General features: G+C 60.8%; 3 protein-coding genes across 4 annotated transcripts in view; all 3 read left to right on the top strand.

Annotated features, from left to right (window-relative positions):
* Positions 1-249: 249 nt before the first annotated feature.
* Positions 250-9654, top strand: TAF1C (TATA-box binding protein associated factor, RNA polymerase I subunit C). Of its 2 annotated transcripts, XM_019495394.2 has the most exons (14): positions 250-396; positions 1997-2081; positions 2438-2544; positions 3014-3109; positions 4648-4718; positions 4840-5087; positions 5298-5426; positions 5678-5795; positions 5970-6041; positions 6461-6596; positions 6850-6978; positions 7333-7510; positions 7754-7891; positions 8145-9654. In XM_019495394.2, exons 1-14 carry the CDS (start codon positions 265-267, stop codon positions 9584-9586), a joined length of 3081 nt encoding a protein of 1026 aa, XP_019350939.2. In that variant the 5' UTR covers positions 250-264; the 3' UTR covers positions 9587-9654. The 2 variants fall into 2 exon arrangements, with proteins under 2 accessions (XP_019350939.2, XP_019350940.1); XM_019495395.2 differs by lacking the exons at positions 250-396; positions 1997-2081; positions 2438-2544; positions 3014-3109 and adding an exon at positions 3130-4478.
* A 4897-nt stretch (positions 9655-14551) lies between these two features.
* Positions 14552-34601, top strand: LOC102569135 (long-chain-fatty-acid--CoA ligase ACSBG2). The gene is made up of 13 exons (XM_059723564.1): positions 14552-14555; positions 17508-17761; positions 17878-17966; positions 18995-19115; positions 19398-19478; positions 19841-19990; positions 22713-22877; positions 30649-30830; positions 31340-31573; positions 31773-31990; positions 32202-32341; positions 32655-32901; positions 34473-34601. The coding sequence occupies exons 1-13, from the start codon at positions 14552-14554 to the stop codon at positions 34547-34549; spliced, it is 1962 nt and encodes a 653-aa protein (XP_059579547.1). The 3' UTR covers positions 34550-34601.
* A 20550-nt stretch (positions 34602-55151) lies between these two features.
* Positions 55152-60948, top strand: part of LOC132249683 (long-chain-fatty-acid--CoA ligase ACSBG2-like) — a 14220-nt gene continuing 8423 nt past the window's right edge. Inside the window, exons 1-8 of the mRNA XM_059725423.1 lie at positions 55152-55287; positions 55536-55661; positions 56360-56462; positions 56813-57081; positions 57209-57462; positions 57580-57668; positions 57909-58029; positions 60718-60798. Of these exons, the coding sequence (XP_059581406.1) occupies positions 56413-56462; positions 56813-57081; positions 57209-57462; positions 57580-57668; positions 57909-58029; positions 60718-60798 (864 nt within the window). The 5' untranslated portion in view covers positions 55152-55287; positions 55536-55661; positions 56360-56412. The remainder of the gene's footprint in view (positions 55288-55535; positions 55662-56359; positions 56463-56812; positions 57082-57208; positions 57463-57579; positions 57669-57908; positions 58030-60717; positions 60799-60948) is intronic.

Below are 60948 nucleotides of genomic sequence, written 5' to 3'. Positions count from 1 at the left end.
CCACACCCCCCCCGTGGGAGACACCCACAGCCGCCCCACGCCCCTCCCCCCCCCGAGAGGGCAGCCCGGCCCGGCCCCCTGGGAGCTAAAGCGCACGCCGGCTCCGACGCTGCCGTCCGCCAGGGGGCGCTGCCGCGCCGCACTTCCGAGCCCCTTCCGCGCGGCGCGGCGCTCTGGCCGGGCGCTCTATGGGCGGCGGGCGTTGATTGGTCGGCGGCCGCTCGGGGGCTACATTGTAGCGGCGGGGCGGGCGCACGTGGCGCGATGCAGTTCCCGGCGCCGCTGTTCCCGGGGCCGCACCGCGCCGGGCCCCCCAGCCGCGAGCCGCCCTGCCCCGCGCTGCTCGGCTGGGGCGGGCGCGGACCGGTGCTGGGGGCTGGCGCGGAGCCGCGGCAGGTGAGTGTCCGTCCGGCCCCGCCAGCCCCGAGCCTGCCCCGGGGGAGGCCCCGCAAACCCCGGCCCGGCCCGGGCCCGGGCCCGGGCGCGCCAGTGCAGACCAGTCCGACCGGAGGAAATCTTTCCTGCCCAGCGGGGCGGGGGCAGGGCCGCCCCCACCTGCACGCAGCGCCCCGGTGGCAGGGAAGCCCCGACGCGGGACCGGCAGGAGGGCAGTTCCCTTCCCGGCAGCCTGGCCTCCGGCGGAGCCCGGGGCGGCCGCATCCCTGCTCTGCCCTGCACCCTGGGCCCCGCCCGGCTCGCGACCCCTTCCTCTTGTCCCTTCTGCTCTTGCGTGTCCCAGCCGCTCTGCACTGCAGGGTTCTCGCCTTTGCCATTGTCCCCCTCCTCTTCCTTCTTCCCCTGTGGTTTCCTCGCTTCTGCCCGTGTACCTTCTCACTGACCTCCTGTCACACGTTCAGCTTCTTTCCTTCCTTGGAGGTCTCCCAACAGCAGCGACTCCCTGTGCCCAAAGACGCGTGCTTGTGCCCGAAAGCTTGCAGAGAGCTCGTTTTCCTAGCTACTCAGTTGATGTAATAAAAGATAACACATTACCCAAAAAAGCTTGCCCGCCAGCTCCTCCAGTGTCCCTTCCTCTCCTGTCTGGCTGTGAGCGTCGCTTCGTTCTCCTGCTGAGCACAGCCCCGCAGGGAGTGCGCGCCCCCTGCCCTGGGCTGCAGCCCTCGGCCCACGGTGTCCCAGCAACTCGTGTGGCGGCCCCGTTGGCTCTTGTGCCCCCCAGCGCTGTGGGCATTGCTGTTCCCAGCTCGCTCGCGACCAGTGGCTGCCCAACCCCTGCGAGGGCACCTCCAGTGCTGGAGCAGCCGCAGCCTCCCTGGGCACCTGTTCCCCCGCTCCGACTAGGAAGAAGTTTTCTCTGAGATCCAGTCTAAATTTACTTTGCTGCAATTTCAAGCCAAGAGAGAAGCTGCTTTCCCTCTCCTGCGAGGCAGCTCTTCAGGTGTTTGCAGGCTGCTCTCGTGTCCCCTCTGAAGCAGCTTTTATGCAAGCTGAACATGCCCAGCTCCTTCTGCCTCTCTTAGGACTTGCCTTCCAAGCCCTTGAGCATTGCTTCTGCCCCTCTCTCACTTCTCCACTTCCCTTTTAAAATGTGGAGCCCAGCACTGCAGCCGTTATCCAGAGGAGGCCTGACCAGGGCCGAGCAGAGAAGCACCATCACCTCCTGTGTCTTGCACCTAATACGCGTGACAGCCCAAATCACAGTGCTCTTTTGTGCAGCTGCACCATGCTGCAGGCTCATATCGAGTCTGATCTATCGAGTTCCCCCCCACAATCCTCCTTGGCACTGCCGTCCAGCCAGGAGTCACCCAGTTTGTCACTGTGCTTGTGATGATTCCTCCCGAGGGGCAGCCCCTTGGACCGTTAGCGTTAACCTTAAGTGGGGAGGGAGTGCAGGCCCAGTGGAGGGCCCTGACCCAGTTGGGGAGTGGAGCTGCAGCCCCGGGCAGCGTGATGGGCTGGGGACAGCTGGGGACCAGGGTAGAGGTGCCCCCTGCAGTGGGCAGGGAGCTGTGCTGATCCATCTGTCCTGCCCTTACAGGGGTTCGTGCCGCTTCGCAGCGAGAAAGGCGAGAACTGGGAACCTGCTGATGCCGTTGCGGTGCCACTTCTGCCTCCTAACGCTGGTGAGAGCTCAGATCCTGCCTCGACCCCCAGGCCAGCAGAGCCAGAGATTGCCAGAGCACAAGGCCCTGACTGGCAGGGTCCTCCTGGCCTTCATCCCCTCCAGCAGCAGGAACTAGCTCCTGACCTGTGGGCTCCCCTGGGCAGTCCATCCCCGGGTACTGCCAGGGCCTGGGGGGTGCACGTGCCCATCCCTCTGCCCACAATTGCTGGAGGTTCCTTGAGCAGCGCTACATGGCTCCCTCCCCTCCCTGTGCCCGGGGGCTTGCACTGCACTGACAGCCTGGCCTGGTGTCCCGTCCCCTGTCGTGTCCTCTGTCCGTGTCCTTCTCTCTCCCCCCCCACTTCTGACCTGCAGGCTTCAGGGTCCTGGCCGTGACCCCCCATGACATCCTCTATCCGGGGCGGGTTCGGAGGAAGCTCCAGGCAGGCAGGACTGAAGCTGCCCTTGACTTCACCAGGCAGGTGAGTCCTTGCAGGCTGGCTGCTGTACCCAGCACCTCCGGTAGCCCACCACATGGCCCATGCCCTGGCAGGGGGGTCTTTGGGAAAGCAGCAAGTCTCAGCGCTCCTGTGGGCCCAGCCCAAAAGCCCCAGGCCTGGCTGGGCAGAGGGCCACTGAGCTCACTGCCCTCCTTGGGGAAAGGCGCTGGGGTGGAAGGGGAGCAGGGCTGCCCTGGGCAGGAGAGGGTGTCAGAGGATCCAAGCAGACCCACGCACCCACGTGGGGATCCAGGATGGCCATGCTCTGCCCACCAGGCTCTGCGCAGTGTCTCCCTGCAACGAGGTTTGGGAGGAGGGGGCAGGGGGCTTCAGCTGGGGCTGAGGCCACGAAGACACTACATGTGCCCAGCTGCCTGCTTGGGTTGCCCCGGACTCCCGTGTGCTAGCCAGACCCTGCTTGGGCCCCCTGACCCTGTGCCCCTCCCTGCAGCTGGCACACTTCTTCCTGGACCACCCTGAGGACGCGTTTGGGGCCATGGGCCAGCTACTGCAGGAGAATTTCCATCTGGGGGAGGCACGGCTGCGGGTGAGTGATGGTCCCTGCCCATCCCCAGGGACAGCTGCCCGCCTGGCTTGGGCCAGGGGGTAGGGGCAGCCCCCATCTTGCTGCCCCTGCTTCCCTGAGCCCCTGGCTCCTAGACCCCTGGCAGCCTGCTCTCCCCAGCTGTGACTAACCAGAACCCAGCTGGCGCCTTCCTGTGCAGGTGCTGTGCATTCCCCCACCTCATAGATGCATAGACACGAGGGCTGGAAGGGACCTTGGAAGATAATCGAGTCCAGCCCCCTGCCCCAGGGGCAGGAAGTCAGCAGGGGTCATAGGATCCCAGCAAGATAAATATCCAAATTTCTCTTGAAGGCGTTCAAAGTAGGTGCTTGAACCACCTCCGGTGACAGTCTATTCCAGACCTTGGGGGCTCGGACAGTAAAGAAGTTCTTCCTTATGTCCAACCTAAAACAGTCATGAAGGAGTTTGTGACTGTTTGACCTTGTCATCCCTTAGGGGTGCTCTGGTGAACAGACGTTCTTCCAGGTCCTGGTGAGCACCCCTGATAAACTTATAGGCAGCCACCAGATCACTCCTGAGCCTGCGCTTTTCCAGGTTGAAGAGTCCCATGGCTCTCAGCCTCTCACTATAAGGTCTGTTTTCCTGACCTCTGATCGTGCGCGTGGCTCTTCTCTGGACTGTCTCAAGCTTTTCCACATCCTTTTTGAATTGTGGAGCCCAAAACTGGACACAGTACTCCAGCTGCGGCCTCACCAAGGCCGAGTACAACGGGAGAATGGTTTCCTGGGATTGGCTCAAAAAGCATCTATGGATGCAAGCCAGTGTTTTGGTTGCTTTACTAGCTGCAGCATCACACTGAAGGCTCATGTTCATCTTGTGGTCAATCATGACCCCCAAGTCCCTTTTGTCCATAGTGCTAGCCAGTGTAGCACTGCTGAGCCTGTAAGGATGCTTCAGGTTTTTCTTCCCAAGGTGGAGAACCTTGCACTTTTCAGTGTTAAACACCATCAGGTTCTCGTCTGCCCATTTCATGAGCCTGTCAAGGTCAGCCTAGATCACCCTCCTGTCCTCAGGTGTGGATGCTTTACCCCAAAGTTTGGCGTCATCAGCTAACTAGGCCAGTCCACTTGCGATACCAATGTCCACATCATTAATGATGTTGAATAGTGTTGGCCCAAGGACAGAGCCTTGAGGGACCCCACTGGTCACAGTGCACCATGATGATTAACTTCTGTCAAGTGCCACCCTCTAGGTCCAACCTCAGCTCTGTCCTATCCCATTTCTGCCCCCATCCAGAACAAGGGGACAGATGGACATGGAGCAGGGGTGCTGAGGCTGCTCCGTCTGATGGGCAGTGCATGGTGGCCTGGCACTGTCCTGCATTTCACTGGTATTGTGGGGAGTGGGGCTGGAGGGGGAGAATCGTGGGGAACCCCCCTTGCCTCCCCTCCTTCAGCCTCCTGGCATGAGAACATGCTGCCTGCACACACACGTGCCCCTCCTGGTCAGGTATTGTGGCCCTGTCCTGACCCTGGCCCACCCGTCCCCTTTCCCCTCAGGGCAAGGCATGTGAGAACGTGGTCCCGCTGTCGGCCCTGCTGCGGGAGCTCAGCCACATGGACGCCAGGCGGTGAGTGTGTGGCATTCCTCCAGATCAATCCCCCAAGCCCATGTGGCTCCATGCATTGGGCCTGCCCCCCACCAGCCCATGCAGCAGTACATGGTGGTCCCTGACCTGTCCCCTCCTGTAGCGGGTGCCGCCAGCTGTGGGTCAGCTCCCGGCTGCGCGGCTTCTGCCACCTGAGCCAGGCTTGGCTGTGGGAGCTGCCGCTAGGGATGCTGGGCGAGCGGCTGCATGAGGAGCTGGCGCTGCAGTGGGACCAGCTGCTCTTCGACGATGCCCCGACTGGGGGTGCGCTGGCCTGGCTGCCCACTGGGGGCATAGGCGCGTCCCGCGGCTGCTTGCTGCACCCAGCCGGCCCTGCCATGGATCAGCTCTGTATCCTTTTGCAGCTGTGGAGGGTCTGCTTGGCTTGTGGGGGAGATGCTGGGGGGCCAGGGCTGGACACTGCTGTGTCGCTGTTACCCCCTGGGAGGGATCCAGCTGAGCCCCTGTGGTGGGGCGGGCAGGTGTGATAGCTAGACCGCCAGGCGTTTGCAGTCCTGGTCCCATCAGACTGTGCCGTGGCACTTAACCAGCGCATCGCAGGCTTCCAGGACGTGGTGCTGGCTCCAGGGGAGGACGGCGCCCTGCGTCCCTGCGCCCAGGGCAGCCCTGCCCAGTTTAAACTCAGCGGCCGGGTGCGCCAGGTGTCTGCCACGCAGGTGGATGGGGCAGGTGAGCAGAGCCAGGGCTTTCGCCTCTCCCTGCCCTCGGAGCAGCAGCCCAGCAGCCAGCCCTGCTTCCTTGAGCAGGGTAGGGCCCAGTCCCAGGCTGACAGCCTCCTGGAGCAGGGGCTGAGGGGCAGGGACCCCCATGAGGGCTGAGCCCGAGTCACTGCTCCATGGTACTGTCTTCCCGTGGGCCAACCTGGTTGTGCTCCCTTTCCCCCTCCATGAGCTAAACCGGCGTGCCTCTTTTGCCCGCAGCCTTTGTGGGTGTCCGCTCGGACTACCACTGTGGGGCCTGGAGGCTGCAGCCTGGCGCCGTGCCCACTCCGCTGCAGGTCGTCCGCACCACCTCGCCAGCCTCCTGCCTCACTGTCAGGTAAGTGTTGCCCACGCTGGGGGGAACCATGAGACCAGTGGCAGCTGCAAGCCCTGGGGCAACAGGGCCTGTAGCTGGGGCAGGTCTGTCTGTCCCTCTGTGCCTCCGCTGCAAGCAGGCTCCAGGTCTGCTCTGCTTCGGCTCCAGGCACCGCTGACACTGCCCTTCCCACAGCCCCCACCTGCCCGGGGAGCTGTCCCTGTGCACCCACAGCGGGGCTGTCTACCTGTGGAGCGTCGAGACCGGGTGAGCATGGCTGCAGGCACTGGCAAAGGCTGCCTGGGGCCTCCCTGCCCCAGCCAGGTTCGGGGATGAGCGGGGCGGGCAGCACAGGCTGCTGGGGTCCCTGGGCTGCTGGGAGGGGGAGGTGGCCGTGGTGTGGCAGGAGGAGGTAGGGGCAGTTCTGAGCCTTCAGAAAGTGCTGGGAGCTGCAGGGCCCCAGAGCTGGGTGGGGTGCGCAGCAGCATCTTCCCCCGTTCCCGCACTGGGGTCAGGCCATGGCCACAGCAGCGTCTAGCCCGTCCCAGGGCCTGTGGCCAGGCAGTGACAGCCATGACCTGAGCCAGGCCCATACACAGCAACGGCCATATCCCAGGTCCTGCTGCCCCCCGGGATCCTCGGCTTGGGCGCTGACACCCATCTCTGGGCATCCTTGGCCTCCCCAGGCTGCAGCGCCTCTGCCAGGAGCCGGAGACCATGTTCTTCCGTGACGCATCGCCGTGGCGCTGGAGCGAGTTCACAGCCCACCCGCGGGTGCTGAGCTACGCTGACCGCACTGGCGTGCAGTGCCTCGATGTGCGGGTGAGTTGGGGCCAGGGGCTGTGCCCTGGCATCTGGGCTCACATGCCACAGGCAAGACCCTCTGCCTGCCAGGAGGGTACAGGGTGTAGGAGTGCCTGAGGTGGGGGAGCCGGGCCCCGGGGCTGCCCCAGGCAGGCTGGGCCCTTCCCTCGGGCCTCTCAGCTCCCCCAGTGGGTGTCCGGGGCCCTTCCAGTGGGGTAGGGGGCATCGCCCTCCCCCAGCCCAGCTGACAGGTCCTGGTCTCTGGCTGCAGGCCCCCACTCAGGCCCGGCGAGATCTCTTCAAGGTGGGCGCGGAAGCCGGGTGTCAGCGTGGAGAACGCGTGGTGCTGCCCCTGTACCTGGGCCAGGCCCACCCTGCCCAGCATCTCATCGCCACGCAGGTGAGAGGTGGGGGGTGTCCAGCAGGGAAGGCTTCAGGCTAGGGTGGGTACAGGGCAGCAGCTTGTGTCTGTGGTGTGGGGCTGTGACCCCTGGAGCGCAGGGGGCCACTGGCTGCATGGGGCCTGCAGCCTCATGCCTGGCTGCAGGGCTGGCAGGGGTCTCTGTTGCAGATTTGTGTGCCGTGGCCCAGGTGCTCGGGGGCCTGGCTGCGGGGCTGGCACAGCAGGGAGACTGCAGTGCCCTGAGGCCTGTGCCACGGCTGCAGGTGGGTGGGCCGGGCCCGGAGCACAGCCGGGCCACGAGGGGTGGGGCCCTGGGCAACACTGTCTCGGCCTACTCTGTCATCCCCCCAGTTCTCGGTGTATGTGGTGGACGAGCGCTTCCCCCTGGTGCCAGCGCTGCGCTGGGAGCACATGATGACGGTCCCCCCCATCTTTGCACACATGATGCCGGGCAGTCCCCGGGGCAGGAGCCACAAGGTGCTGCTGGGCGCCCAGCGCACTCAGGAGCTGATGCTGCTGCAGTGCACAGGTCGGGGGCACGAGGGGCATTGGGGTTGGGCTGGGACACGTGGGGGTAGCTGCTCTGCAGCAAGTGGCTAGAGCCACTCTGAGGCTGCTCCTAGCACCTGGGGTAGGGGGAGGTCACAGTGCATGGGGGCCTTCTCCCCTTGGTCCCATCTCCCTGCCCAGGACTGGCCTGCTCAGCCTCCCTGTGGCCAGGTGGGGCTTGGGAAGGCAGCCGCGTTTCTTCATGGCGCTCCTCTCTCTGCAGGCGGCAGCACATCAGCCTGTCAGCTTGTGGGGGCCCCACGGAGGCTGCACACCATTGCTGATGGCTTGCAGTACCTGCCTGCCATGACACCCCACCAGCTGGACTGGCTGCACCAGAGGCTGGGCATGCCCGCTGCAGGTAGGTGCCGGGCCAGGCTTCCTGTGGCTCCTCTGCACAATGGTGCCCAGGACGGGGCCAGGGGGTGGTGGGGAAGCTGGCCGCCTGTGTGCAGGGAGGCATCACTGGCAGACAGGATGGGACAGGCCCCTTGCTGGGCTCTGCCATGGACCCACGTGGCAGTGGTGGGGGGCGCTGGGCCGGTGCCCGGGGAAATATCCCTGGGTCCTGCCACTCGCCCCTGCCTGCCTGGCTCACAACCAACTCTCTCCAGGGGTGACCGCCACCCTGGGGCGCTGTGGGCCGTTGGAGTCCATGCTGGTTTTCCAGCTGTCCGAGGCCGGGGACCTCTTCTACCAGACGCTGCTGCACTCGCAGCCAGCAGACAGCTCGCCAGAGAGGGGCCATGCAGATGAACCCTCCACGTCCCCATCCCTGCAGACCCCTGCCCAGGCAGTGCAGCACTTGCCAGGACCAGGCACTTCCTGTGGTTCGGGCACGGAGGGCGAGGAGGAGGACAGGATGGAGACCTACCTGTCTGGCTTGGAGGTGCTTGTGAACGAGGACTCGGAGGATGAGGACAGTGGCAGTGCCGGGCAGCCCACAGATCCCGGGGCCCAGGGGCAAGGCCGAACCAGCCCCAACCAGACCCCTGCCCCCAGCCCTGCCATTGCTGCCCAGTACCGCCGCTGGCTGGCAACACTGTCCCATGCCTGGAAGCACCTGGCGGAGCCGGCCAAACCGCGGGTGCCCCTCACCCTGAGCCAGAGGCGGCTCTTCACCCGCAGGGAGCTGGGCCAGGTGCCCGGGGACAGGGTGCTGCACCAGCAGGCTCGCCGGCAGCTGCGCCGCGCCATGCGGGAGCGTGGTCTGGTTGTGGGCTGTGCCCTGGGCTCGGAGCCCTCACCGCTGCCTTTGCCCTGCCCCGTGGAGCCACAGGCCTGGCCTGATGACCTGAGCGAGCGGCTCACGGCCTCCTGGGTGGGGGGCTGGAGCAACTGGTGGGAGGAGCAGCAGGGCAGGAGCCAGGCACGGCAGGCACGGGTGCGGGCGCTGCGGGAGCAGAGACGGCGCCGGAAGCGAGCGCGGGGCCTCTGCAGCCTGTCGGGCAGTTTCAGCTCCTCCCTCACCTGCCAGTCTGACCTGTCCGACTTCAGTGATGTCTCAGCTTGGTCCGTGGGCAGCCGGGCCCCCACGCCTGTCCCAGCCAGCCCCCAGCATAGCCTTGCGCCCTCCCTGTCAGGGCAGGATGCTCCTGCAGAGCCCTGGCCAGGCTCCCCGCTGGCCTGCAGCACCCAGCTCTCCCAGGAACCTGGGGGCAGCCAGGACCCAGGGACCCCCTCCCAGCTGCTGTCATCCCAGATGCTGCGCTTGCGTGGGGTGCCCAGGGAGCGCAGGAAGACCCTCCGCGACTACCTCTCCATCTTCACTGAGTCCCCCGTGGAGCCGCCACCTGAGGTGCCCAGCAGCCAGGCTTCCAGGCTGGGGGGAGATCACCGGGTCCCCCTCTCCCAGAGCCAGGCCTCCAGCCTGGGTGGGGAGCGGCATGTCCCCCTTTCCCAGAGCCAGGCCTCCAGCCTGGGGGGGGAGCGGCATGTCCCCCTCTCCCAGAGCCAGGCTTCCAGCCTGGGGGGGGGGCAGCACGTCCCCCTCTCCCAGAGCCAGGCTTCCACGGGTTCCCAGGCCAAGCGCAAGCGTGCCCGCATGGGCTTCTGAGCAGGCCTGGCGGGGGCGTTCCTGGGGTAGCTGCTCCCGTGCTGCAGTCAATAAACTGGGAGAGCTGGCTCCTGTGTGGTCTCTGTGGGTCAGGGGGCCTTTCCTTGCAATATCCAGGTTCCAACCATTGGCTATCATCATGCTCTAGTTAGCCAAATGTGCAATCCCCTTGCTACCTCCAGCATGCCTGCCCCATTACAGGGCGTGTCCATGTCTACACGTGGAGGCCGCATGCTCAGCTGGGGCTGGACCTCCACCCAAGCTGGACTGGCTTGCCCGGTGTCCCCTGCACCTGCCCCAGGAAGGACGCTGCCTGCCTGGGCTGTGTAGCGGGGCTGCTGGCCATGGCCATGAGGGTGCTGCTTGCCCTACTCTGCATGTGGTGCAGCTGGGCCTGGGCTGTGCAAGGGGATGGGGAATGTGTTGGGGCACAGGGCTGGTCAGGGTAGAGACCCCAGGGCTGCACCTTGTAGCACCTGGGAGGCAGCACAGGCTCCCGTGCCCTGGGGCTGGGGTTAAGGTGGGCACCAATGTGCACACAGGCACCTGGTGTGCACACGTGCTGCATGACCTGTCTCCTGGTCCTGAGGACCATGCTGGGCTCACACCTGGACACCACCATCCACCCCCAGCGCGTTCGTTGCTGCTGTGCCGTGAACTGCACCTGGGGCTCTGCGGACTGGGACTGTGCAGCCCTGCACCGTGCAGGACCAGGCTGCAGCTGTGTTGTCAGGACCCCGTGGGAGCTGGGGCACAGGTAAGATGGAGCCCCAGTGCCTGTCAGGGTGACCCTGGTCCCTGCCCTTTACACACAATTCAGATACCACCAATTTACCCTGGTTTGTGGGTGACAGGGTGAGTCCTGATCTCTTTACAGTGCCTCCGAGTACATTACATGCAACTCGGGCAAAACCGTGCCCGGTGCGTGTGGCCCCAGGGATCTGGTGCTGGCACCTTCAGACTGCCGTTGTGGTCTGGGCTGGTCTGAAGGCCTTGAGGCTCTTCTTTCAGGCCGTGGTTCTGCTCGGTCCTGTCTCGCGCGGCTGGACGTGTTCGTTGCTGGCCCAGGCGCTGTGGTCGCTCGGGAAGGTCTGGGGCCTCTTGCTCCAGCCTGCACTGCAGCTCGGCCCAGGCTGTTGGCAACAGGCATAGACTGGGCTTCTGGGCTGTGCGCTGGGCGCATGTCTGCAGGCTTGGGCAGGCACTGTATCACGCCCGTGCCCTGCATGCAGCCGATACAGTGTGTGTGTGTGTGTGTGTTGGGGGGAGGGATGCGGAAAGAAGAAGCACTCCTTGCAGGGGCAATCCTGCATCTGGGAGTTGCTGGCCAGGCCAAGGGTTCCCAGGGGTGGGACGGGGCCTGACCAGGCCAGGCTGGGGGTTCCTGGGGCCCTGCCTGGGCCCGGGGCATGTTGCAAAGCCCTGTGGCACGTGGTGCCTGTGGCCAGGCAGGGCTAGGCCTGGCTGCACCTTGGCTGCCCGTGGGGGCTGTCGTGGCCTGGGCAGGCGCGTATGCGAATTGCAGCAGGTGCTGCCCTGGGCCCGCGAGGCACAGGTGGCCCCGTGCAGCAGGGCCAAGGCAGGGTGGGCCCAGGGCGGCGTGCACCGAACAGGGTCCATGGCAGGGCGAGTGGGAAAAGGCCTACGACTGTCACACTGGTTTCTCTTCGAGACACTGAGGCGAAAGGGCATCCTGTGATCTTCACTGGCTGGATAAAGGTACTGTACACGGATGTGAGCAGCGAGGTGCTGGTCAGCAGGCTCTTGAGTGCATGCATTGCAGTAGAGTTGGGGGTCTGCCAGGGCTGCCCGCTCTCCCCGCTCCGGTGCATCTGTGCCGTTGAACTGCTGGCCCAGTGCATTAGACAGGACCCCGGGATGCCCGGAGTCCAGATCCCCAGAGGAAGCAGGGAAGAGACCAAGGCCCTGGCCTACATGGGTGACCTGAACATCCTGTGCCAAAATAAGTGTTCAGTCCAAAGAGCCCTGTGGCGCACACAGGTCTATGAAGCGGCAGCAGGGGCCTGGCCGTGGGTGAGCTCAGGGACCTGGAGTCCCTGGGGGTCTCGGTCCCCTGTGAGGGGATCAGGATCCTCGGGGTGGAGTTTGACCCCAGGCTGAGAGGAAGGAAGGCCTGGGAGAAGCAGGCCAAGGTGAAGCAGAGGTTAAGTCTGTGGCACGTGCACCAGCTCTCCATGGGGGGGCACGTGGCACTCATGAAGGCAGTGTTGCTACGGGTGTACTGGTCTTCCCCCCTCCGCGGCGTATCGCCCACAGAGTCCAGAGAGCTGTGCGCGCATGTTCTGGGGATCCAGGATGGAGAAGGTGGCAAGGAAGAGCCTGTAGAGGAATAAGCAGACTGGGGGCAGGGGGCTGCCAGACATCCACCTGTTCCTGCAGGTACGGTACATGAGCCAGATCTGCAAGCTGGCAACTGGGCCGTCACCCAAAACAGCCTGTCTCATCAAGTGTTTTGCAGGTCACCTCCTGAGACTGAGGGTGTACACGCCAGCCAACCAACCAACCAACGGGAACTTACGCTGGATGCTGTGTATATATACACACAGCAGAAAAAAAAAATATATATACATATTAAAAGGCAGGGTGAGGAGATGCTAAGCACCTCAGTGCTGCCTGCAGGGTCTTCTCCCATGCACCACCCCTGTCTTGCACGGGGGCCTGGCCGTGGGCCATGGGCATACTCCGTGTAGGCCGGGGCAGGGGCAGGGGCAGGCAGCGTCCTCCCTTGGCCCCCACCTCCCTCCACCAGCCCAAGGGCAATGCCCTGCCCCTGCACCCCGCCCCGTGCACCGAGCTCCTCCTTGAGCTCCAGGTGACGCCCGGACACGGGGCGATGCTGCCTTCCCAGTGCCGCTGCCGGGGCACAGCCCAGTGTGAAGCCGGGGCAGAGCCAGCCGGAGCAGGAGACGGAGCCAGAGCAGGTGCAGGTGCAGTCCAGGAGGCCAGAGACAGGTGGGCAGCTGGGGCCCTGAAGCCTCTGCCCGGCGCTGGCCGAGCCGTGTGCCGTGTGCCGTGTGCCCAGAGCCCAGACACAGGCCGGTTCGGTCCCCGCTGTGCCCATGGTTCCTGCTTGGGAGCAGGGGTCGTGCCCATGTGGCCTGGCAGGGGGGCTGAGCCATGTGGGGCACGGCCCTGCCTAGGGGCCTGGAGCCAATCGATGCTGCCACTGGGTCGTGGTGCGGAGCGGGGCACTGGGGGCTGTGTAGACGGGGCACCTGTCCCTGGCAGCCCATTTCCCCTGCCAGACCTGGGGCAAGGGCTGGGCAGGGGTGGGGGAGCCTTCCTGGGGCGGCAGGAGGCAGGGGGCCCTGTGCACTTCAAGCCACAGGACAGTAGGGGAGAAAGGGCCCCTGGGAGGTCACCTCTGGCCCCCCCTGCTCCAGCAGGATGGTCCCTATCTAAACTGCTCTAGAAAGTGGGTCTCACTTGTCTTTAAAACTGCATGAGAGCGTTTCTGCGCAGCTGCGAGGCACAGAGCCCAAAACACTAGGAACAGCCTGAGCTGCCAAAGGGCAAGCAGGGGCACGAGGGCAGTGTCGGTGTCCTGCTGCCGCAAGGATCCCCTGAGAGACCCCGGGAAGAGGACCGTGCCCTCCTTGGGCCCTCGCGCCTGTAGAGAGCGAGACGAGACCCCCACAGTCATGGGACGATATTCCTGCGAGTGCGCGGTCTGGCCCTGAGCCGAGGGGCAAGATCCCCAGCCGGGAGCCTCCGGGGTCACGCCCCAGCAGAAGCCTTGGCCCAGCCCAGTCCCCGTCCCCATCCTGGGCTGCAGCCAGCACCCGGCGCCTCTCGGGGCGGTGAAGAAACCGTCCCAGCTGTAACAGTCCCACGCGGTGACCAGCAAAGCCCAGCGCCCTCCGCTCTGCCCTCAGCCAATGCAGCTTTGCCCTTGGCAGCCTCCCGCTGCCGTCAGGGCTCCCCTGGCCGTCACCTCACCCCTGCCAAGTGCCCGTAGCTCGTCCGTCCTGTGTCATGAGCAAGGCGGTGGTGGAGCTGTGCCCGGCTCTGCTGCGGCTCAGCACCATCCTCTCCGAGCTCCCCCTGCCCTGCGCTGCAGAGCTCTTCCCGGGTCTCCAAGCGATGCAGGTGTGGGGCTCCTGGGCTTCACAATGACTCCTGGTGCTGCTCCTCCTACATCATCCCTGACCCGTGGCTGTCCAGCCTCTTCTCAAGCACCTCTGGTGATTTAGCTTCCACCACTTTCCTGGGAGTGTGATCCAGTCTCCGTGCTCTCACAGCGAAGAAGTTTTTCCTGGTATCCAGTCTAAACGTGCTTGTCTGCAGCTTGGAGCCATTGCTGTGTGTCATGTGTGCTGCAGCAAGAGAGAAAAGGTGTTCTTCCCCTTCTCCGTGGCAGCTCTTCTGAGATGTGACTGCAGGGGAAGGGGGTGGGCTGGGGGGCTGCCTGGGCCACGGGGCCACCGTTGTGCAAACCTAGAAGTAGCGAGTGCGTGTGGACAAAAGCAAGGTGAGATTTGGCTACCCCAGCAAGGCAGCTGGACCCGAGCCAGTCGGTGGGACCCCGTCAGCCGTGCTCCGCTGGAGCCGACTTCCCGGGACCCTGGCGCGGAGCCAGTCGCCCTCCCACGCGTGGGCAGCTCCTCCTAGTGTTGCCTCAGATGTGCCTGGAGGGGAGGCCGTGCTCTGCCTGAACCAGTTCTGTTGCATATAGAACGGGATATTTAGTGCTTTGAGAGGATTGACACCACACTCCCATGGATATTTAGCAGAAAGGCTTTATTAATTAGATAACAACCTTATAGGAAAATGACTGGAAGGCTATTGCAGTTAACAAATAAAGCAAGCTAAATCAAGTCCAGTATCTCTGTTGGCCATAATAGTGTTTTCTCATTGACATGGGCAAGGGAGCGCTTCTGATCGTTGCGGCTGTCATCAGGCATGGATCCGCCACCGAGGGCGGTCAGGCAGGGGCGGTTCACGATGGGTCAGTGTGGTTCTTCTCTCCTGGGATGAGCGCGCTTTGCTGGCAGCTTCCCTCTTTCCTTACACTCATTCTTCAAAGTGTATTTTCTCCATGGACAAAGCATCAGAGCTCAGACAAAGCCCCCAGGGTGGCAGGTCACTGCCTTTGATTGTATTGTAGATGTTAACCTTTTGGGTCCATCCCTGGTTGTTGTTGGTCAAAGTGACATGCACAAAAACCTTGATCCTGCTGGGAGTTTACCATTTAATTAATTGCAATAGGACTTGATTAATTCAATCAAGCCCCTTAGACCAAGAAGGGTGAGACACTGACTCTATAGACACATCAGGGCAGATCCCAAAATATTTGCCAACTGGAATAGCTGCCTAGGAATGTGCTAACAAGGGAGAGGCAATCAGTTTGAAAGGGAAACGTATTCATAATTGAGCTACTGCAGTTAGACATGGGGTGTGCTCGATATCAGAAGCCGGTGAGGGTGATGGAGCGGGGTCAGGGCTGAGGCGCTGCCCTGCTCCACTTGCTATGAACTGGCGATGGCTCGCAGGGCGGTGCTGCCCAGAGGGAACTGCTCAGGTAGTCGGTGAGGGGGCCTGCGTGTGCCCGAGTGGCAGGGCCCAGGGGCGCTGGGGGATCGGGTCCCGGGCTACATCCTGATGCCAGACACTGGGCACCGGAGCCGAGTCACTGGCGAGACTGTTAAGCTGCGTGGGCCTTGGAAGAGACCCCTGCACAACCCCACGTGAGACCACCTGTAAGTCTTAGCTGACCCATTTCTAGTTACCCTGCTTTGGGGTTATTCAGTCAATTGTGTGCCCCCCCACGGTGACACTGTCTTTGCCCCCCGTCCAGGTCCCGGTGCTTCTGGTGCCTTTGGGCAAGGGGCCCTGCAGTGACGCGCCAGGTTTGATTGTGGCGTTTATGCAATAGGTCAGACACGCGCTTGTCTGGGACGGTTTGGACAGGACTGGTCTGAAACGTGACCTCCAGAGGGCCCTGCCAGCCCACGTCCCTGTGATCCCATAGAGCCCACGTTTCTGCCCCTCCTCGGGGGGGCCCGTGGCAGTGTGTCAAAGCCTGGCGGAGGTCCAGCTCTCTGGTGTCTCTTTGCCCTCCTCCACCACAGCACTTCCCCGGCAGAGAAGGAGATCCAGTTGCTTGGGCACGATGGGTCCTTTCCCAGTCCGTGCCGGCTACTCGCTCTGGCTCTTCCTCCTCCACGTATTTACAGACTGAGCGTTTTTGTCCTTTGCTCCAGTAACTGCAGCACTGAAGTCAGGCTGCCGGCTCTGGAGACCCCTGGGTCCTCCTTTGTCCCTTCTGGACGCGTGCCTCGTGTTCCTCCTCAGTCCCTGGGGACCTCGCGGGTCACCCGCACCTTTGTGAATAGTGCCGCTGGCTGGAAGCTGTCTTCCTCTGGGGTGTACTTCCCCAGACCCAGCCATCTTCCATCCCCTCTGGGCGAGCCCAAGAGCTCTGCTGTGCTCCTTCTGTACCGCGAGCGCGGCCCTTCCCCTTCTCTGCCAGCACCGCTGTGTTCGCTCTCTGCTCACGGGTCCTTACTCTGGGAAGCCAGGGGCAATGTCCTCGCGGAGCGGCTCGACCTCCTGTGCCTCTGCCACTGACAGCTCCCCTCGCTGGTGAGCCGGCCCGCGGCGTCCCTGATCTCTCGTCTGCTTGCCGCATTTCCAGGCCCCATTGCGTGGTCTCACCATCCCCTGCCAGTTGTGTGTCATTTTGCACCTTTACTTCCCTGGTTCTGTCCCTGCACAGTCTTGCTCTTCTGGGGCCAGAGAAGTTTGACATCCTTGGACTACGTGACCTCTGGAGATCCTTTCCACCCAACCTTTCCATGATTGTGACCCCTTTGTCCTTCAGGCTGCCTGCCCATGGGTTTCTCTCAGTCATTTGAATCAAAACAAGGACAATCCTGTGTCCTCCTATTGCTGTTTTCAACCCTTCCCTCTCAGGAGCCACAAAGTCCATGCTGTCACGATCACTTCTTCCCAGGTTTCAAGCCAATTTCCATTTGTGCGTTTCCTCCGTGCTGGTGCGACCTGGCTGCAGGAGTAGGACCCCTCGTCCAAGAGTGCAGCGCTTTCCTGGCATCACCGTCCTCTGGGCCTTGACTTCAGCTTCATGGTGTGGTGTCCTGGCTGGATCCTTACCTTCCCCAGGGAGAATGGATGAGAGCAGCCCCTGTGCCCCAGACCCACTCTCCTCCTGCCCAGGGCCTGGGGGTGTCCGGCCTGTTCAGAGACATTCCTGGCAGCAGTGTTGGTGCCCCCTGGACAGGCAGGAAAGGGGGTGGCCTGAGGGCTGGGGCAGGACAGGGTGCAGGGCTGGGGAAGCCAGGAGGTTTGCACAGGTAGGCAACAGCCTGGGACCTGCCCCGTTGGCAGTCATGGGGGTCAGAAGGGACACGTGCAGCTTGCGTGCCCCTCACGTTTGTGCTCCCCCAGCTCCCTGGATAAAAGAGGGTCCCTTGCCTGGGCAGGGGCACCGGGAATGCTGCATTCCCCACTGTCTCTTCCCTGCAGGGCACGTCCACATGGCAGTGCGCAGGGTGGGACGCTGGCTGAAAAGCAGACTCTGCCAGGAATGGCTCAGGAGGTCATGGCAGCTCCCTGCCCCTCGCCGGTGCCACGCAGGTGAGCGCAGGACGTGGCGTGCATCCTGGGGCAGGGCTGGGCTGGTGCCCTCAGCCCTGCAGGTGGGGAGCTGAGGCCACACAGCTGGTCCAGGTCCCAGCAGGAGGTGAAGGGGTGCAGGGTGGACCCAGCTGCCTGACTGGCACATGCAGGGACCTGCTCTGGGCAGCACGTACAGTGCCTTGCACAGGGTCAGTCTGTGGGTGTGTGGTGCCAGGGGCAGCATGGCTGCAGTGTCCCCATTTGGCTGCTGTATAATGGCTGGTGCCAGGTGCCCACGACCGCCCTGCCCCCTTGCCCGCAGGGGGCTGCAGTGGTCCCGTGGCACCGGCGGAGACCCTGTTCACCACACGTGCGGACGGGGCGGTGCGGCTGCGCCTGGACCCCGAGGGCCCCAGGGCCTTGCCCCCCATCACCGTGCACCAGCTGTTCCAGGAGGCGGTGGAGCGCCACGGGGACCGGCCCGCCCTGGCGTACAAGCGGGGGCAGACGTGGGAGAGCCTCAGCTACCGGCAGTACCAGCAGCAGTGCCGGGCCGCCGCCAAGGGCTTCCTGAAGGTGAGCAGGCGCTGCGGGCACGGGGCTGAGCAGCGCTGGGCCGGAGCGGGGTCAGGTGTGGTTGGGGCAGGATCAGGTGAGTGGAGGCGGACCTGACCCCTCTCTGCTGTCCCCAGCTGGGCCTGGAGCGCTTCCACGGCGTCGCGATCCTGGGCTCCAACAGCCCCGAGTGGGTCATCGCTGACATTGGGGCCATCATGGCCGGGTAAGGGGGTGCCTTCACGCTGCAGGGTGGGATGGGGGCCCACGCGGGTGCCATCGCTGCTTGGGTGAGGGGACACGGGCCTGGCCCTGGTGTGGGCGCAGGTTGTGGCTGGCTGAGGGGCACCTTGGGCAGGTCCCCGAGTGGCTCTGGAGCAGGTGGGACTGGAGTGGGTGCGGCTGGGCTGATGGGGCATCTCTGCGGGGCCCCTGGTTCGCTCTTGCGCTGAGTCACCTGCCTCACTGCTCCCAACCAAACACCACATTTTGGGTGTCTCCCCTGGTGTGCCTATATCTGGCCAACCCCTTCTAGGAGCATACCCACAAGCCTGGGGTCACCACCACCACCACCACCCAGGCCCTGGTCTTTGTTAGGGCTCTGTGCAGCCCATGGGACACAGACCCTGCGGACCTTGGGAGTGCTTAGGCCCATTGTGGTATCTTGGGGTGCTTCTGTGAGCTCAAAGGATTCAAAAGTAGCCTCCTCTACTGGAGGACAGTAAAAAACCTTGCCCATCTTAGCTAGCTGAGCCAAGGGAGCTGTAATGGCTGTCTGACTCCTCTCCCCACAGGAATCACAGCCAGCTCGCTGCATGCAGGTACCCTTTTATTGTTCAGGGAGGGAGAGAATGGGGGTAGACATAGAGAAAATAGATTTTTAGAGAAGAACACCTTCAGCAAAACAAAGGGTTTGAGGACCCTTTGAATACCACAACTAAAATACATATCCCTAATATACTAGCTAAATTTCTGGTAAGCTACTCACTTAAACACTGAGAGGGTAGGATTGCTCTGGGGGCACATCCTTCTGTGCAAGTGATTTCCAGAATGACTGACTCCAATGTGCCTCTCGCAGGACGGGGGAAGAGTGAGCTCCCCGCTCTCTCTCTCCGGCTCTGTCACATAGGTGACCTGGTTAAAACCAAAGAGCACACAGGTGCAAGAGGAGGGGTGTGCGGGAAGTCCCGAGGCAGGATGGAGAGTGAGGGGGGTTTCTTCACAGCCTCACGCTGCTGCTCTTCCCCACCCCAGGGGCCTGGCGGTCGGGATCTACAGCACCAGCTCCCCCGAGGCCTGTGGCTACATCGCCGCCAACTGTGCGGCCAACGTGGTGGTGGTGGAGGACAACGCGCAGCTCAGCAAGATCCTGCAGGTGATGGCAGCATCCTCTGCTTCAAGGGGGTTCTTGCCTCCCTGCCCCCCTAAACCCACAGGGCTCACCTATCCCTGCCCCTCTCACCCCAAGGGGTGCCTGCCCTGGGCTGCCAGTGTCACCCTTACAACCACTGCAGGCTCTTATCTACCCCCACATGCCCTCCCCCTCCCAGGGAGCCTGGGGAGGCAGACCCCATGGGGCACCTGGCGCTGGGATGGGGGTGCTATGGGGGCCTCTCCTCCCCCTGTGGCAGTCACATTGATCGCTGTGTCCCCACAGGTGCAGAAGCAGCTGCCCCACCTCAAGGCCATCGTCCAGTACCGCGACCCGCTGGAGGAGAAGAGACCCAACGTGTACACAGTACGGGCCTGTCATAGTGATCAGGGAGGAGGGCAAGCCCACCTCCCATGGACCTGTGTTCCTGTGTGTCCCCTACCCAGCACCCTACACCACCCCCAGCACCTGTATCCCCCCACACCACAAACCAGCCCCCACCCCCAGTCCCATAGCCTTGGCCTTCCCAGCACAGCCTGCTGGGGTACTGGTGTGGCCTCTCCAATGACTTGTCCTCTGGGGGCCCTTTTGCTGTCAGCCTAGAGGGACCCTGGCCCCTTTCCCCTTCTCCTACTCCAGCACTGTTCCCATGGCATCTGTGGGTAGGGGGCAGCTGCTCCCCACCATGGCCCTGATCCTGGCTGACCCGCTGACCCATCCCCTGGCAGTGGGAGGAGTTCATGGAGCTGGGGAGGACCGTGCCGGACTTGCAGCTGGACTCCATCATCCGCTCCCAGTGTGTGAACCACTGCTGCCTCCTGATCTACACCTCGGGCACCACGGGCACGCCCAAGGGCGTCATGCTCAGCCACGACAATGTGAGTGCTTTTGCCAGCCTGAGCCCAGCATGGCAGGGCTGCCCTGCAGGGAGATGGGGTAGGGGGGAAGAGCAGGGTGGCCCCAGGCGGTGGGTAGTGCCTGAGCCAGACACCTAAGTGCACCCAGCTTGCTCAGCTGCTGCATCTTCCTCGGGGGGGGGGGATTCCCCCAAGCCCTGCCCATGTGGTGGGCCAGTAGGGGAAGCTCCTGCATTCAGCCTCCCACCTCACTACGCCCGTCCACCTTCCGGGCTCCATGTGTCTCTCCAGGGGCACCTAAGCCCTGGCAGACCCCCTTTTGAGCCCCACGACAGAGTCCAGGGGTAACGTGTGCTGCCACCACCCTGAGAAGGGACTGTCTGGGGCCTGTGTCCTTGAGGAAACACAGGCCTAATAGTCCTATGGGTACTCAACCCAATACAAGAACTTGGGGCTCCTCCCCAAGTCGGGGGCCAAAAAGGATAGTCTCCCTTAGTCCGCAGACCCAAGGGGCCTCCTAGGCATAATGAAACCTACCCCCCAATAAGTCTCCCACACTAGGTACACAGGAGAACTTTACTGCTAACAGAGGGTAGGGTTAGACTAGGGTACAGGGTAGAGCAATATCAGAGAAATCCCATCGAGCAAACTCCTGTGGCTGGGGTAGCCTTTGATCTCACATCTGAGTTACTGCAAGCTGTATATCTAGTTGGATCTCAGGTAGCTTACTCACAAGTGTCATCCAGAGGCCGTTGGAGATTCCCTCTGGAGGCAAGCCATTCCTTGATCACGAGTTTTGAGAGAGAGAGCAAGTTTCAGACGGTGCAGCTCTTCTTGGTTCCTGAGTATCCCTCATGGCTGCTGCCCCCTCCTCCTGGGCGGTCCTTCATTTATATAGCCCTTGTGACCTCATTCACTTGGTCCAATGGAGGCCAGCATCTGTTGGCTGTCAGCCAACCAATTTGAAATACATCACTAGTTGCCAGGCAGACTCTAGCCCACCAGGAAGGAAGCCCCTCACCCAGGTATGTGATGCCAGTCACATAGGCAGAGGGAGCAGGTTTCCCCCCTCCATCAGGAATGTATCCAGCTCAGGTTACCTAAAGAGATAGGGTAAGGATGTGTCTCTCTGCTGGGCCCATCCTAATCACATTGTCACATAGCAGAGTTTTTTGGGGAGAAACAAAGGTGGTTTTCTGCCACAGCCCACACCCCAGCCTCACCCACACGTGCTGCCAGGGGCTACCCTGGGGGTCTGGGGCACACCTGTGGGGTCTTTAACCCTCCCCTCTGGCTGCGTCACCCGGCTCGAGAGGAGGTAGTCCATCCCAGAGGTGAAGCTTGCCCAGTGACCCGCTTCACTGCCAGGACTGGGCAGCATTTGTCCACTGGACAAGAGCAAAGCCCTACTGTGATGAGACCCCTTTGTGCAAGCTTAGACACAGAGTTAAGTACAGCTGCCAGACCCTCAGTGAGGACCTTTCCCCTCCATCAACTGGTTATTTGCTGATCTAAGAAACTTCCTCTGGTTCATTTGATTTCACCGGCTTGGTTCACTGGGACTTTGGGAGCTGAACGGCAGCACTTTTATGGAGCAGGAGGGTGCTGGTTGGATGGGATTTCTGTCCTCGGCCACTGTCTTGGCAGAGCCTTGTGTGAGTGGTACGTGTGCTGATCAGTGCTTCTGCCAGCCAGTGTCCAACCCAGCCTGCAGCCAGTGCCCTGTTTTCTTTTAACCTTGGTCTGTGCCGTCACGGACAAGGTTGCTCTGGTCCCACCTCTTAACACACGTATCTGTTATAGCCAGATCGCAGTCGGTACATTGGGCTACCTCAGTCACTACTGCTAGCACTTGCAGACTGATGTTACGGTGTACTGGGATGATCTACTTTAAGGCCTTCTTTTAGGCTCTCTTTCAGGCCCTTGGCTCTGCTTAATTTGACCCGGTTCAGCTGGACATTAGTCGCTTGCTTTCCTTTGCTGGCCTGGCTAGCTGTGATGTGCGCAGAGGCTCACTCTGTGGTCACTCAGAAAGAGTCTTGGGGCCTCCTGCTTGAGCCGCACATCTGTAGCTTGGCCCAGGCCCTTGATAGCAGCCACAGTTGGTGACAAACGATATGTTGCTGCCTTCCCGCGCTCCATGACCAGGGACGCAGGAGCTGTTAGTAGGACTCTGGCTAGCTGCACAGCATCCCATCCTTCTCCTTGAGAGGGGAAGCACCGAGTCAGTGCAGCCCTTGCCTCTGTCTGCTGGCAGTGCTTTGTAGACGCGTCAGGCCATTGACCAGCAGACTTCATGCCACCTCCCAGGCTGCTCCTTACTGCTGAGTGCATCCCTCCGCACGCTTAGGCTTAAGCACATGTTATCCATAGCGTAGGTTCATTCTAGGTCCTTAATCAGCCCCTGTCATCATCATGTTCCAGATACTGGGCAAGCGTGTCTGAGGCCTGCAGCGAGCACCTGCCCCAGTCTAGCCTGGGTGCTGGGGGCGGGGCACAGCGAGACACACAGGGATGGGATGGGCCAGGCTGCAGCTACCGGGTACCAGAGGGACCAGGGTGGGATGGGAGCTGGCTGTGCCCTGAAAGCAGGCCCATGTGTTGCTTGGGTCCAGCCTCCACACCCAGCCGGGGCTCTCGTGGCCACAGCACGTGGCACGTTGGCCACGCAGCTTGCTGGCCCTAGCAGGTGAGCAGGGGCCTGGGCTTGGGCCAATGCTGAGTGATGCCTGGACCACTGCAGGTGACGTGGCAGACCAGGATGCTGAAGAAGGTGCTGGGGTTCCAGGATCACGAGGTGGTCCTCAGCTACTTACCCCTGAGCCACATCGCCGCGCAGATCGCAGACCTCTGGCTGTTCATGTACATGGGGGGCACCACCTGCTTCGCCCAGCCCAGCGCCCTGAAGGTAATGGGGACCCGGCTGCGGGTGGTGGTGGGAGGGTGCAGGGGGTGGTGGGCAAGAGTCAGCAGCCCCTGTCGGACTTCCCAGTTGATCCCTGCCCAGTCAGGTGCCCAAGGCCAAGGGCTGCAGTCTCAGCAGCAGCTCCGGGGAGGTGACCTGCTGCTGCCTGGGATGTCTCCCCCGCTCCTTCCCCCCTCCCTCCCCAGTTATCCTCCATCGCCCCCGCCTTCCCCTGGGTCTGGCTTTGCCCCCAGGAATGAAAGGTCCCACATGAGCTGTGCCAGACAAACCAGCTCAGCCCTAGCGGTGGCTGCAGCGTCCCAGACGGAGGCGGGATGCTCTAGAGTCTAGGAGATCCTGCCCCCATGAGGTTGGAGCCACTGGCTTCTTGGGCTGGGCAGGAGCCTGGGGGGCAGCGTGTGCCTCCTGCCCTGCCTTGCAGCCCCCCTCTGTCTGTCCCTGTCTTTCATCCTGCCAGTGCCCCTGAGGGTGCGAGGGGCTCCCCAGCCCCGGGTGTCTGCAGCGCCTTGCAGCAGCTCCATCCCACAGGAGCAGTCCTAGGCCAGAGGGTCGTGTCCTGCCTTCGCTGGCAGCCGCTTGTAGTCCAAGGAGTCTGCGGGGGAACAAGCAGCTGAAGCCTTCCTTCGGGAATTCCTCCCTGGCCCCGGCAGACACCCACAGTCACGGGTGACTGGTGCCGCTAATGCTGGGGGGCACAAGCAGCTGATCGCTGCCTGGGGGGCCGGGGGCGGAGGGAGAAAAAAAATTGGGATGGGGGGCTGAGTGCGCACATGCCGGCGCTTCTGTCAGGGGGGGCCCAGCCAATCTCAGGGGGTGCGTGTGCACTCACGTGCACCCCCTACGCTTCGCCGATACCCACAGTAGCCCTGAAGCCTGAGGTGTCCAGACATCCCACAGACTGTGCTTTCCCTTCCCGCCCTGCCACGAGCACGGCACCTGGCTCAGCCTCTGTGTCACACGCTGATCGCTGCTCCCAGATCCGCCCCGTCTCCCCCGCTGCCCCGCTGCTCCACACCTGCACAATAGCCTTCCTGACGCCGTGCGGTGCCTTGCCCAGGCCTGCCGTGTTCTGACCCCGTTGCAAAGCAACACTTCTCTGATCGCCAGAATCCTTCTTCCTCTCTCTGTGCTCAATTCATTTTGGACCAGGTTGTGCTCGTTCCTCTCTGAGCCCACACTGCTCTTTCACTACCTGACTCTTCCCCTCCCTCCTCTTCATCCCCAGCAGTTCAGAGCTGATCCCATTGCCCAACCTTTGTGCTGTCGGGTGGAACAAGCTGAGCTCTGTTCACTTCTGTTTGGACTGGTTCTCTCTCCCGCTGCCTGTCCCAGTTGCTCTTCTCCACCCCTGGGCCAGGCTAAGGGCCCTGGTCCTGAACGTGGGTGACAGAACTGCAGGCTGTTTCCAATGGGGTTTTTCTGGTGCCTTGCGCTGGTCCTCCTCCTGTCTGCTAAAATACCCCTCCAGCACACCCTGGCATCACCCCGGCCCTTTTCCTGGCTGCCTCATCCACGGTCATGTACAGCTCCCCATCCAGCCCTGCCCCTCTTCTCCTCCATGGCTGCCAGCCTAGGAGCCTCATTTATAGCTCAAGTCCCTGGTCTTAGTCCTCGCCTGTGTGAAGTTGTGCTCTATCCTTTCCCGTGTCCCATCATTCCCACACGTTACCCAAACCTCCCTGCAGGATGGGGCGATGCTCCCCTGTCTTCATGCTTCATGAGCTTGGGGCTGCTTTTGCACTGAAATCCCTTTTTCTTTTTTTGGAAAAATATGTCCCTGGTTGCCCCTCTCTGTGTCTCTGGGCCCTCACTGGGAGGGCTCGATGGGCTACCAGCCAGTTCAGGTCTCTACGCAGGTCCTTGTGAAAGACGTGTTTCCACATGGCTTGGCACATCTTGAAGAAAGGGAAGACGAAGGATCCAGGGAACTACAGACCAGTCAGGTTCGCCTCAGTCTCCAAAAATATGACAGAGCAGGTCCTCAAGAAATCCATTTCTAAGCACTTGGAGGAGGGTCAGGTGATCAGGAACAGTCAGCATGGATTCACCGGGGGCAAGTCATGCCTGACCAACCTGACTGCCTTCTACGATGCGATGACTGCCTCTGTGGATGCGGGGAGAGCAGTGGACATGATATACCTTGACTTTAGCCAGGCTTTTGATACTGTCTCCCACAGCACTGTTGCAAGCAAGATGAGGAAGTACTGGTTGGATGAATAGACTTTAAGGTGGCTGGACTGGCTGGAGCGTCGGGCTCAGACAGCAGTAATCAATGGCTCAAGGTCTAGCTGGCAGCCGGTATCAAGTGGAGTGGCCCAGGAGTCGGTCCTGGGGCCGGGTTTATTCAATATCTGCAATAACGTTCTGGAAGATGGGATGTCATGTACCCTTAGCAAGCTTGCGGATGACACCGAGCTGGGGGGAGCAGTAGATACGCTGGAGGGTCAGGCTGGGATTCAGAGTGACCTCAACACATTGGAGGATTGGGCCAAAAGAAAACTCATGAGGTTCAACAAGGACAACAGCAGAGTTGTGCACTTATAACAAAGCAATCTTTTAAGGAGAGGCTGAGGGGACTGGGCTTTCTGAGTGTGCAGCAGAGAAGACCGAGGGGGCCTTCACCTCCCTGCAGCGGGGCTGCAAAGAGGATGGAGCTGGGCTGTTCTCAGTAGGGGCAGACGACAGGACAAGGCGCAACTGTCTGAAGTTGCAGCAAGGGAAGTTTAAATTAGATATTAGGACGAATTTTCTCACTAGGAGGGTAGTAAAACACTGGAACGGGTTACCCAGAGAGGTGGTGGAAGCTCCATCCTTGGAGGTTTTGAAGATCCAGCTAGACAAAGCCCTGGCTGGGATGATCTAGGTGGGGCTGCTCCTGCTTTGAGCAGGGGGTTGCCCTAGATGACTCCTGAGGTCCCTTCCAGCTGTAATCTTCTATGTCTGCCTGTTGGGAAGAACTGATCTAGTGGTAAAGACCAATGCAAGAGAAGCTTCTCTGCTGTGGCCCTGCGATCCCTGAGTGCATCTGTTAAGCCCTGGTCAATTCATTTAACGCTTCTATCGGCATGCAGGGGCCACAGACTCCCAGGGGGAAGTGGCTGACTGATAATTAAAGCCTGATACGAGCCCCTCCTCCCCTTCCAATTAGGCGCTGCTGGGATCTCAGTCAGGAACCAGGCCCTCAGCTCCTGGGCAGGAAGGGCCCATGCCACGCGCAGTGTTACAGCACCGCTATGTACACGATCACACACACCACCATCGGCAGTCCCTTGACACAGGGATGACAGTCTTCCAGTGAATAGGGAAGTCATTGGTGAGTCCATGGATGGCTCAGGAGTCTGACCTCGGGGTCCTGAAGGAACCCACAGAGGAGATCTCAGAGCCTTTGGCAAGGATCTTGATGAAATTGTTGGAGACAGGCCAGGTTCCCGAGCACTGGAAAAAGGCCAACGTAGTGCCCTTCTTTAAGAAAGGTAAAAAAAGAGGATCTGGAGAATTATAGACCAGTTAGCCTTACTTCAGTACTTGGGAAGTTACCAGAGCAGATCCTAAGGAAAGCCATTTGCAAGCCTCTGGAGGCAGAAAGGCTGGTCACAAGCAGCCATCGTGGGCTGATGAGAAACAAATCATGTCGAACAAACTTGATCTCCTTCTTTGACAAGTTAACTACTTTGTTGAACAAATGGCCTGCTGTGGGTGTCATGTATGTGGACTTCAGCAAGGTTTTGGACTTGGTCGCGCACACCCTTCTCATAAACAAATTGGAGATGTGGGCTGGAAAAAGCTACTAAAGGTGGATAGAGAACCAACTCATTTGCCACAAGCAGTGGGTAATTATTAACAGGTCCATGTCAGAATGGCAGGCGGTTTCAAGTGGAGCCCCACAGGTGTCTGCCCCGCGCTTGGTGCTATTCAACATTTTCATTAATGGTTTGGATGCTGGCATAGAAAACTTCTGGAGCAAGTCTGCATTTGACACAGCAAGACTTGGAAGGATTCCAAACACGTTGGAGGACCCGAGCGCAGCACAGAAGGATCTCGACAGACTGGAAAGCCGGGTTGGAGCTGCCAGGATGCCGTTCACTGCAGACAAAGGCAAGGTGCTGCGCTAGGGAGGAATAATCAAAACCACCAGTACAAAACGGGGGACCCGGCTGGATGGCGGCGCTGTGGAAAAGGACTTGGGAGTCTTGGAGATCGTAGACTCAGCACGAGTCGCAGTGTGATGCGGCTGCACAGAAGGCCAATGCGCTTGGGGCTGCATCAGTAGAAGCATTCGGTGCAAGACATGGGAGGTGGCGGTGCCCCTCTGCTCGGCGTTGTTTGGCCTCCCCTGGACTCTGTGTGCAGTTCTGGGCTCCACATTTTAAAAAGGTTGTGGAGATTTTGGAGAGGGTCCCACAGCAGCAACAAAGATGCTCAAGGGCTTGGAAAGCAAGTCATAGGAGGAAAGGCTGAAGGAGCTTTTCTTGTTCAGCTTGTGGAAAAGGCACTTAAGAGGGGACATGACAGCAGTCCACAAATACTGGAAGGGCTGCCTTAAAGAGGGAAAGCAGCTTTTCTCTTTTGCTGCAGAGAGGAGGACGTGGACCAGTGACTTGAGGTTGCAGCAAAGTAGGTTTAGGTTGGATATCCAGAAAAACTTCTTCACTGTGAGAATGGCAAGGCAGTGGAGTAGCCTGTAGGGACAGTGTGGACTCTCCATCACTGGAGGTGTTCAGGAAGAGGTTGGACAGCCGCCGGGCAGGGATGATCTCGGCCTCCCTGCCCTGACACTTTCTAAGTGCTCAACCTTCTCCAAGGGCTGTGCTGTCATTGTAATATGCAGAGGAGCAGCTGGCTGCTTTGGGATAGGCTGGTAAAGTACCTTGGTTTTCACAATATTTACAGCGAGACCGGGTGTTTCATACGCTTTACAGAAGCAGTCAAGAATGACCTGGAGCTCCTCAGTTGAGTGGGCACATGACACAACCCTCAGCATATTTCAGATCAGTAATGCAGGTGCTGGTTATCCCGGATTTGGAACATAAGCGGTTGATGGTAAGGAGATTCCCATCCATGCGATACTGAATGCTGACTCCCGATGGAAGTATGTCAGCAGTGACACGCGGGACAGCTGCAATACAGGTGGAAAAGAGCGCTGGGGCAGGTGCACATCCTTGCTGGAATTCAGTTCTGACAGTGAACGGGTCCATTTCTGCACCGTTGCTTAGGGCAGGTGTCATGGTGTTGTTGTAGCAGAAAGCCCCCGTTTCCTCTTGCCTGCATTTGCTCTCCCCTCTTTGGATATGTTTCTCTTTTTCTACCTTTTCTTCCTTCCTCTCTCTTTCACTTTAAGATAAGGAATTGTATTTTAAAATTTGTATGTGTGCAGTTTGTATCTCCCCTTGTAGTTTGGTATTTTTATCTATTTGTGTGCCATGGCATTTGTAGCGTATATTTTATACTCCTCACCTTTCAACTTTCAACTAAATGTGTTTTAGTAAGTTATACATTGTAACATTGTTAACAAAGGCAGGAATCAAACTGCCCTTCCCTGTATCAGGCTGGCCTCTGAAAGAATGAGTGAATCAGTGATTGAATGTGTAACATGGAAGCGGGCAGCAATTATCACCCGGAAGCTGAACTCAATAGAAGACAGCGTAACAACCAGGAAATCTCTATACCTCACTGATCAAGGGCTAGAAGCCCTGGACTGACTTAATCAACACCAGAGACCAACTTTTGGGCTGAATATCTCCAGATCGACCGCTCCCAGAGCCCTATTCTAAATTCATCAACGGACTCCCAAACCAGCACGTACGTGCGGACGACCCCTGGGGCTGACAGATGCTGTCCAGTAGCCACCGGGGGGGGAAGTCCCACGAGGGTCAATGACCCCTGGATTGGGCAAACCAGAAAACTGGGGAGTCACCAAAGTCTGCCAAGGACAGATAAAAGGCAGTGAAAAGTGACCCTCAGTGGCGCCCTCTTGATCTCCAACTCGACCAGACCTGGCCAGCCAGAAGGACCAGCCGGCGACCCCCTTCTGGAAGATAACACCACGCTGAAAGAAGCCTCAACGACAGACTCCAGCGCTTGTAGGATAGGTATACCTGACTCTGTAGCCTGCTACTGTGTGTGTGTGTATGTGTGTGCATGTGTGCATGTGTGTGTGTGGACCAGCCCCAAGGTTTGTGATTACAGTGTTTCAATCCGCCTAATAAACTAGAATTTTAAGGATCCCGAGTTGGACATTTGTAGCCAACATTGTGAAGGGGACTGGTAATGGTAAAGCATGTTGGCAGGCATCCAAATCTCATCAGGCTCTTCATTGGGGCCTCTCTCTGGATTGAATCCCAGGCCTTAGCTAGGTCAACAAAGGCCATGAAAAGACCTCGGTTTTGCTCACGGCACTTCTGCAGCTGTCTAGCAACACAGATGGTGTGTGTTGTGCCTGAGTGGTCTGAACCCACGCTGGCACTTGGGTAGAAACCCTTCAGTGGGCAAGCGAGTCTGTCGAGGAGAAGGCAGCTCTGAATGGGAGCGTGGCACCAAGATAACTGCTGCAGTCTGAGCTATCTCCTTCCTTGAATACGGAAACGATTTGAGCATCTCTCAAGCCATTGGGAATCTGTTCATGTTTCTGGATTTTCCTAATAATGATGTGTAGCTGGTGAGAGAGTTTTATCCACCTTGCTCCTAAGTTGAAGCTCCAGGACTGCACGCTTTGTTTTTCTTGTGCTTAATGGCTTTCAGATCTGCAAGATAGTCCTTAGTGGGGCGTTGGGGCTTGGCCTTGAAGGCATTGTCTTCAACATTAGCATCCTAGCATAGGAGCTCTTGAAAGACAGCTCCTTCGCCGGGTGTTGGTGGTGGAGTTGTCTTTAGGGAGCGTTGTTCCTTCTTGAACCTCAGCACGGCGGCTCCGGGTGTGCTCGGCCCAAAGACTGCTTTGGTTGCGCTTAAGAAACCACGCGTGTCGCGGCTGTCAGCAGACTTTCGAATCTCTTTTGCTTTGTCCTCCCCCCGCTTGTTCTTTCCCTCTCCAATTTTCCTCTGGGTCTTGGCTTTCATGTGGGGAGAGCCGTCTTGCTCCTGTTCGGAGCTGATGTCGTTCTGCCAGGCTTTGAAGGCTCTCCTTTTTCTGTCAATGACAGCTTGAATTCCCTGCTCGTTCTCATCAAACCAGTCCTGATGTTTCTTCGTGGAGAAGTCTAGAGATGCTTCACACGCACACACACCTAATGCACACACACACACACACATGCACACATACACAAGCGGCACCAAACTCCTCGCCGTGAGGTCACTGACCCGGGGTCAGTTGGGGCTGCTCCTTCCTCCCTGAGGATTGCCCCATTCCCCACCACTGCTGCCCTGTCTGCTGCCTCTGCGGGTCACAGGCAGGGAGAGGCTCTGAGCTGCCCAGGGTCCAACCTGCCCCGCCCCCAGCCCCGACTGGGGTGTCTGTGCTGCCCCCGGAGCTGGGGCAATGTTGGAGGGGCCCAGTCTGTCTGTCCCCCTAAGGCCCTCCTGCTGGACCCCTCAGGCTGGCCTGGTCTGGCCTTGCCCAGGGGTCAGTGCAGCGCTGCAGCCCCGGACAGGGCAGGGAGCGCAGCAGGGTCCAGCCCTCTCAGAGCACAGCTCCTCACTGGGGCCGGGAGGGGGGTCCCCAGGGGAGGGGCACCAGCTTTGCTTGTGGGTGTGTGGGCTGCCAGGGCCCCCCAGCTGGGACCCCTTTCCCTTGACCCTGCTTGCTGTGTGGGCCCAGGGCTCTCTGCTCCCCACGCTGAAGGAGGTGCGCCCCACGGTCCTTGGGGCTGTGCCCCGCGTGTGGGAGAAGATGGAGGAGAAGCTCCAAGCCGCCTTCAGCCAGTCGTCCCTGGGCAAGAGGAAGCTGGTGGAGTGGGCACGGGGCATCGGGCTGCAGGCCAGCTACAGCCGCCTGGACGGGTGGGTAGGGGCAGCTGGGGGCACGGGGTGGGTGGCACCATCGGGGCGAGTGGGGAGGGCAGCGCGGGGGGGCACAGGGCAGACAGGCTGTGTGTGTCAGGTCACAGGGACACGAGCTGCGACTGGGAGAATTGCAAACATGCTGGCAGACAGGATTCGAGTCCAGGAGGATCGGGAAAGATCAGCCAGCTGGGCGAGAGGCAGCGGGACGGAGTGCTGTGCAGGCGCTGCCCCGGGGGCAGAATAGCCAGATGTGCAGAGAGAATGGGAGGGACCTGGCTGGGAGGCGGCGCTGGGACCGTGGCCATGCCCAGCAGGGTCCCTGCTTTGCAAGGGGTTGGGGGCACTTGGGGCAGAGCATGTCCAGTGCAGGCAGTGCCAGGCTGCGGCCCAGGACAGCTCTGCAGCTCAGCAAAGTGCCCCTGAAATTCATAGCCTGAACGAGCAGCCTTGGCCAGCCCCACAGACCTCCCCAGCTTCAGCCCTCCTAATTCTCCTCCACCCCACAGGGACGGCTCGTTGCCCTGGGGCTTCGCCCTGGCCGAGCGCCTGGTGTTCAGGAAGGTGCGCGAGGAGCTGGGGCTGCAGCGCTGTGCCGTGCTGCTGACCGGGGCAGCGCCCACCGCCAAGGACACGCTGCAGTTCTTCATGAGCCTCCACCTGCCCATCCTCCAGATGTGCGGCATGACTGAGAGCACTGGGACACACGCCACCTGCACCCCGCAGTCCTCTTGCACACTCAGGTGGGGCAGGGCCAGGGGGTGGGGGCAGGGGCAAAGGTGCAAGCCTGGGTATGCAGGAGCTAGTGACGGCTGAGCACTTGGCACGGGCGGGGACAAGCGCCCCTGCTCTCAGCTGGGGGTGCAGGTGAAGGGGGTTCAGGACAGGGAGCACCCCCACAACATCCTCCACTGCCACTGAGGGTGCGGGCGCTGCCTCCAGCTGCGGGAAGGAGCTGCCAGGCTGCAGGTCCCGCATCGAGAAGCCGGACGCAGAGGGCATCGGTGAGCTGTGCTGCTGGGGCCGCCACATCTTCATGGGCTACCTGGGCATGGAGGCTGCGACGCGGGAGGCGCTGGACGAGGAGGGCTGGCTGCACACGGGGGACCTTGCACGCCACGACTCCGACGGCTTCCTCTACATTGTGGGCAGGATCAAGGGTAAGGGCTGGTGCACACTGGGGTGGGTGGGCGTGCGAGGGGCTGGGGTGGTGCGGGGCTGGAGGGCCTGGTGCAGAGGGCTGGCAGAGGAAACATCGCCCTGCTGTGTCCTGTCACTGCCCCTTGCCCCCCCCACCCTCACTTTCTTTGTCCGGGGCTTCCCCCTGCCACGGCTCTGCCCTCCCACCCCATGATGCTGCGCCGGTTGCAGAGCTGGTGATCACGGCGGGCGGGAAGAACATCGCCCCGGTGCCCATCGAGGACGCAGTGAAGAGGGAGGTGCCGATCATCAGCAACGCGATGCTGGTCGGCGACGGCAGGAAGTTCCTGTCCATGCTGCTCACTCTGAAGGTGGGGACACCTCCGGGCCCTGCCTGCCCCCAGCGTCCCGGCAGGATGGGTCCCGCAGGGAGAGCCGTGGGCATCATGTGGCCTGGTGTCACTGGGCAGCCCATGGGGGTGGCAGGGGTGTAGCTGCTGCAGGGAAGGGCAGCTCCTGGCCCCAGCCACCGAGTGCAGCAACGGTTGATGTCTCCTCCCTTCACCCACACCCAGCGCCTGCCCTGGCAGAGCCGTGGCTGCCACAGCAGGGTCTGCGCCCATGTTCCTGCTCCCCGCACCGGCTGCCCACCTGCCCTCGTGTGACGGGTTCCCCCTCCCCCAGTGCCAGGTGGATCCGGAGTCGGGGGCGCCCCTGGACGAGCTGAGCCCCGAGGCCGTGCGGTTCTGCCGGGAGCTGGGCAGCCAGGCCACGCGGGTGTCGGAGGTGCTGAGCACGCGGGACCCGGCCGTGTACCAGGCCATCCAGCAGGGCGTGGAGCGGGTGAACCAGCGTGCCCCGTCCCACGCCCATCGTGTGCAGAAGTGGGCCCTGCTGCCCAGGGACTTCTCCATCGCCGGTGGGGAGCTGGGTGAGTGCTGGGCACCCGGCCCCTGGGACTGGGGTGGGAGCCTGAGAGGGGCTGGGGGCGAGGGCTGGATCTTGGCACGGACGGGTGCAGCCGGGAAGAGCTGGCCATGCCCAGCCTGACCCCTCCGGCCAGGGGGCCTGCCCGGCTTCCACTGCCCACAGCTCCCGGGGCCGCCCCAGCCTCCAGCCGCTCCAGGGCCCTGGGAGCCTCCCTGCAGCCCCTGGGATCTGCCTGCCCCTCCACACGATCCTGCCCTCACCCAGTGCAGCCGGCGTGCGAGAGCTGGCCTGGGCCCCCCCGATCCCTTGGGGCTGGCCTGGGGAAGGCCCAGCAGCCCCCTACACCAGGCCTTGCTGGTTCTTGCTGGGCATTGCTGGTGGCTGCATGGGGCCAGGAAGGAGTTTTCCGCTCCTGCTAGGCAGTCGCTGGGCTGTGCCGGTGCCAGTGCCGGTGCCCATGCCCGTGCTGGGCCTAAACCCGGAGGGTCGTGGCTGGAGAAGACAGGCACAGGCAGCTCCCGCTCTTCTTCCCTCTCCCCTCACCTCCTCCCTCGTCCCGTGCTGTGCCCCCACCGCCCAGCACAGGAAGCGCTCATCTGGCCGGGCAAGGGGGCTCGGCACTGGGGGCACAGAGACACGTGGCACTTGTAGGGCAATGGGGATCAAGACTGAGAGTCCAGGAGTGGGGATGACCGTGAAACGAACCGCGGTTTGCCTGCATGTGGCTGCGGTGCCCGTGAGTCAGACAGACCGAGGGGCGAAGGCAGACCGGTGCGGAGGGGACGCGAGGGGTTGCAACGGCTCAGCGAGGCAGCCTGTGCGCGACGGGCTGGGGGCTCCGCGCTCCCTTCTCCACGTGTCCCGCCAGCCCGTGGGGTTTGTAGTTCACCAGAGCTGTGATGGGCAGCTTGCAGGAAGGCTCTAGAGAAGAGAAGACCGAGGGGGATTTGACAGCAGCCTTCATCTCTCTGCAGGGGGTTTGCAAAGAGGACGGAGCTGGGCTGTTCCCAGTGGGGGAAATGACAGGACTAGGAGCAGTGGGCTCAGGCTGCAGCAAGGGAGGTTGAGGTTAGATATTAGGAAAAACTCTCACGAGGAGGGCGGTGAAACCCTGGAAGAGGCTCCCCAGAGAGGTGGAGGGGGCTCCATCCTTGCAGGTTTTGCAGCCCTGGCTGGGGTGACGTAGTTGGGGCTGGTCCTGGTGTGAGCAGGGGCTGGACTAGACGTGACGTCCTGAGCTTCCTTCCACCCTCGTTGTCTGTAGAAGCAGGTAGAGCGAGCGGCAGGGACAAGCCCAGCAGCGCTGTGCGCTCTCCGGCGCGGGAGTGTCAGGCAGCGGCTGCGCGGGCACTGGGCGAGGATGCTCCAGGCCAGGGGTGGGCAAAACACCGGGCAGGGAGGGCATTTTCCCCTCTTGCTGCTCCACGTGTGAGGGGGTTTCCCCTCCCCCCGAGGTGCCGGGTGCGGGGTGCAGCCTAGGCTGGGGTGCGGACGGCCTGGGCCAATGTGGAGAGGAGTGCGGACAGGGCAAGGCGGACGGGAGGCTGACGCTGTCCCTCTGCTCGGCCGCAGGTCCCACGGCCAAGCTGAAGCGGCGGGTGGTGCTGAGCGCCCACGAGGACACGATCCGCGGCTGCTACCAGGACTAGCGGGACTGCCGGCTCCTGGGGCCGCGCAAGCAGCAACAATAAAGTGCGGGACAAGCGGTGCCTCGTGTCCAGGCTCCTTGGGGACGGGCAGGGGGCTGAGCCGTGTGGGGCATGGCCCTGCCCTCAGGACCCACACTGACCCGGGTGGGGGCCCGGAGCGGCAGAGGGGCCAGCGATGGCAGCTGTGGATGGGACCCCCTCCCCCTCTTGGCATGGGGCCCCCGGCGGGCTGGTCTGGGGTTTGGGAGCCGTGTCCCTGGGACCCCTCCTGCACCCCAGGGAGGTCCCGTTCCCACCGGGCTGCGGTGTCCGGGGGCAGGTAGTTTCGGTGGGTCCCTGCCGCAGCGAAGACGGAGCCCTGTCAGGGCCTGGGATTTCTGGGTCCTTGCACTGGGAACCTCCCCAGAACCTGCCCACCCCCAGGCCGTGGCTCTACCCTGCGTGCCCCGCACCCTGGGGGCTCCTACCCACTTCCCCGTCCCCAATAGCCCCCTGGTGCTTGCCCGCACTGCTGCTGCCTGCCTAGTCCCCAGTCTGCATTTGTGCCATGACTGCCCTTTGGACTTCGCACTTCAAGGATCCCCCGAGAGACCCCGGGAAGAGGACCGTGCCCCTCCTCGGCCTCTCGCACCCGTAGGGACCGAGGGGAGAACCATGGTCATGGGACGATATTCCTGCGAGTGCGCGGTCTGGCCCTGAGCCGAGGGGCAAGATCCCCAGCCGGGAGCCTCCGGGGCCATGTCCCAGCAGGAGCCTTGGCCCAGCCCAGTCCCCGTCCCCATCCTGGGCTGCAGCCAGCACCCGGCGCCTCTCGGGGCGGTGAAGAAACCGTCCCAGCTGTAACAGTCCCACGCGGTGACCAGCAAAGCCCAGCACCCTCCGCTCTGCCCTCAGCCAATGCAGCTTTGCCCTTGGCAGCCTCCCGCTGCCGTCAGGGCTCCCCTGGCCGTCACCTCACCCCTGCCAAGTGCCCGTAGCTCGTCCGTCCTGTGTCATGAGCAAGGCGGTGGTGGAGCTGTGCCCGGCTCTGCTGCGGCTCAGCACCATCCTCTCCGAGCTCCCCCTGCCCTGCGCTGCAGAGCTCTTCCCGGGTCTCCAAGCGATGCAGGTGTGGGGGCTCCTGGGCTTCACAATGACTCCTGGTGCTGCTCCTCCTACATCATCCCTGACCCGTGACTGTCCAGTCTCTTCTCAAACACAGCCACGGATGATGAGGGTGGAAGAGACCTCAGGAGGCCACATCTAACCCAACCCCCTGCTCCAAGCAGGACCAGCCCCAACTACATCATCCCAGCCAGAGCTTTGTCGAGCTGGGTCTTCAAAACCGTCAAGGATGGAGCTTCCTCTTCTTCAGTCCTCTGGGACCTCACGGGTCACTCACACCTTTGTGACTAGTGCGCTGGCTCGAAGGTGTCTTCCTCTGGGGTGACTTTCCCCAGACCCAGCCATCCTCTGTTCCCCCCGCGTGATCCCAGGTGCTGCGCTGTCTTTCTGTACTGCAAGCGCGGCCCTTCCCCTTCTCTGCCAGCGTCACTGTGCTGGCTCTCTGCTCACGTCTTTAGTGTGGGAAGTCAGGGGCAATGTCCTTGCAGGGTGGCTCCTGTGCCTCTGCCACCAACAGCTCCCCTCGCTGGTGAGCCGGCCCGCGGTTTCCCTGCGCTCTCGTCTGCTTGCCTCCCTTGCCCTTTGCTCTCCTGGTTCTGTCCCTGCACCTTCCTGTTCTTCCCGGGCAGCTCGTCAGGGACTGACCGGTCCCTCCTCTGACTGTGCACATCTCCCTTGAAGCTGAGGCAGCTACGGATGTCTTGTGTAGCCAGGTCAGCCCCTGCGGTCGGCCTTTTCTTTCCACGGTGCTGGATAGTGAAGCGGGGCTGCACTCAGGCTCCCATATTGTTTAACATTTACTTCTCATTCCTGCTTGAACACGTGTTTCCTGATGCTCGAGAGGGTGTCTGTCTCAGCACTAGACATGATGGAGGACTGTTTAACATTGCCAAGTTCAGAGCTAAGACAAAGTGAAGGAGATGGTCACGAGGGGCCTGTTTGCAGAGGATGCAGCCCTCAGGGCTCACAGTGTTGATGCCCTACAACTTCTCCTACCAAGGTCTCTGACCCATGCAAGATGTTGGGGCTAGCAGTTAGCTTGAAGAAGACTTGTCATGCACCAAGGCTCTTCAGAGCCAGTCCCAAATGTCACCCTAGATCTCAGTGGGCAATTATTTTGGCTGGAGGGCCGCTTAATGAGTTTTGGTGTGCATTCGAGGGCCACAAGGGTGGCCCCGCCCCCTGGTCGCCATCTCGAGACTGAAAGTCCCGCCCCAAACTTTGCCATCAGATGTCCCTCCCCTTACCCCTAGAAGTGCTCCTTTTGGGAAGGGGGTTCACTATCTTAGAACTGGAAAAAAAAACCCAACTAAAAATCAAACATCCCCAATAACATATTTTAATTTTATTTCAAAAAATATTTTTGTCCTGATTCGTGCGCATTTATGTAGTGCACATGGAGGTGATTGCATCGTAGCGCATAATGAAGTCTTAGTCTTGTATGTTATGGGAGGGGTATGGGGTTTGTTAGGGGGTGCGGGGGGTGTGGGTAAATGTGTGTGGCGGGGTGCGTGGGTATGGGGGGTTTGTGGGGAGGTGTGTGTGTGGGTGTGTATGGGATATGTGGGGGGTTGTTGGGTATATGGGGCTTGGGTGGCTGCCTGGGGAGATGTGTGTGGAGGGGGAGGGTGGCTGGGGGTATGTGGGGTGGGTTGTGCATGGGGGGTGTGCACGTGTGTATAGTGGGGGGTGTGTGTGTCTGCTCAGAGGCCCGTAGAGAACCGCTTCGCTGGTCAGGTCTCTGAGCCCTGTCACCACCAGGAGGAGCACACAGACTTCCTTCCACACCTCTCTGGTGTATGGGCAGTCCTAGAAGTCGTGGTCGATTGTTTCTGCTTGTCAGTGGCAGGTCTGTGTTGGGCAGTTGGACGGACCTCTCTGCCCTGCGCTGTTTCTCCAGGCCCGGGGGGCTGCTGCCGGTTCAGGTCTCTGGGCTCCTCCTGCAAGTCCTCGTGGAAGATTTGCTCCCACATGGCCTGGCAGCTGTCCTAGGTAGTAAGTCTATGGGCAATTTGGTGTTCCTTGCCCTTACCACCTCCTGTATCTTGCAGTGGTTCACCAGAGTCGCTAGGGTAGCGTTGCTCAGCTCGCATTTCTCGAAAGCGCTTCAGGATCTCCTAAAACCGTGGGGGAAACATGTTCCACGGGCTCCCATTGGTCATCCTGTGCACCTGCCACTGTCTCAGCAGCAGTCCCCCTCATTGCACGCGGCCCCTGCTGCCACCACCAGCAGCACCAGCAGCAGCAGCAGCAGCAGCTGGCCTAGATGGCACTCGTCTGCATGTTGCTGACCAGTTTTTGTACTTTGGCTCTGCTGCTACCAGCAGTGTACAGCTTGATGCTGAGCTCGCTGGTAGGATCCACAAAGCAGTCAGGAACTTTGGTCTTTGCAAGACACATCCTGGAACAATAACAAACCGTCAACTCAAGTGAAAATTCATATTTGTGAGCAAGGATCTATATTTTCCATTTCCCATGGAAAAAAACCACAGATTTTCCCTTTTACCTGAAAAAACCCATGGCTCTTTCATTTTAACAGAAAAACATGCGGATTTTACAGTTTTGCAAAGAGCTTTCCACAGGAGGGCAGAGTTCCAGCCCGCAAGGGGCTGGGGGAGCAGGAGGAGGGCACTCAGGATGGGAGAGCCATGGGCATGTACATGCACACGGCCCCAGGCAGCCTGGAGAGCAGCTCCCCCATGTGAGTCTGGGGGGGCAGCAATTGGGGCCCCCATAGGGAGGGAGTTGGGCAGGGCTGGGGCTGCTGCCCAGGTGGGCAGTGCATGGGGCTTGGGGCCCGGGGCCACAGTATGCAGCCTCAGGCCCCTCCCGTGGGTGGCTCATGGTTGGGGCTGGTTCCCTGCTGCTGTGTGCATGCCTGGGTGGGCTGGGGGGACCCATGCCCCCAGATCTATGTGTGGGGCAGGGGTGGGTGCGGGCTGCCCACTCTGCTGATCTCCCTGGGGCAGGTGGGATCTCTGCAGGCAGAAGAGAGCTGCTGGAAGCCCTGCAGTGCCTTGGCGAAGCGCCCCATGCCCACCCCGCAGAAGCAGGGGCAGCAGGGCAGGGTAGTGCCCCTTGCTGCTGTGGAGCAGGCAGGGGGCACGTCACCAGGGCAGTACAGGGCTCACAGTGTCAAGGAGCTGCCCTGCCCTGCCCTGCCCTGCCTTGATGCACCAGGTCCTGCCCGCTGGGCCATGGAGGCCCCAGGGAAGGGCAGCAGGGTGGGCAGCCCGAGCCTGCAGCCTGCACCACCCCTGTGCCATGCACAGATCTGGGGGCACGGGTCTCTCTTCTGCCCCCCGCCCCCAGGAGTGCACGTAGTGGCGGGCAGCGAGCACCCCCCAGCTGAGCCTGCAGCGGGCACCCCACCCCCGTGCCCGTGCCTGCACCCCACAACGGGCTCTGCTCCCGCCATGTGCAGGAGCCAGTCTCCGCGCTCCACTTGCCTGCAGCAGCCGCCACCTCTCGCAGGCGGCAGCTGGGACTTGAGCGCTGCTGTGGGGGGCACGAGGCTGTGGACCTGGGTCCCTGGCCCTGTAGCCCTGGCCCCTGGGGGGCCCTCTGGCAGAGCTGTGGGAGAAGCAGCTGCGAGGCAGCTCTCGGAGACCATAAAAGCTAAGGAGGCCGTAGTCAGGGGGGACCTAAACTACCCGGACGTCTGCTGGGAGACGCAGACGGCAAAGTCCCACCGTTCACGCAGGTTCCTATCCTGTGTACAGGACCTCCACCTGACACAGGAGGTACACGGTCCCACTAGGGGGAATGCCATACTGGACCTGGTATTGGCAACGGGGGATGACATGGTAGTGGACCTCCAGATCGGTGGCCACCTGGCGGACAGTGATCACCTAAGAATAGAATTCACCATAAGACGTCGAGTGGGTAAGGTAACTAGTAGGGTGAAAGTGCTAGACTTTAGGAAAGCTGATTTCAATGAACTCAGGCGATTAGTCAAGGACGCACTGCAGAGTAGGAGTTTTGAAGAGATGGGAGCCCAAGAAGGGTGGCTGTGCCTAAAGGAAACGATCCTTTGGGCACAAAGCAAGACGATCCCTGTGCGGGGTAAAAGAGGGAAAGGGGCCAGGAGGCTTCCCTGGCTGACCAGAGAAATCCAGAGCAGCCTAAGGGCCAAAAGGGGAGCACATAAAAGTGGAAACAGGGAGAGATCACCAAGAATGAATATACCTCCTCTGCTCATGCTTGTAGGGAGGCAGTTAGGCGGGCCAAAGCTGCCATGGAGCTGAGGATGGCAACCCAAGTAAAAGACAACAAGAAATTGTTTTTCAGCTATATAGGGAGTAAAAGGAAGGCCCAGGGAGGAATAGGACCCCTACTAAATGGGCAGAAACAATTGGTGATGGACAGGGGGGACAAGGCTGAACTCCTCAACGAGTTCTTTGCCTCAGTGTTCCTAAGTAAGGGGCATGACAAGTCTCTCACTGGGGTTGTGGAGAGGCAGCAGCAAGGCGCCAGACTGCCATGCGTAGACCCTGAGATGGTGCAGAGTCATTTGGAAGAACTGGATGCGTTTAAGTCAGCGGGCCCGGATGAGCTCCATCTGAGGGTGCTGAAGGCAATGGCCGACGTCATTGCAGAGCCACTGGCACCACGTCCTCCCAGCCCTTGTCCTCCGCGCCGCCTGCCCGTGGGTCGCCTGTCGCTTCCCTGTGGCAGTTGAGTCGCAGCAAGGACAGTGCCGTGTCTCCAGCCTTCCCTCTCTGTGCCACAAAATCCGCAGTGTCCAATGGCAGGGTCGGACGTGGCCGGCCAGGCTGGGTCAGTCACTGCCTGGGCAGCCCCACTGCTTGGCGAGGGCTGGCTGACCTCTCCGCCCTGGTGAGTGAACCGGCTTCTCCGCTGGGGCTGCAGGGAGCGCAGCTCCCATTTGGTGCCAATGGGGCCGCAGCCCCCACCAGGCCCCGGCAATGCTGAGCCGTGGGCTGTGGGCAGCCTCCTGGCTCCTGCGCTCTGGTTGTCCTGGGGCCTGGCCCCGGCGTTGCTCGAGCTCAGCCCTTGCCCTGTGGCTCCTTCCTGGGCTTTGGCAACTGGGCCCCTGACTCCCAGCGCCTGCCCCTGGCCTGCGTGGTGGGCTCTGTCCCTGGACTTCCCTCTGCCCCTCGCCACTGGGCTCAGCTGTCCCTTCACGGCCTAGCCATTAGGCCAGACTGCCTCTGCCTTGGTGCCTTGCGCATGGTTGCTTCCTCCCAGGTTTCCAACCACTTCCCATCCATGCGGCTCCTCCATGCTGGTGCGACCTGGGTGCAGGAGAGAGGCCCCCGGCCGTGCCCAGGAGCTCGTCCTGTGCTCGTGTTTAGGACCCGCTGGGCATTGTCTGAATGGCTGTGCTCTTCTTGCTGCTGCCGTCGGGGGAGTGTCCACCCCTTGCTAGGAGTGTCGGCCGCATTCGGATGCTCTTGTTCCCTGCGTGAAGACTGCCTCACCCACTTCTTTCTGCCGTTGTGTCTGTGGGGCTCCTCCAGGACATCACTACCTTTCTAGTCCCTCTGTCTGCCCAGGTGCACCCCGGATCGCTGCTCTTTTCTTGCCGGCCCTGAGCACAAGCCGGCATTTCTCTGCTGCAGCAGGCCTCAGCACGTCCTTTCAAAGCAAAGTGTGCTTCCCAGCAGGCTGCGCCCCTTGGTGCCACTATTCCAGGTGAGGACCGGTGCTGCCAAGTTTCTGTTAGACCCACGACGTCACACTTGTACAAAGCAGGACGCTCAGTTCCTCCTGAGGGCTGGGGCAGGCCAGGGCACAGGGCTGGGGTGGCCAGGAGATTTGCACAGCCAGGCAGCAGTGTGGGACCTGCTCCGTTGGCAGTCGTGGGGGGTCAGCAGGGACACGTGCTGCTTGCGTGCCCACCGCATTTGTGCTCTCCCAGCTCCCTGGCTAAGAGGGTCCCAGACCTGGGCAGGGGCACTGGGGACACCACATTTCCCACTGTCTCTCCTCTGCAGAGCACATCTGCATGGCAGCACGCAGGGCAGGACGCTAGCTGAAAAGCAGACTCTGCCGGGCATGGCTCGGGGGGTCGCAGCAGCTCCCAACCCCGCACTGGTGCCACACTGGTGAGAGCAGCCCATTGCGTGCATCCTGGGGCAGGGCTGGGCTGGTGCCCTTGACCGTGCAGGTGGGGAGCTGAGGCCGTGCAGCTGATCTAGGTCCCGGCAGGAGGTGAGGGATTGCAGGGTGGACCCAGCTGCCTGACTCGCATGCAGGCACCTGCTCTGGGCAGTGCATGCAATGCCTGGCACAGGGTCAGCCTGGGGATACGCAGTGCCAGGGGCATGTTAGCACCACTGTCCACCAGATAGCACATGTAAAGGAGAATCCTCTTCCAGCCTCCAACTTTCAGGGGTTTTTTTCCTTTTCTTTTTCTTGTTCTTCTCACCTGCCTGTTAGTCTGGTTGCCCCAGGTTATGGCGTATGTGATCTGAGTCACCTAGCCTCTATTGTCTTGAGCCCTGGCCCCATGACCTGGGGGGCAGGGACTTGAGTCCAGGTGAAGGTGTGATGCTATTCAGATTGGTTGGTCAGCATCAAACAACACCTGCTCCTGATTGGGTTGAGAAGGGGAGGTCAGAAGGGCTATTTAAGAGGTCCCCTCCAGGAAGAAGGGGAGGACGTTTTAAAGACACACACTGAGCAGCATGGACTTGAGAAGCCCTCTTTCATACTCAGGATCCAGAAGTGAGTAACTTACCAGAAACCTAACTAGAAATGTAGTTGACTGTAATTTAGCTGCATGGCAGCAGGCGGACAAGCCGCTCAGATTTGCTCAAGCTGGTTTTCTTTCTATATTTTGCTATTGGTATTCCTTCCCCTGCACATCCCTCCTCAATCAATAAATCTTTCTGTTTTAGCACACCTCACTGTGCGGGCCTGAGAGGGAAAGGGCCCGCTAAGGTGAGCACGGCTATTTACTCTCCTCCCACACGGGAGGCTGATGGTGAATGGTTCCTGCTAATAGAAGCAACTCAAAATCCCAAGGTCTACAGGGCCTGCGTGCACCAAGCAGCACAGGGCCCAGACCTTCACCTGAGTCTGGGTGGTGGCAGCGGTACCCCAGGCTTGCAGGCGTGCTCCAGGGAGGGGGTTGGCCTGACAGGTGCCCCAGGGGAGGCCGGCGCAGTGAGGCGGGAGGAGAGTAAAGCACAGGAGCTCCCCCTACTAGCCTGCCACAGTGCTCCGGGATCGCTAAAGCACAATTAACCTTTAAATGGAGCATAAAATACGAATGAAGACAACTGTGTCCTAAAATCAAAGTTTCACTTAAACTCAGTGTCTTGCAATCCAAAAGCTTGGACAACTCAGTGTCCCAGAAAACTCAGTATCAGACAACTCAGTGCCTTAAAGTCAAAGTTGAACTTTATTAATACAACCAGTATTATCTTAGCAGTATTTATATTCAGAGAGAAAAACATTCAGTACAATCATAGAATCACAGAAGTCGGGTCGGAAGGGACCTTGTAGATCTTCAGGCCCGACCCCCTGCCTGGGCAGGAGGAAAACTGGGCTCAAGTGACCCCAGCCAGGTAGGCAGCGAGCCGCTTCTTAAAGCCCCCCAGGGTAGGAGCTGTGGCGGGCCAGTAGGGGGCGCTCCTGCGTTGAGCCGCCCACTTCCCTGCACCCGACCACCTTCCAGGCTCCGAGTGCCTCCCTGGGGTGCCTCCCGTCCGGCCGACCCCTTCCCTGGAGCACACCCGCTAGCCTGGTGTTCCCGCTGCCACCATCCAAGGCTCTGGACTCCCTTCTGGCTCTGCGCACCTTGGAGAACGCAGGCCTGATCGTCCAATGGGTGCTAGATCCAATACAAGCACTTGGGGCACTTCCCCAAGTCAGGGGCTTATTAGGAAAGTCTCCCTTAGTCCACAGACCTAAGGGGCCTCCTTGGCATAATTTAGACCCACCCCTCAATAAGTCTCCCACACCGGTCACAAGGAGAACTTTATTGATTGCAGGGGGTAGGGTGAAAACAGGGTAAAAGGCAGAGCAGTATAATAGAAATCTTACAGGAATATCAAAGGAATCCCCTAGAGCAAACCAGGGTGGCTGAGGTAGCCGTTTAAACGCATCTGAGTTACTGAAACTAAATATCTAATCGGATCACTAGTAGCTTACTCACTCTCATCGTCCAGAGGTGGTTGTTGTATCCTCTGGAGGCAGTGCACTCTTGGAGCATGCGGTGATGAGGAGAGAGCCAGGCTCAGATTCACCTGGATGACCGCATGGCTAATGGCTAATGGCTGACTGCCCCTTCTTCTTGGCCCGGGCCCTTAAATAACCTCTCTGACCTCAGCAGCCCGGTCCAATCGAAGCTGCCAATACTGGCTACAAGCCGAACAATCTCCCCAGCATCCCTGGCTACCTGGGCCCGAGCAGGGCCGGGTCTTTCCACCCCCTGCCCAGGTGACCAGAGCATCGCCTCCCAGGCACCAGGCTTTTGTCATGCAGACAAGGAGGGAGATCCCCGCCCTGAGGAATGAAACACCAGCCTCCCAGGCTGGCTGAGACAGGTCTCTGGAGAGGGGCACCAACGGTGGCATTTCTGCCACAGGAGCCAGCACCACTTCCCTTGGAAGTTGGTTCCAGATCCTAGCCGCCCTGACTGTGAAGTAGTTCCTATGGATGTCTAACCTGAACCTACTCTCCCACAACTTGTGGCTGTTATTCCTTGTTATCCCGGGGGGCGCTGGAGGAAACAAGGTCTCCCCCAAACCCTTCTGGTCCCCCCCAGTGAGTTTATAGACGGTCACAAGGTCCCCCCTCAGCCTTCTCTTGTGAAGACGGAACAGGTTCAGGTCCCGTAGCCTCTCATTGTGGGGTCTGCCCTGCTGTTCCCGGATCATGCGGGTGGCCTCCTCCACATCCCTCCTGAAGTGGGGTGCCCAGAACTGGACACAGTACTCCAGCTGTGGCCTGACTAGTTCGTGTAGAGGGGGAGGATCACCTCTTTGGCCCTACTTGAGATGCACCTGTGGATGCACGATAGGGTCCGGTTAGCCCTGCCGACCGTGACCTCGCATTGTCGGCAATAATCGACAATAATCTCACCCAATCCCAGATGTTACTTTGCTCAACAGAAAAGACGACCACTCGGTTCCTGGAAGCAAAAGGTACATTGTAGGCTGGACTGGTCCAGACAGGTGTTGAAGGTTGGATTTATGATGACAACAATGAACTTTCTTGCTCCCTGCTTTTATGCTTTTCGTCAACTTTGTTTCTTTGATGACTCTTTGCTTTTGGATTGGTCTCTCCGCAGTCAGCACTGTCCATCTTTTACTCCATCAACATATTTCTTTGTCTAACAGATCCATTACAAGCACACCTCTTAATATGGCCTTCTTCCAGTGTCTTACTTTGGGCATTGTTCATTGGTCTTCCTTATCACCTTTCATTACTACATCCATTTTTTTCATCCCTCTGATTCAGCCGGTTAGTGTCAAGTTTAATTAAATGGAGCTAGTAGCAAGGCCATTGCTATATGTAAAAAGAACTTCTCACAGTGATAAAAAAGAAAAGATATAATGTTATATACCTAGACTCCCAAAAGGCTTTTGATCTAGTATCCCACGATATCCGTGTGTGAAAACTGGCAGCTTGTGGGCTCAGCTGCTCGATGGTTCAGTGGGTGGGAAACTGGCTACGGAGTAGGACCCAGAGAGGTCTCATGAATGGATCCGTGTCGTCCTGGCACGAAGTGGCCAGTGGTGTCCCTCAGGGGTCCGTGCTTAGACTGGTGCTTTTCAACATCTTTATCAATGATTTGGATTGGGGTGTGAAAAGCTCGCTGGCCAAGTTCGCGGATGACACCAAGTTACGGGGTCAGTCTGGCCATGCCAGAAGATATGTTGCTTGACTTGCACCATGGCCGAAAGGGACCTAGGGGTAATGATCCAAGTGAATAAGGACAAAACTTAAGCAATGATTAAATAAGGCTAAAATATCAACAATACTACAGTATAAGCATGTGCAGCTTCAAAGCATTAAACATAACAAGCTACTTCAACAGGCAGTGGGGGTGCGGTGTCTCCCTTTGGCTGCTGTGCAATGGCTGGCGCCAGGTGCCCAGGACCCGCCTGCCCTCTTGCCTGCAGGAGGCTGCAGCGGGTCCCTGGCACTGGTGGAGAGCCTGTTCACCACACGTGTGGATGGGGTAGTACGGCTGCCCCTGGATCCCATGGGCCACAGGACTCTGCCCCCCATCACCATGCACCAGCTGTTCCAGGAATGGGGGTGTCGTGTCTCCCCTTCTCCCCCAAGCACAGTCCTCCCCGGCCTCCTGGACCCCAGCCCCAGCCCCACTGGGCTCATCCCCCGCTGTTCTCACTGTGCCATTGCCCATGACACCCTGTCCCCTGCCCCTCCTCTCAGCCCCACGGCACAGCGATGTGAGAGACCCAACGTGTACACGGCACAGGCCTGTCATGGTGGTTGGGGTGGGGGGCAGTCTCACCTCCCATGGGCCTGGGTTCCTGCATGTCCCCTACCCAGCACCCTGCACCACCCCCAGCACCTGTGCTCCCCACAGCGCAGACCAGCCCCCACCCCCAGTCCCACAGCCTCACCCTGCCCTGCACAGCCTGCCTGGGACCGGGTCTGGCCCCTCCTATGGCTCATTGCCTGGCCGCCCGTCCAGTCACCCCTAGCCCTCCCCCTCCCCCTGCACCCCTCCAGTGGGGGAGCGGGGGCGCTGGGGCTGGGCGCCTCCCCCAGGACCCACAGGCACCACCCGGCCCGGCCCCTCCTGCAGCCATGGCCAGTGTCCGGGGCGGTGAATGCAGGGTGGGCGACAAGCCAGCTGAAGCCTTCCTCGGGGAAGTTCCTTCCCGGCCCCTGAGGCACCCACAGGAGCCCTGAAGCCTGGCATGGCCAGACCCCCACAGACAGCGCTTTCCCTTCCTGCCCTGCCACGAGGACGGCACCTAGTCCAACCTCTGCATCCCAATCTGATGACTGCCCCCAGATCAGCCCTTGCTCTCCCGCTGCCCCTTCCACAACTGCGCAATATCCTTCCTGAAGCCGGTCGTGCCTTGCCCAGACCTGCCGTGCTCAGACCCCGTTGCACAGCATCACTCCTCTAATGCCTAGAAACCTTCCCATCTCCAGGTTCAGTTTGTTCCTGACCAGTCCGTGCTCGTTCCCCTGTGAGCCCGTGCTGCCCTTTCGCTACCCGGCTCCTCCCCTCCCTGACCGTCACTGCCACTTTCTCCAGCCATCAAGAGTGGGGCGATGGCCCCTCTTCTTCCCTCCTGGCCCCCTGCTTGGCCGTGTGCCTGGAGAAACTTGTGCTGCTTGATTTAGTTTTCTTGGAAAGGCCCAAGTCGGCCAAGCCTCCGGCCATCCTCGCTTCACTTCACCCCAGACTTCCCGGACTCTGCAAGGCCTCTCTCTGCCTCTTTCTCTGCCTCTGTCTTTCCTGGTCAACCCTGTTGTCTGCTCTTCATGGACCCTTGACTGGGCCCTGGACTGGACCCTTGACTGGATCCTTCATGGACCCTTCATGGGCCCAAGACTGGACGCAGCGCTCCAGGTGAGGCCTCCCCAGTGCCGCGCGGAGCAGAGAATCACCTCCCTTGATCTGCAAGCGGCGCTCCTGTTCCTGCTTAGAATAATAGAAAGTGAGGGCTGGAAGGGAGCTCAGGAGGGCATGTCTTGTCCAACTCCCTGCTTAAAGCAGGACCAGCCCCAACTACATCTTCCCAGCCAGGGCTTTGTTAAGATGGTCCTTAAAAACCTCCAAGGATGGAGACTCCACCACATTCGAATGCTTGTGGCACACGGGCCAAGTCCCGGAGGACTGGAAAAGGGCTAACGTGGTCCCCATTTTCAAAAAGGGGAGGAAGGAGGACCCGGGCAACTATAGGCCAGTCAGTCTCACCTCCATCCTTGGTAAAGTCTTTGAAAAAATTATCAAGGCTCACATTTGCGAGAGCCCGGCAGGACAAATTATGCTGAGGGGAAACCAGCATGGGTTTGTGGAGGGCAGATCGTGCCCGACCAATCTAGTCTCTTTCTATGACCAGGTTACGAAACACCTGGACACAGGAGGAGGGGTGGATGTCGTATACTTAGACTTCAGGAAGGCCTTCGATACGGTATCCCACCCCATACTGGTGAACAAGTTAAGAGGCTGTGATGTGGATGACTGCACAGTCCGGTGGGTGGCGAATTGGCTGGAGGGTCGCACCCAAAGAGTCGTGGTAGATGGGTCGGTCTCCACCTGGAAGGCTGTGGGCAGTGGGGTCCCGCAGGGCTCGGTCCTTGGACCGATACTCTTTAATGTCTTCATCAGCGACTTGGACGAGGGAGTCAAATGTACTCTGTCCAAGTTTGCGGATGACACAAAGCTATGGGGAGAAGTGGACACGCCGGAGGGCAGGGAACAGCTGCAGGCAGACCTGGACAGGTTGCACAAGTGGGCAGAAAACAACAGGATGCAGTTCAACAAGGAGAAATGCAAAGTGCTGCACCTAGGGAGGAAAAATGTCCAGCACACCTACAGCCTAGGGAATGACCTGCTGGGGGGGCACAGAGGTGGAAAGGGATCTTGGAGTCCTAGTGGACTCCAAGATGAACATGAGCCGGCAGTGTGACGAAGCCATCAGAAAAGCCAATGGCACTTTATCGTGCATCAGCAGATGCATGACGAATAGGTCCAGGGAGGTGATACTTCCCCTCTATCGGGCGCTGGTCAGACCGCAGTTGGAGTACTGCGTGCTATTCTGGGCGCCACACTTCAAGAAGGATGCGGATAACCTGGAGAGGGTCCAGAGAAGGGCAACTCGTATGGTCAAGGGCCTGCAGACCAAGCCCTACGAGGAGAGACTAGAGAACCTGGACCTTTTCAGCCTCCGCAAGAGAAGGTTGAGAGGCGACCTTGTGGCTGCCTTTAAGTTCATCACGGGGGCACAGAAGGGAGATGGTGCTCTCCCCTACCCTGGGGGTCTTCAAGAGGAGGTTGGATGAGTATCTAGCTGGGGTTATCTAGACCCTGCACTCTTTCCTGCTTATGCAGGGGGTCGGACTCGATGATCTATTGAGGTCCCTTCCGACCCTAACATCTATGAATCTATGAATCTATGAATCTCTAGGTATCCCATTCCAGTGCCTCACCACCCTCCTCATGAGAGAGTTTTTCCTAATATCCAACCTCAACTTGTGGCAACTCGAGACCGTTGCTCCTTGTTTTGTCATGTGAGCAAGACTGAGGCTGTCCGCTGCTTTCCCTGCATCCATGGAGCCAGTCATCTCATCCTAGAAGGCAACCGGGTTGGTGAGGCATGACTTGTCCGTGCTGCCTGTTCCTAATCGCCTTCTCCTCCCAGTGGATCCTTAGACATGGATTCTTCAAGGATTTGCTCCATGATTTTTCTGGGGACTGAGGTGAGGCTGATCTGTCTGTAGTTCCCTGGATCCCCCTTCTACCCTTTCTTACAGATGGGCACTAGATTTGCCCTTTTCCAGTTGTACAGGACTTGCCCTGATTGCCATGAGATTTCAAAGATGATGGCCAGCGGCATTTGGACTGAAATATCTGCCTGGCTCCTCTCTTCATTGCGGTTCCTGTCCCGTTCCCTTTGTCCCCCACTTCCTCAGTTTCCCTCTGGTCACACATTTATGTCTGTGTGGAGGTGCTGTGGGTCTCTCCCACTCTGCCCTGAGGTCCCATCTCAGCACTGTCCGGGGTTGGCCATCGTGGGCCCGCAAGGCCTTTTCCCCCTTAATGAAGGGGTCCCATTACTGGAGAAAAGCCCTCTGTTTGGGAGCACCTGCGAGGGGCTCAGAGCCTGAAGCCTTCCCTATAGCATCTGTTTCTCAGCCATCGGGTGATCTCTGTGGTCTTGTTGCTACCGAGACCCAGTACAGTTTGGTCCTTTGCGAGATCGCAGCCTGTCTGCGATCAGGACTCTGGCGAGCTCGGGCACTGAACTCAGGGCAGTCACCATTCCCCTCCTGGTTCCCTCTTTGTACCACGCCAAGTCAGGATCCAGTCACCCTTCCCGGTCATCTCCAGCCCCTCTCAGCAGGTAAGGCGGTACCACCCCGAGTCAGATAAAGAGGCAGGAGGCAGGTCTGTGGCCCAGCCCGCCCTTGATCGCGCCCCAACGCACAAGAAGAGGCGCTTGTGTCCGTGCCTGTCTAGCCAGGTGCACCAGCACAGTCCGACGCTCCCCGGTGCGGGCTGCGGGACACGCAGGAGCGAGGAGGAAGCTGGTGCACAGACAGGCAGTGGGTTGGCTTGAGTTTGCGGAGATCTCCCCCAGATCCCCACTGACACCGACACCCACTGCTTGGATGCAGCTTATTTTAAAGTGTTTCTTCTGTGGACTTGGAAGATGCCAGTGAGCTGGGGTGTGTGTCCGTGTGGAAAGGTCGGTTGTGGGGAGAGGACTGGCCTGTTTCTCACCCCCTGGGAACGCTGCTTGCCACGTGCTGCTCCTCGTCCCTGGCTGACCAGCTCATCGTGAACAGGCTCTGGGGCCTCCTGCTTCAGCCGCGCTCCCGCAGCGTCGGTGCGTCCCTGGGCAGTGGCCACGGCTGACGACAGCTGGTTTCACTGGCAGGTTCCTCTTCCTGTCCCTCTGGCTTCAGCTCCCAGTGCACCTTCACCTCTCGCTTTCCTTTCTTCTGCACGTAACGTGTGTTCCAGCTTCACTGTATTCAGTGAGCAAAGACACACGGTTGTGTCCATCTGATTGTGCCCGCCTGTGTACAATTCAAGTCTTCTTAAAGGCAAAACACTGCTTGTTACCTTGAGCAGCTGTGAAGCATTTTCCCAGAATGCAGTTCTTCATACTCAGCCTAGTTGCTTATTAGTGGTTGTGATTAATCTGATTCTTATTCAGCTTTCCCAGGCTGCTGCTGACTTACTACAGGCAGCAGTTTCTTGCCCGCTCCCGTCACATCCCCACTGGCCTCAGGGCAGCGTCCCGGGCTTCGCTGCCAGCAGACCGTGCAGCCCTCTGGTTTCTGGGCCTGCCGTGTGCCCACTCCACCTGATCCCCGTAATTAGCACCTTGTCCTTACGAAGTTCCACCGCCCGTGGGTGGCGGCACCGCTCCGGGTCTGCTCCCATGCCCACTTCCTCCTGTGCCCGGCCACCGCATTGTCCCTTCTCTCGGGATCCTTCCTCAGCCCTTCTCAGCCCAGGTCTCCTCGCGTCCCCCGTCTCCCCCTCCCTCCTTTCCGGCTGGCTGCCCCCTCCCCTCATCCCTGCCGTCCCCCCAGTGGGGCCTTCTCCTCCCTGAGCTCCACTGGGCCACACTTCTCACCTGCACCTGGGGACTGGAGCCCCTCCGGGATGTCGCTCCTCACCCCATTGCCCTCATTTCCCCGCTGTGCTCGGAGGTGTGACTGGTGATGCAGTGGCAGCTTCTGTTGGCTACAAAGCACCAACTCACAGGATCATCATAAAATTCTAGTTTATTGGGCGGATGCAAAAGTCAGACCATAAGCCTTGGGGTTGATGCCCTCACGAAACTAGCAATTTATGCAACACTAGCATGTGCACACACTCGTACACACATGCACACACTTGTACATGCACACTCACACATACACATACAGCTCCATGGGCTGCACCGATCTCCCCTCCACCAGGTCACTGACCCTGCGTGAGGTGGGGCTGTTCCTTCCTGCCCCGCACCGGCCACTCCACTTCCGCAGCCTGTCTGCAGCTCTGCAGGTCACACGCAGGGACGCGCACTGAGCCCGCCAAATAATTGTTGTCCCCATTATGTTTACCTGTTGCTCCTGCACCCACTCCTGGCTCCCTAAAGCCCCGCTGCTGGGACCTCTCATGCTGGCCTGGTGTGACTTTCCCCAAGGGTCAGTGCAGCGCTGCAGCCCAGCCAGGGCAGGGAGTGCAGCCCCCAGAACTCGGCCCCTCACTGAGGCTGGAGGTGGGTTGAGGTTCTCCAGAGGAGGGGCACCAGCTCTGCCCGTGGGTGTGTGGGCTGCCAACCCGTGCCCCTTTCCCTTGACCCTGCTTGCTGTGTGGGCCCAGGGCTCCCTGCTCCCCACGCTGAAGGAGGTGCGCCCCACGATCTTGTTGGCTGTGCCCCGCGTGTGGGAGAAGATGGAGGAGAAGCTCAAAGCCACCTTCAGCCAGTTGTCCCTGGTCAAGAGGAAGCTGGTGGAGTGGGCGCGGGGCATTGGGCTGCAGGCCAGCTACAGCCGCCTGGACAGAAGGGTAGGGGCAGCTGGGGACATGGGGCAGGTGGCACCATCCAGGGTAAGTGGGGAGGGTGGCGCAGGGGACACGGGGCAAACAGGCCACGTATGTTGGGTCGCATGGGCCTGGGGCACCCAGCAGCCTTCGCCCCAGACGTGGCCGAGTTGCCGAATGCCCCTGCCCAGGGTGCTGCACACACGCTGGGGGCACAGGCTGGCCCCGTTTCCCCTCTCGTGGAGCTGGAACCTGCCTGGCCCTGGGGTAGCATGACCGCAGCAAGCCCCCGGGCCAGTCGTTCCCCAGGCCACTTTCTCACGGCCTTCGCTCTGCTCAGGGGACAAGGCAACATCCTCAGGCTGTGGAAGCAGCTCCCCTGGCTTGTGCTGTCCCATCTGCCTGGCTTCAGCCCTCCTCCACCGCCTCATTCTCCCCACAGGGACGGCTCGTTGCCCTGGGGCTTCGCCCTGGCCGAGCGCTTGGTGTTTAGGAAGATGCGGGAGGCGCTGGGGCTGCAGCGCTGCGCCGTGCTGCTGACCGGGGCAGCGCCCATTGCCAAGGACACGCTGGAGTTCTTCGTGAGCCTCCACCTGCCCATCCGCCAGATGTTCGGGTTGAGCGAGGGCAGTGGGGTGTATGTCATCTGCACCCCCCAGTCCTGTCGCATCCTCAGGTGGGGCAGGGCTGGGAGCTCCAGGCACAGGGGCCAGTGCTGGGACAGAGGTGCAAGTGTGGGTGTGCAGGGGCCTGGTGGGGGCTGAGCACCTGGCACAGGTGGGGCACAGCAGGGGCGGGGGCACCAGGGTACAACAGAGCGGGGAGCTGGGGGGAGCAGGTGAGGGGGGTTCAGTGGAGAGCACCTTGGGCTGCACAGTCACTGCCAGGTAGGTCTATGGTCCTGGGGGAGCCAGCCCAGCCTGGCCCTGCCCTGCCCTGCCCTGTCCCCTACCCCGCAGAGCTCCCACTGCCACTGAGGGTGCATGCGGGAAGGACATGCCAGGTTGCAGGTCCCGCATCGAGCAGCCGGACGCAGAGGGCACGGGTGAGCTGTGCTGCTGGGGCCGCCACGTCTTCATGGGCTACCTGGGCATGGAGGCTGCGACGCGGGAGGCGCTGGACGAGGAGGGCTGGCTGCACACGGGGGACCTTGCACGCCGTGACCCCGACGGCTTCCTCTACATTGTGGGCAGGATCAAGGGTAAGGGCTGGCGCACACTGGGGTGGGTGGGCGTGCGTGCGAGGGGCAGGGGTGGTGCAGGGCTGGAGGGCCTGGTGCAGAGGGCTGGCAGAGGAAGCATCGCCCTGCTGTGTCCTGTCGCTGCCCCCTGCCACCCCACCCTCACTGCCTTTGTCCGGGGCTTCCCCCTGCCACGGCTCTGCCCTCCCGCCCCATGACGCTGCGCAGGTTGCAGAGCTGGTGATCACGGCGGGCGGGAAGAACATCGCCCCGGTGCCCATCGAGGACGCAGTGAAGAGGGAGGTGCCGATCGTCAGCAACGCGATGCTGGTCGGCGACGGCAGGAAGTTCCTGTCCATGCTGCTCACTCTGAAGGTGGGGACACCTCCGGGCCCTGCCTGCCCCCAGCGTCCCGGCAGGATGGGTCCCGCAGGGAGGGCCGTGGGCGTACTGTGGCGTGGACTCCAAGATACCTGCACTCTGCGCCCATGTTCCCGCTCTCTCTGCACCTCCTGGCGCTGCCCCAGCCTCCAGCCTCTCCAGGGCCCAGGGAGCCTGCCTGCAGGCCATGTGTGCTGCCTACCCTGAGCCCAGCCTAGCCTGCCCTTCCCTCCCCTCCAGCACTGCAGCAGGGCAGGGGCCAGGGCTGGGTGGGAGTAGCTTGGCCTGGCCCTGCCAGGGACAATAACCCATGGGGAGAAGCAGTGCCTCGTGTGGGCTCCTGGCAGTGGGGCGGCAGGGGGCGGGAGCGAGGAGCGCAGGTGGCCAGGCGGCCTTGGGCTATGGCCTGGCTCGGGATGGTCTTGGACGCCTGGGTCCTGCACTGAGGTGTGGGGGCTCTGCCTGCACGAGCCTCCTGCAGAATATTAGAACCCAGTATTTCTAAGTGTTGTAACTGCAGCAGGAGCCCCGAATCTGCGGGGCCATTTAACGACCAGGGGTTGCTGGTTGCCCCATTCCCCTTTCTGCTGCGGGTGTCGGTGTTTGCAACCTTCCTTCAGAGGCCGCTGCGGCCCAGGCTGCACACGGTGCCTGGGTCCTGCACGCAGGGTCAGACCGACACCATGCTGGGGGCTAGGAAGGGATTTTACCCCATGGTCACATTGGTACTTGCTGTGGGGGGGGTTGTCTTCCTCTGTAGCGGGGGCCTGGCCCTCCACCCTGATCTCTCGACCGTCTGTTGACAGCACGTCATAGCACCAGCACGCTGGCTGCCGCGGCTCCCCTGCTTTCCCTGTGGCAGGGTCAGCTGCTAGGTCTGCGGTGGGTCAGGGTGGAGGTTAGTCTTACGCTAGATTATGGATTGTGTAGGATGGTTTGGGTAGAGCTGGTCCTGCCTCAGGCAGGGGTTGGATGAGATGACCTCTGGGGGTCCCTGCCAGCCCCACGGCTCCAGGATCCTGTGATTTGTGTGGTTAAAAGGCACCCTCGTGGCTCTTGGGGCCACAGCAGAGAAGCAGCGGGGCTGGGGCGACGTGGGCACGAAGGCATGCGGTTAACAGCCAGAGGTTGTGAGTTTGAGGCCGTAGCAGAAGCACGCACGGCGCAGCCCTGTCAGATTCCTGCAAATCTCTGAATTCTGATAAGTACTTCATCACAAGGACACGAAAAAGGGAAGCAGGGGCTAAGTGAATTCCTGGCGTCAGCCTTGACCTGGATCTGGCTTCAAGATGGGCAGTATCTGCCCGTTTCCAGCTGTTCTCCTAATCGGCACATGTTTTCAAACATAATGGCCAGCAGCTCTGCAGTCACGTTGGATCGCATCAGATCTGAGGAGTCAGATGAAACTGAAGTGACGTGACAGAAGATTTTGGAACCACTTGGTAAATTAAACATCAGAAAGGTGCCAGAACTGGCAGCTTTCGCCCAAGAGCTCTGAAGTAACTCAGATCCATCAATTCCAGGGGCTCTGCTGGTGCCCCTCGCTCCTGACCCGCAGCCCCGTGCTCCCAGGCCTGGGCGAGGCCGCGGGGGCGCTGCCGTGTCCACAGCAGATGTGAAACGGCAGCACTGTTGCAGGGAGCTGTTCTCCCCTGGGCAGGTGGCCCACGGCTGGGCTGGGCTGCAGCCTGATGCCCGGCCCTCGGATCAGTCAGGGGGGCTGAGGAGGTGGAGCGGTGCGTGGAGGTGGCTGTTGATTGGGGCCGAGCGTAATGCTCAGGCAAAGGGCCAGGTCCTGAACCACCAAAAGTCTCCGCTCCCTGGGGAGCTGGCCTGGTGCAGAGCGGTGGACGGAGTCAGCCAGCGAGGGGTAGGTGCAGCCCAGACCACCAGACGCAGGTGAGGAGCCAGGTCCCCTGCAGCCTTTGCCTCCCCATCTCCACCCTGTGCCCCGGGCGCCAGGGCAGCAGGGGCTGCCGGAGCGGGTCGGGGGGCGTGCAGGAGCAGCCCATGCAGCTCCCGTGCCTCCGACAGCCTGGCCGCCTTCGGCCGTGTGCCCCAAAAGCAGAGCCCCGCGGCTCCTTCAGGGTTCCTTCTCGGGGACGGGTCCTGGCTGTGGCTACCTTCTTGCCCCTCTGTCTGCCCAGGTGCACCCAGGATCGCTGCTCTCTACAGCAAGTACCAAGCCTGAATCTGCTTTCTGCAGCAGGCCGCAGCACGTCCTTGTGGGCAAGCTGCATCCTGGGCTGTGCCCCTCGGTGCCGATATTGCAGGTACAGAGCAGTCCTGCCAGGTTTCTGTAACACCCACAACATCACAGTTGTACAGAGCAGGATGTCCAGTTCCTCCTGCCTGTTCCCTGCTCCTTGCCTTTGCATCCACATGCAGGGACACACATTGCAGCCTGCCCTGCCGGGTTCCCTCTTGCATCTCTGCCCCGCTGCAGTTCCCCAGCCCTTTTCCATGGTATGGCATCTTCTCTCAGCGCCCAGCCCTCCATGCGCAGTGCACCTGCAGCACCCAGCACCTCCCATATTCCCCAGGGACCTGCGTCCCCCATCATCGGCCCCATGCCTGGTGGGTTCTCTCTCCCATAGCACTTAGTTTAAAGCCCCCGTCACCAGCTCAACCCATTATACATCCCCTCCAGCCTGCTCGGGGCTGTTCCCAGCAGCAGTGTTGGTCCCCTGGGACAGGCCGGAGTGGGCTGCCAGGAAGCGCGTGCAGGCAGGCAGCAGCATCGGACCCGCCTGTTGCCAGCCAGGCGGGCAGTGGATTGCGTGCGCCCCGTCCAGTCCCCAGGCAGTCAACAGTGGGTGAGGGGTAGGACGGGGCGCGACCCTGATCCCTGTTTGCCCTGAGACCAGGAGAGGAGACAGCCGTGCTGGGCCCTCCTGCGGCTCTCCCCCAGCTGAGGGAGGGGTGCACATGGGGATGGCTGCCCACGTGGTTCTCGTGCCTGTCCCCACAGGGAGCGGCGAGCCGGAGCGTGGGACCTGGGCTGAGGAGCGGGCTGTGCCGGGCATGGCTCAATTGGTCACCGTGCCCCCCAGCACCCAGCCGGTGCCCCCCAGGTGAGAGAGCACGCTGGGTGCACAGGCGGGGCAGGGGCTGCCCTGGGCACTGCGCTGACCCCTGGGACAGAAGGGCCGTGGCGGGGCTGGGGCAGCTGGGCAGAGACACACTAGCTCCTGCCCTGCCCTCGCTGCGGGGAGGGTCCCAGCCCCGGTGCTGGCAGGCCTGGCCCCAGCGAGCGCTGGAGGAGCCGGGCCAGGGCTGGGGCTGGGGCTGGGGCTGGGGGAGCTCCCTGGGAGGGGCCCTCGGACAGGACACTCATGGGCAGGGGAGGGCTCGGGGGTGCTGGGCAGGATGCGGGGTGGGCCCTGCCCCGGTCTCTCCCCACCCCTGGTCTCTCCCCACGCAGCAGGGAGCCAGAGGGAGCTGCGCAGCCGCTGACCATCACTAGCTCCAACGGCCTGGGCACGGCTGGACCTGGCCGCGCGCTGGCACCTGGGGGCCAGCCTGGGATGACCATGCAGGGGCCGGATGCAGGGAGCGGGCGCCCATCGGCCCAAGCAGAAGAGCCCCCCCTGAACGTGCCACCTGCCCAGGCCTATTGCTGGGGGTCGCCCCAGTGCCGGGGGGAGAGCGGGCAGGCAGCCCCCGCCCCAGCCATCCTGACACCAGTCGCAGGTGAGAGCCGCGTTCAGGGAGCCAGCCCTGGCGTGCAGACCCCGTCTCCCATCCTGGCAAAGGGCCCATTCCTCGGGGGCATGTGCAGCGCCAGGTGCCCACGACCGCCCTGCCCTCTTGCCCGCAGGGGGCTGCAGCGGTCCCGTGGCGCCGGCGGAGACCCTGTTCACCACACGTGCGGACGGGGCGGTGCGGCTGCGCCTGGACCCCGAGGGTCCCGGGGCCTTGGCCCCCATCACCGTGCACCAGCTGTTCCAGGCGGCAGTGGAGCGCCACGGGGACCGGCCCGCCCTGGCCTACAAGCGGGGGCAGACGTGGGAGAGCCTCAGCTACCGGCAGTACCAGCAGCAGTGCCGGGCCGCCGCCAAGGGCTTCCTGAAGGTGAGCGGGCGCTGTGGGCACGAGGCTGAGGAGTGCCAGGCTGCAGCGGGGTCAGGTGTGGATGGGTCCTGTCCTGGGTGTGTGGAGGTGGACCTCACCCCTCTCTGCTGTCCCCAGCTGGGCCTGGAGCGCTTCCACGGCGTCGCGATCCTGGGCTCCAACAGCCCCGAGTGGGTCATCGCTGACATCGGGGCCATCATGGCCGGGTAAAGGGGTGCCTTCACGCTGCTGGGTGGGATGGGGGCCTGCGTGGGTGCCATTGCTGCTTGGGTGAGGGGACACGGGCCTGGCCCTGGTGTGGGTGCAGGTTGTGGCCGGCCAAGGGGGTGCCTTGGGCAGGTCGCTGAGTGGCTCTGGAGCAGGTGGGTCTGGAGCGGGTGCGGCTGGGCTGATGGGGCATCTCCTCGGGGCCCCTGGTCTCACGCTGCTGCTCTTCCCCACCCCAGGGGCCTGGCAGTCGGGATCTACAGCACCAGCTCCCCCGAGGCCTGCGGCTACGTCGCTGCCAACTGCGCAGCCAACGTGGTGGTGGTGGAGGACAACGCGCAGCTCAGCAAGATCCTGCAGGTGACGGCAGCATCCCCTCCCAAGGGCGTTCCTGCATCCCTGCCCCCTAGATTCATAGATGTTAGGGTCGGAAGGGACCTCAATAGATCATCGAGTCCAACCCCCTGCATAGGCAGGAAAGAGTGCTGGGTCTAGATGACCCCAGCTAGATACTCATCTAACCTCCTCTTGAAGACCCCCAGGGTAGGGGAGAGCACCATCTCCCTTCTGTGCCCCCGTGATGAACTTATAGGCAGCCACAAGGTCGCCTCTCAACCTTCTCTTGCGGAGGCTGAAAAGGTCCAGTTTCTCTAGTCTCTCCTTGTAGGGCTTGGACTGCAAGCCCTTAACCATATGAGTGTCCCTTCTCTGGACCCGCTCCAGGTTGTCCGCATCCTTCTTGAAGTGCGGCGCCCAGAATTGCATGCAGTACTCCAACTGCGGTCTGACCAGCGCCCGATAGAGGGAAGTATCACCTCCCTGGACCTATTTGTCATGCATCTGCTGATGCACGATAAAGTGCCATTGGCTTTTCTGATGGCTTCGTCACACGCCGGCTCATGTTCATCTTGGAGTCCACTAGGACTCCAAGATCCCTTTCCACCTCTGTGCCACCCAGCAGGTCATTCCCTAGGCTGTAGGTGTGCTGGACATTTTTCCTCCCTAGGTGCAGCACTTTGCATTTCTCCTTGTTGAACTGCATCCTGTTGTTTTCTGCCCACTTGTCCAACCTGTCCAGGTCTGCCTGCAGCTGTTCCCTGCCCTCCGGTGTCCACTTCTCCCCATAGCTTTGTGTCATCCGCAAACTTGGACAGAGTACACTTTACTCCCTCGTCCAAGTCACTGATGAAGACATTAAAAAGTATCGGTCCAAGGACCGAGGCCTGCGGGACCCCACTGCCCACACCCTTCCAGGTCGAGACCGACCCATCTACCACGACTCTCTGGGTGCGACCCTCTAGCCAATTCTCCACCCACCGGACTGTGCAGTCATCCACATCACAGCCTCTTAACTTGTTCACCAGTATGGGGTGGGATACCATATCGAAGGCCTTCCTGAAGTCTAAGTATACGACATCCACCCCTCCTCCTGTGTCCAGGCGTTTCGTAACCTGGTCATAGAAGGAGACTAGGTTGGTCAGGCACGATCTGCCTGCCACGAACCCGTGCTGGTTTCCCCTCAGCATAATTTGTCCTGCCGGGCTCTCGCAAATGTGAGCCTTGATAATTTTCTCAAAGACTTTGCCAAGGATGGAGGTGAGACTGACTGGCCTATAGTTGCCCGGGTCCTCCTTCCTCCCCTTCTTGAAAATGGGGACCACATTGGCCCTTTTCAAGTCCTCCGTGACCTGGTTCGTGCCCCATGAGCATTCGAATATTCCCACCAGTGGCTCTGCAATGATGTCGGCCAGTGCCTTCAGCACCCTCGGATGGAGCCCATCCAGGCCTGCTGACTTAAAGGCATCCAGTTCTTCCAAGTGCCTCTGCACCATCTCAGGGTCTACGCATGGCAGTCCGGCGCCTTGCTGCTGCCTCTCTACAACCCCAGTGAGAGACTTGTCTTGCCCCTCAGCTCCACGGTAGCTTTGGCCCGTCTAACTGAATCCGTACACCTGCAAGGTGAGGAGCCATACTCCTCTTTAGTAATCTCTCCCTGTTTCCACTGCTTACATGCCCCGCTTTTTGCCCTTAGGCTGCTCTGGATTTCTCTGGTCAGCCAAGGAAGCCTCTTGGCCCCTTTCTCCATTGTCTCCCACATCGGGATTGTCTCCCTCTGTGCCCGAAGGATTGCTTCCTCAAGGCACATCCACCCTTCCTGGGCTCCCATCTCGCCAAATCTCTTACCCCGCAGTGCGTCGTTGACTAAACGCTTGAGCTCGCTGAAGTCAGCCTTCCTCGAGGCCAGCACTTCCTCCCTGCTACTTACCTTTCCCACTTGATGCCTTATGGTGAATCCTAGAATTTGGGGGTCACTGTCCCCCAGGTGACCACCGATCTGTAGGTCCCCTGCCATGTCCTCCCGTGTTGCCAGTACTAGTCCAGTAAGGCCTTCCCCACAGTGGGACCCTGTACCTCCTGAGCCAGGTGGAGGTCCTGCACACGGGACAGGAACCTGCGCGAGCGGTGGGACTTTGCCGTCTGCGTCTCCCAGCAGATGTCCGGGTAGTTCAGGTTCCCCATGACTACCGCCTCCTTAGTCCTTATGGTCTCCGAGAGCTGCCTCAGGAGCCCCGAATCCAGTTCTTCCCCTCGGTGTGGGGGTCTGCAGCAGACCCCTACCATCAAATCCCTTTCCCCCTGACCTCCGTGTATCCTAACCCACAATCCTTCTACTTTCTTCTCCTCATCCCACAGGGATGACCCGTCCCTGCCCTTCTCACCCCAAGGGGTTTGTGTCTCTCCTGCTCCCCATGCACAGCCCTCCCCGGCTCCTGGACGCCAGCCCCCTGCCCCCAGCCCCACCAGGATCATCTCCCTGGCATTCTCGCTCTCCCATTTCCTATGACACCCTGTCCCCTTGCCTTCCCCTCAGCCCCATGGCACGGCCGTTCCTGTCCTGGGCTATCCTCAGTGTCACCCTTACACCACCGCAGGCTCTTATCTACCCCCACGTGCCCCCCCTACCATAGGGCACCTGGCGCTGGGATGGGGTGACATGAGGGGCTCTCCTCCCCCTGAGGCAGCTGCATTGTCCCCGTGTCCCCACAGGTGCAGAAGCAGCTGCCCCACCTCAAGGCCATTGTCCAGTACCGCGACCGGCTGGAGGAGAAGAGACCCAACGTGTACACGGTACGGGCCTGTCATGCTGGGGGAGCACCTCCCATGGACCTGGGATCCATCCGGCAGCCACCCAGCACCGCCCACCGTCCCATAGTGCCTGTGTCCTCCACAGCACAGACCCAGTGCTTGATCTCTCCCCAGGCCCACGGCCCTGCCTCG

The sequence above is a fragment of the Alligator mississippiensis genome, chromosome 3 (genome assembly GCF_030867095.1).
Source record: "Alligator mississippiensis isolate rAllMis1 chromosome 3, rAllMis1, whole genome shotgun sequence".
NCBI lineage: Eukaryota > Metazoa > Chordata > Crocodylia > Alligatoridae > Alligator > Alligator mississippiensis.
The sequence above is the reverse complement of the archived record's forward strand: the minus strand, read 5'-3'. Positions and strand labels throughout refer to the sequence as shown.

Excerpts from the sequence above, each read along its gene's own strand:
- LOC102569135 (XM_059723564.1), top strand. Across the intron at positions 17,967-18,994 it reads ATTGGGGCCATCATGGCCGG|GGGCCTGGCGGTCGGGATCT; the intron begins GTAAGGGGGTGC and ends TCCCCACCCCAG. Across the intron at positions 19,991-22,712 it reads TCATGCTCAGCCACGACAAT|GTGACGTGGCAGACCAGGAT; the intron begins GTGAGTGCTTTT and ends GGACCACTGCAG.
- TAF1C (XM_019495394.2), top strand. The coding sequence starts at position 265 with ATGCAGTTCCCGGCGCCGCTGTTCCCGGGGCCGCACCGCGCCGGGCCC. Across the intron at positions 2,545-3,013 it reads CCCTTGACTTCACCAGGCAG|CTGGCACACTTCTTCCTGGA; the intron begins GTGAGTCCTTGC and ends CCCTCCCTGCAG. Across the intron at positions 5,796-5,969 it reads GCCTCCTGCCTCACTGTCAG|CCCCCACCTGCCCGGGGAGC; the intron begins GTAAGTGTTGCC and ends CCCTTCCCACAG.